The sequence below is a fragment of the Lolium perenne genome, chromosome 1 (assembly GCF_019359855.2).
Source record: "Lolium perenne isolate Kyuss_39 chromosome 1, Kyuss_2.0, whole genome shotgun sequence".
NCBI classification, from domain to species: Eukaryota; Viridiplantae; Streptophyta; class Magnoliopsida; order Poales; family Poaceae; genus Lolium; species Lolium perenne.
The window spans coordinates 121,393,962-121,466,050 of record NC_067244.2 but is presented as its reverse complement, the minus strand read 5'-3'; the positions used below and the strand labels follow the sequence as shown (position 1 = coordinate 121,466,050).

At 41.0% G+C, this 72,089-nt stretch overlaps 1 protein-coding gene across 1 annotated transcript; it reads left to right on the top strand.

Annotated features, from left to right (window-relative positions):
- Positions 1-38,512: 38,512 nt before the first annotated feature.
- On the top strand, positions 38,513-69,748 carry LOC139832985 (protein CHLOROPLAST J-LIKE DOMAIN 1, chloroplastic-like). The gene is made up of 11 exons (XM_071822999.1): positions 38,513-38,700; positions 60,796-60,922; positions 61,026-61,103; positions 61,860-61,915; positions 64,768-64,825; positions 66,032-66,157; positions 66,717-66,751; positions 66,888-66,948; positions 67,049-67,125; positions 69,472-69,616; positions 69,734-69,748. Exons 1-11 carry the CDS (start codon positions 38,513-38,515, stop codon positions 69,746-69,748), a joined length of 966 nt encoding a protein of 321 aa, XP_071679100.1.
- The last annotated feature ends 2,341 nt before the right edge of the window (positions 69,749-72,089 follow it).

The window sequence follows — 72,089 nt, the reverse complement described above, 5'->3', positions numbered from 1 at the left end:
ACCTTTACCCTCTAGACCTATAACATCAAGTAAGAGCTTGATATTGCAACATGCATTTGCATATAAAAGTCAAACTTCATGTATGGATCTAGTCAAACAATGAAAATCCAATAAAATCCAAGAAGATTCAGCTTTGTGCTTATAATACACATCCTTATATGCCTGAATAAAATAGTTGGGTAAGACATCCCTAAACATCAGGCTCAGATGCGTAGTATATAACACCACATAAGATAGGTTTAGGTTGTTATACTTAGCACACATATATGGATTTCTACTATTTGTCTCAATATTTACCTCGATTGCTCACTTGCAACCAAATAAACTTGAGCAACTTGGTCCAAAATAGTTGTGGTTGACCTAATTTCCTTGGGAAGTGCTAACTTAACTTCAATTCAATTGAAAACTAACCTCACATGATCTCTCGAGACTATAACATGACTACTCTAAACACATGGTTGTTAGAATATACCACCTATGACTCCAGTATTTCTCTATGTGATATGCTCTAAATAAGCCTTCTTTAAACTACGAACTATGGTTCTAGCATACTTGGCACAGTTGCCAGGATTTTAAGGCCTAAGCATTCGAACTATTCCTTAAATCCTACTCCTTATCACACTCTTGTAATTCACTTATGATGTTCTACTCCATCACATCATGACTCTCAAGTGAATCATATATAATTACCTAGTTTATTATTGAAAGTAGACTCATGTAACTCCTATCACTCCTCCTTACCTCCCATGATTGACTCATCATAGGTCTAAACTACCTCGTATGACTTATCTTCCTAATTTATACCAGTCATTTGACATTTTAAATGACTCTTACTTAACTATAACTTACATTGGTATACTTCTTCCAATAGTATGTCTTCCTTGTGGTTGTATCCTCTCTTTGGACTACCATGTATTGTATACCAACGGTGGTCTACTACCACCAATTATCTTAAGCTCCAATGGTGTTCTAGTTATTTGGAATAAAGCAAGATAACTAACTAACTTTACTTAAGAAAATAGATAAGGAAGATTGACTCAAGTGTGTCAGGATTATTCTCAAGTGAATGCCCATCTCAAGTCATAAGAATAGTTGGTTTAGCATAGTTGACTTAGCTAATACACTTCCTATAGACACTAACAAACCTATAGGTCTCCTTTAAAGGGTTTTAATCCTAGGGTCAAAGCATTTGCTCTGATACCATCTTCGGTGACCTAGCGTACCACTGCGTGGTGTAGTACACAAGTCGTTGACATAACACAAGTGAAACAACGTTCCACTCATATTACATCCCTCAGAGTGGTACAACAGAAACATATGCGAGTCCAAGGTATGTCTATAGAAGGATACACGAACTGTTTACAGAAGATCATCACAACCTCCTACTTTACAGTGAGGTAAAACTTCAAATAAAGCTCCAGAAGAACAACTTGTAGTATAACTTATTGCTAACTCAAGTTTAAGAGCTACTTGGCTTGCTATAGAAATCTAGCTACTTAGGTGCTAGGATTAGGGAAAGGTTCCCTTTTATTACTAGTATAGGTTTCCATTATAGCCGATGCATAAGTTGACTCCATTGACTTCTTTGACTGGATTCTTCATCTTGTTGCAGGTGACTCCTTTGTCTTCGAGTTCCACGGTAGTTTCTCCTTCGGTGCCTTGATCTAAGAAGGGGGTTCAAATGGAAGGGAATGAGTACGAGCGTACTCAGCAAGTTCATATTAGGAAATAGGTGTATCATGCACTAGCTACAGCCACAGACTAGGAAGTCATAGGCGAATGCAAGTTTTCATAAACATTTCTTCAAAAGATTTATTTTATTCTGAAAACTATGCCCGTCAGTCTTCACAGGGTTAACAGAACTTCATGGAGTTCCTTTCCTGCCGCGTTCGTAGTTCCCTTCCCGGAACAGGGAGTGACTACCATAGTTTGATACCCTCTGCAGAGGTGCGTTACTTTTCCCGTAAGAGAACTTATCCTTGATACCAACGGAGACGCGTTTCTCGTCCACACTTCCTTTGTGTGGGGCCAAGTGTAAGATCTAAGCCAATCACTGCCTTCTCCGCGACCCTGCATACCCACCCTTTTGTCCACCCGTACACCCCCGGTAGACATCTCCCGATCATACGGCTTTACACCGGTATACTATGGAAAATCCCTCATAGACGATAGAGCCTCACATACACACAGATGGGGATTTTAAAGGATTTCCCAACCTACTGCAGTGTTATCTCCAACACCCAGCCAGGCTCCACCAGGTCCGTTGATATGCAAGAGGGAAAAGATACAACTGACTTCCCTAGAGCCATTATAGATCTTATGGTCAACGCGATATGTACGGCGCTAGAATTACTGGACGACATTGGTACTTAGTCCTAGATGAGTAGTACCCATGCAATGGAACCTCCACCATATCAACACATACCATGGTTCCATTTCCCACCACATAGTCATATTCATAATTGAAAATAATACTTTGCTTTTCAATGCAAGAGTGATAGGTATAGTACTTTGCATATAGTTTGATAAAAATAATCAAATGACATGAGCAAGCGATGAACTTGCCTTTCTTGACTGCCAGATTATGCAGGCAAAAGCTTCGATACGTGAGAACTCCAAATTCTGAAATACCATCATCGTCCGATAAGGACAATGTTTAAAGAACTGGCAAATATGCTATAATGCATAATATGAGATGCAATTGTCCCCAGCGTAACCTAACCTCGATGATTTAGGATGGATAAGTTGTAAATATTTCTTTAGGGTGTGTTGCACTTTTAAAATAGTTCTCAAACAAGGTTCTTATTAGGGTTTGGTTATATTAGCATCATAACCAAGGGATATAAGACATCATAACAAGCACACATATAAAGGACTTGTAGTTGAACAATATGTGAAAAGCAGTTGTCAATTTTAAGTTCTACAGGACATGGTTGATGATTACTTGTATTATACTTCAAAAGAATAACTTTTGAAGAACATATTGATTAAGAAAAAAAAAGTATTTCAAATAAGAACTATGGCTTCTAAGGTTTGATTGACATTTGTACTTCAGAAGAATAACTTTTGAAGAACAGATTCCATTAGAACAAGATATACTATACATAGGAGTTGTGGGCTTCTAGAGTTTACTATTGGATTCATTTAGTTCTTTAATAGTAACTAGTTGGGTTCTTAAATAGAATTGGTCTATACATAGCAAGTATTAGCAAGTTTATTACTATGGTTGATTATGGGTATCATATCAAAGAATGATGGTCAAGGTGTTGCTATAAGTTAGGGCTTACTATGGCTTCACATTTGATTCACTAAGTAATCACTAATGGTTTCTAAGCTAAGTGATTTATTACTTTCTAAGTAGGGTTTAGTGGGATAGGAGTATGTTATGTGCATTACTACACAAATTTGGTGTTAGGGTTCATCACTAGGATTCTATTAGGGTTTGATGGTTGAGTTGATTCTAATGGTATGGTATATAGGAGTGGTGATCAATGGTACTAATTGTTATCACCAGATTTTAACCAAGTCAGGAGGTGGGCCATGATCGAGATGGGCTTGGAGAATATACACGGGAAATATTCATGAATCGGCCTCGTGCAAGAGTTTGGGCTTAATTGCCCGTGTATCTGTAAATTATAGTAGGTTACGTGTCGGTTAGGATTAAAAGATAGAGTTTAGATCGTACACGGTTGGGATTGTTCCCAAGTTAGAGAGTCTACGGACTATAAATATGTATCTAGGGTTATTGAGAAGGAAGACGATCACGTTCACAACAAACCAATCTAGGCGCATCGCCACCCCTTGTTTCGAGGGTTTCTTTCGGGTAAGCGCTATGCTGCCTAGATCGCATCTTGCGATCTAGGCAGTATCTTGTTTATTCGTTGTTCATGTGTTGCTCGTGCTGAAGCCTTTTTGATGGCGAGCAATACCATTATCATAGATATGTTAGGGTTTGCCTCGATATTTACTTGATGTATTCGCTTAGCTTTGCTATCCCTAGATATCTAGCTGTCCTTGCACCTCTCTTGGGTGTAAGGGCAGCATCTTGCTTAATCTTTATTTAGTAGATTCGATCTGTTACGGTTGTTCCTTGTTCATCAAGGATTAGTTTAATATCCATATAGTTAGGCCTTGCAAACGGGTTGAAGGATCCAGTAGTGCGTGAGGTACGGTTTGCTGGTCCTAGAAGGGATGTTCCGAGGATCAACTCCATGTTGGTTTTTAGGCCTTTTCTAGGGTTGGTTTTCTGTCATCTTTCGTATCTGCCAGGCTCAACTACGTGTAGGATGTTCCGGTTATGTGGTGAAAACCCTAAATCGTCATAGATCGTTTTAGCTTAGTATTGATCAAGCAGGACCACCATGTTATCGTAGATCCAATACGAATCATGGGTGGATCGGCTCCATGAGCCGATTCGCAGGACAACCTGAGAGCCGATCGAGGCTCGTATTTAATGTTTACATGTATGCCATGCAGGAAACTAGTCGAAGCAATCCATCACCTTCCTGACCAGGTATAGGTCAGGTGGCACGCCCTTGCACCAGCATCGGACGTGCGTGCCGGAGCATTGCGGGCCGTCGCCCGAGGGACCAGGGCCCACCAGCAGTCCTGGGAGCCTCCCGGCTCTACGTGTTGCCCGTCGCTACTCGCCGGTGGGTTTTGGTGGTCAACACATTCTGGCACGCCCAGTGGGACATTCAACTACATCAACATCTACATCAACATCTACATCGACATCTGCATCAGAGATGGCGGAAGACCCAGTCACATACGAAGATCTGACTGAGGAGTACAAGAAGAAGTATGACGAGCTTAAAGCTCTCTTCGAAGCCGACCTCATCGGCTCTTTCCAGAGGACCCGCTCACACGGCATTAGGTGGAAAGGGTTCTCAGCTGAAGGTGCTCTCGATGAGGTGGATCTGTCTACTGCTTCAGAAGAACGCACCAGAGCTCTACGCCAGGAGATTAATTATATGGTAGCTCATTCGCTACACCGTCACTCTGAGAACCTGGTGAACGCTTTCGAGCGCGTTGCGCTTCGCGTGGTCCAGGAAATCATGAAGCATCAGTACTCTCCGTCAGGACCTACACTAGGGACTCACCAAGGAGAGATACCATTCCACACCAGGCCTCAACTGCCATTCTCGTTAGCAGCTCCAGAGCCGCCGGGTTCACCGGCGTTCATCGTCTACAAGATTGGAGGCGATCCTGCTGATTACGAGTTCATGCTGGAACCGCCTAAGGAAATCCCGCATGGATACACGTGCGTGTATGTGCCAGACTGCAATAACTTGGCGCGCACGAACCAGATTACGGCAGGAGGAATTTCTGGAGCCACAGGAGGAATTTCTGGAACAGCAGGAGGGGTTTCTAGAGTAGACACCGATAAACAGGCGTGGCTGGCTAAGTATGCCACCGCAACGAATCAGCAAAGTTCAGCCCCTGCAGCTCCTACAGTGGACCAAATCAGTGCAATCTTGAGAGATCAGTTCGGCATGGTGCCGAAAAGGAGGGCAATTGGCTATTCCAAGCCGTACCCCAACGAGTATGACTTGATTCCACTGCCGCCCAAGTATCGGCTCCCTGAGTTCTCAAAGTTTAGTGGCTCAGAAGGCTCTAGTTCAATTGAGCATGTGAGCCGATATTTGGCACAGTTGGGCATGATCTCAGCATCAGACCCGCTACGCGTAAGGTTTTTTGCGCAGTCTCTCACGGGATCGGCTTTTGGATGGTACACCTCGCTGCCACCAGATTCAATCCGGACGTGGAAGCAGATGGAAGAGCAGTTCCACATGCAATATCACTCAGAAGCTACCGACGCTGGCATAGCCGATCTAACGCAAGTATGACAGAAGCGCGGAGAGACGGTGTCGGAATACATTCAGCGCTTCAGGACCGTCAGGAACCGATGTTATTCGGTTCATTTGAGTGAGAAAGAAGCAGTCGATCTGGCGGTATTGGGCCTCGCGTCGCCGATCAAAGATATGGCTTTCCAAGCGGAATACACTTCATTGGCGCATATGGTTCAGAAACTTTCATTGTATGAGCAGCACCACCCAGAATTGTATCAGGACAAATTCAAACGCGCGGTAAGCCTGGTTGAGACAGAACAGGATGAAGATTCCGCAGGAAACCAGGAGGTCGCCGTAGCTGAATGGGCTCGGGGGGCAAACCCCGTGTCCTGCAAATGGGTTAAACCACAAGGTCCTGTAAAAGGGTTCGACTTTGACGTAAGCAAAGCTGAGCAGATTTTCGATCTATTGCTTAAAGAGAAGCAGTTGAAGCTACCCGAAGGCCATAAAATCCCTACGGCGCAAGAACTGAAGGGAAGGCCATACTGCAAGTGGCACAACTCGTTCACCCATACCACCAGCGACTGCAAAGTGTTGCGTCAGCAGATCCAAATGGCAATAGAACAAGACCGTCTGATTTTCAGCCAGTATGCCATGAAAGTGGACACGCAGCCGTTCCCTGCCGTCAACATGGTGGAGTACAGTTACCCCACGAGGCGTCAGCCAGATTTCTCGTTCAGTATTAACATGGCAGGGTCTGTATACCACCCTGGCAAGGACAAAGAAGAGAGCAGTCGTTCTCGTGGCAAGGACAAGGAGGAGGCCGGTTCACGTGACCGGCCCCGATATGATGACAAACGGTACGTCACTGAGGAGCAAGTGAGAAGCGTGCGGTACCAACGACCACTCTCCGAGCACCTTCTTAACAAATATGAGCGTCAGTATGACCAACGCCGGCGGTATGACACAGCCGACGACACAGATCGTCGGCTTGACGTAAGCAACAGAAAGTATCGTCGGTATGACAGAGACGACGAAGGATATGAGCGCCGCGCTAAGGGAATATCAAGGGAACAAGAAGACATGGACCGACACTGGGATTGTCCTTTCTTTAAACACTGCTGGGATTCAGGAATGAGCCGATTACCTACGATCGATAGCTGCCCAGAATGTAGACCGAAGAAGAAGGACGCAGGAGACGTGTCAGTGTTCAAACGTCTAGGGCCTCTCCCATCTCAGAACAAACAAGCTGAGTCCTCTCGAGTGGAAGATCTCGAGGAGTTAGAAGATGAAGAAGAAGAAGAAGATAGATACCACCGGCCAAGGTGGTGTCCTGATGGACTCAGTCACTCTCAGAAGCGTAGGGTGCAGCGGCTACGTAGTTTGGAGGAAGCCGAGAGGTTATACTTGCACACGCTGAGGAAGGCGCGGCCCGATCTGGCCGCGAAAATTCAGCAAACGTTGGACGAAGAGGGTCGTCCACAGAAGAAAGAGTGGCGCCCCAAACCAAAGAAAGCCAATGATCAGACATCGGCTAGCACAAACATGGTGTTCATACTTCCGTCGGAGTTCTGCGCTCCAAGAGCAGAAGAGGCATCGGTAGCACAGCTTGACTGTGGTCCACGGCCAGTTATCTTTGAAAAGCCGCGAGAAAGAAGCTACAGACATCTGAAGGCCCTGTACTTGAAAGGTTATATCAACGGGCAGCCTGTCAGCAAGATGCTGGTTGACACGGGAGCGGCAGTCAATATAATGCCATACTCCATGCTACGTCGCCTGGGACGCTCTAGCGCGGATCTGATCAAAACCAACGTCACATTGAGCGACTTCAACGGCCAACCATCGGAAGCACAAGGCGTTCTGAGCGTGGATCTGACTGTAGGCCGAAAAACAATCCCCACATCATTCTTCATCGTCGACAGAAGAGCACCTACGCTGTCCTGCTAGGGAGAGATTGGATTCACGCCAACTGCTGCATTCCATCCACAATGCACCAATGCTTGATACAGTGGGATGGAGATGAAGTGGAGGTCGTCCATGCAGATGACTCTCCGGAGTCAGTTTGGACGGCTGTGAGCGCATCGAGGTGACAAAAAACGGGGTGAGGCTGGTCTTATCCACCGGCCTGACAGTGTAGCAAGAGCAAAGTCTATGCACGTACGTGACAAGGCCGATCCCTGTGATCGGCCCCAAAAAATAAGAAGTAATGATCTCAACTCAAGCATGTCACGTATATATAGTAGAGCACGAACAAGATGTAAACCTTCATTGAGCAATGCAATCAAAATGGGGGCCGATTCCAGCAATCGGCCCATATTATCCTCGCCATACGTTTTGCCTGTGTTTAGCATCGATCTTGCAGGCGACGGAAAGCTAGGGTATGGGTTTACATCGGCTGATGAGATAGAAGAGGTTGACATTGGTCCTGGGGATAAGCCACGACCAACTTTTATCAGCAAAAAGTTAGATCCGCACTTGAGGAGCCTGATGATATCTCTGTTGAAGGAATACCCAGACTGCTTTGCATGGGACTACACAGAGATGCCTGGGTTAGACAGGAGCATAATTGAGCATCGGCTCCCTCTCAAGAAAGGATTTCGGCCGTTTCAGCAACGAGCACGTCAGATGAAGGCCGAAATTCTTGAAGAAGTCAAGAAAGAGATCGAGAAGATGTTGGCCGCCGGGTTCATCAGGCCATGCAGGTACGCTGAATTGATTTCGAGTATTGTACCCGTAGAGAAAAAGGACGGCCGATGGCGTGTCGCAATAGATTTTCGAGATCTCAACAGAGCTACTCCAAAGGACGAGTATCCAATGCCTGTGGCAGAGACATTGATCAATGCAGCTGCTGGCCATAAGGTGTTGAGTTTCATGGATGGCAACGCCGGCTACAACCAAATTTTCATGGCTCCAGAAGATATACACAAGACTGCATTCAGAGTACCAGGATCAGTGGGCTTGTTTGAATATGTGGTCATGACTTTTGGACTGAAGAATGCCGGTGCAACATACCAAAGAGCCATGAATTACATCTTTCATGATCTGATCGGCAAGTTGGTGGAAATTTACATCGATGAGGTGGTGGTCAAGTCTGTCTCCATGGAAGGGCACTTGGATGATTTGCGACGCATCCTGGACCGAACTAGAAAATTCGGGCTAAGAATGAATCCAAAGAAGTGTGCCTTTGGTGTTACGGCCGGTCAGTTCTTGGGTTTTTTGGTTCATGAACGTGGAATTGAGATCGGCATGAAGAGTCAGGAGGCAGTACGAACTATGCAGCCACCTACCACGAAGAAAGAACTCCAACGTCTCATCGGCAAAATCAACTTCGTCCGACGGTTCATATCCAATCTGTCAGGACGAATCGAGCCATTCATGGCATTGGTGAAAATTAAATCTGATGACGAGTTTCAGCAAAGGGGCGAGCAGCGAGCGTTTGACGAGATTAAACAGTATCTAACGACGCCGCCTGTGTTGGTTCCACCTCAGCAAGACAGACCGTTCTATATTTACTTATCAGTGGCTGACACTTCTATCGCGTCAGTGGTGGTACAACTTTATGATGGTCTGGAGAAGGTGGTTTTCTATCTCAGCAGAAGGATGTTGGATGCAGAGACAAGGTACCCTGAGATCGAGAAGTTGTGCCTCTGCCTGTTTTTCACCTGCACCAAGCTTCGTCACATCTTTCTGACAGCGGAAATTATCATCATATGCAAATCGGACGTCATCAAACATATGTTATCGGCTCCTGTGTTGAAAGGCCGACTCGGCAAGTGGATGTTTACATTATCGGAATTTGATCTCCGGTATCAGCCTGCGAAAGCAGTCAAGGGACAAGCGTTGGCCGATCTGATTGCTAAACGAATCAACACGGACATAGCAGCACTATCTGTACGTGCATGGGCCATGTTCTTCGATGGATCGGCTTGTGATGATGGTTGTGGCATCGGCATTCTACTCGTGTCGCCTCGGGGGGCAACATATTCTTTCTCCATCAGGTTATCTACCCCTTGCACCAATAATGTCGCTGAGTATGAAGCAATACGCAAGGGAATGGAGTTGCTTTTGGAAGCCGGGGCAGAGGCTGTGGAACTTTTTGGAGATTCAAAATTGGTGATTTCCCAGCTCACGGAGGAATATAAGTGCGAGAGTGAGTCACTCTTCCCATTATGGATGCAATGCCGTGAGCTGATGACACAATTTAGGTACATAAATTTCAATTGGATCCCAAGGTCACAAAATACCGAGGCCAACAACCTCGCACAGGTGGCATCAGGCTACAAGGACGCAACAGATGAAGCCGATGTTCAGGTACAGTTCCTGGAGCAGGATGACTGGAGAGCCGATATCTTCAATTACTTGAAAGATTCGGCTCGGGGGGCACCTAAACGGATAAGGTACAAGGCCATGAAATATGTCCTTATAGGAGATGACATGTTCTACAGGACCTTGGAGGGGTTACTTCTCAAATGCCTGGGACCAGCCGAGTTGAATCGGCTCTTACACGAGGTACACGAAGGCGCCTGTGGAACTCACCAATTGGCTCATAAGATGAAGTGGCTGATCAGGCGATCAGGGTTTTACTGGCCCACCATGCTTGAGGACTGCTTTAGGTACTATAGAGGGTGCCAAGCGTGCCAGATGTTTGGGAAAATTCAGATGGTGCCCGCATCAGCAATGAACCCCATCATCAAGCCTTGGCCATTCCGAGGTTGGGGCATGGATATGATCGGCAAAATCCATCCTGCGTCGAGCAAAGGCCACGAGTGGATTTTGGCCATTACAGATTACTTCACTAAATGGGTGGAGGCCGTCCCTATGAAGAAGGTAAAATCGGAAGATGTTATCAGTTTTGTAAAAGAACATGTCATTCATAGGTTCGGGATTCCCCACACTATCACGACCGATGGAGGTTCGGTCTTTATTTCTAAAGAGTTCAGAAAGTTCTGTGACGACATGGGGATTAAGCTGATCCGATCGTCTCCCTACTATGCTCAAGCAAATGGGCAAGCTGAAGCGTCCAACCAGAGCCTCATCAAGCTGATTAAGAGAAAAGTTGACGAGCATCCTAGACGTTGGCATGAAGTATTGTCAGAAGCTTTGTGGGCTTATTGCATGTCATGTCATGGGGCTATAAAAACCTCGCCATACCAGCTGGTCTATGGACAAGAAGCCGTATTTCCTTGGGAAATTACGGCTGGATCGAGACGTGTTACGTTTCAGAATGATCTAACAACTGAGGAATATGCGGCCCTGATGAGTGATAGTATTGAGGATCTTACGGAACTCAGACTTTGGTCGTTGGAGAAGATTAAAGAGAACAAAGCCAGGGTAGCTCGCGCATACAATAAGAAGGTGAGACCAAAGGAGTTTCAGGTTGGTGATCTAGTATGGGAAGCTGTGTTGCCATTAGGAACCAAGGACAAAGCATATGGTAAATGGTCTCCTAATTGGCACGGACCGTACAAAGTCGACCAAGTTTTGAAGGGTAATGCATATATGCTCGAGCAGCTGGATGGTGTCAAATTCCCAGTAGCGGTCAATGGTCAACATCTCAAGAAATATTTCCCAAGCATGTGGGATGATGGACAGTGAAATATGGGGGCCGATGCATAAAATCGGCCAGTAAAATTTTTTTTACATACAAATCACAGCCGATGCACAGACATCGACTTTAGAAAAATATGCAAAACAACAAGATACGAGTACAGCCGATGCATGGACATTGACTTCAGACTAAAAGCCGATGCACAGCCATCGACTTTAGAGGTACAGATTCAATCGAGCAGTTATCGCATTACATACAAAGGCTTTGCTGAAGGGATGCCTCGAGAGTATGAAGGATGCAGCAGCCGATGGTCTGATACCTAAATGACGGGCCAGAGATCGTAGCATTGGCGTGAGATAATTCTGCCATTGGATTCGCTGTGGAGTTGAATCTGCGTGATTGAGATCTAAGATTCGTGTGGCCGTGAATTGGACTTGGATGAGCGGCAATTCAAGGATCTGAGTTTATTCTTTCAGACGAAGGTTGCAGTTTACCGTGTGAATAGGCAACTGATTTGGCCTCAATCGCGTTTTACGGTAAAGGCCGATGTGCTGCCATCGGCTCTTGGCGCGTTGACTTGCTCTGGCAATTGGCAAAATTGATATGAAAGCGGAATCGACATAGGAATATTTTTCTCATTAATAGAAGGGATTTCTTACAGAGAAGAGCCGATTGCTCGAGGGAGGAAGAACAAAAGAAAGGTCTATTGACCAATCTACTACTACTGCTAGTCCTATACTAGTAGATGCTACTCTATGGGCCGTTGCTGCCCTCATCGTCGCCGTCGAAGCTGCCGTCGGCACTGCTGCCGGCGGGCTCCTCGTCGCTGCTCCCGTAGCCCTCGACGGGGGCCTCCTCTTCCTCGTCGTCGTCGTCGTCGTCGTCATCCGACCCGGCGTGGAAGCGCTTCGCCGGCGGGTAATCCTCGAGGAAATCGTCATCCTCCTCTTCTTCCTCCTCGTCGGAGGAGGTAAAGTCATCCCAGGAGAAGAGGTCATCTTCACTCTCCTCCTGGGACTCCCCATCGGCGAGGAACTTGAAGTCGTCGTCTCCGTCGGTCAAGGATTTGTCATCCTCGGACCAGACGGAGGAGTTGTGGTCCTCGAGGTCCCACTTCTCTGGGGCGCGGAGGTCGTACGCCGCCAGAGAGTCCCACTCCGGCGTGGGCTCACGGGAGGAAGAAGATGAGGAGGAGAGAACCGATGAGGCAGAGGAGGAGGAAGAGGAAGACATGGCTGCAGAAGAAGGGGTCTTTTTGCTTGCCGATGGCTAGTACAGAGCAAGGGGATGAAGAGGCGAACTGTTCGGCGCGGTTAAATAAAGGGGATATAGTGGAGATTTAATGCTACAATGGTTTCCGAGGAAGTGGTGCCAAAAAACTGTCAAATCGTGCAGAGAAGTTGAGAAGGCAAGGCATCATGATGAAAGGATACTGCGACGGTTCTGCTCTGCTACGACATGACCCGACGAAGGAAAAACAGAGTGGTTTTGGAATTATCATTGCCAAAACCAGGGGGCATGTGTTATCACCAGATTTTAACCAAGTCAGAGGTGGGCCGTGATCGAGATGGGCTTGGAGAATATACACGGGAAATATTCATGAATCGGCCTCGTGCAAGAGTTTGGGCTTAATTGCCCGTGTATCTGTAAATTATAGTAGGTTACGTGTCGGTTAGGATTAAAAGATAGAGTTTAGCTCGTACACGGTTGGGATTGTTCCCAAGTTAGAGAGTCTACGGACTATAAATATGTATCTAGGGTTATTGAGAAGGAAGACGATCACGTTCACAACAAACCAATCTAGGCGCATCGCCACCCCTTGTTTCGAGGGTTTCTTAGGGTAGCGCTATCTTTGCCTAGATCGCATCTTGCGATCTAGGCAGTATCTTGTTTATTCGTTGTTCATGTGTTGCTCGTGCTGAAGCCTTTTTGATAGCGAGCAATACCATTATCATAGATATGTTAGGGTTTGCCTCGATATTTACTTGATGTATTCGCTTAGCTTTGCTATCCCTAGATATCTAGATGTCCTTGCACCTCTCTTGGGTGTAAGGGCAGCATCTTGCTTAATCTTTATTTAGTAGATTCGATCTGTTACGGTTGTTCCTTGTTCTTCAAGGATTAGTTTAATATCCATATAGTTAGGCCTTGCAAACGGGTTGAAGGATCCAGTAGTGCGTGAGGTACGGTTTGCTGGTCCTAGAAGGGATGTTCCGAGGTTCAACTCCATGTTGGTTTTTAGGCCTTTTCTAGGGTTGGTTTTCTGTCATCTTTCGTATCTGCCAGGCTCAACTATGTGTAGGATGTTCCGGTTATGTGGTGAAAACCCTAAATCGTCATAGATCGTTTTAGCTTAGTATTGATCAAGCAGGACCACCATGTTATCGTAGATCCAATACGAATCATGGGTGGATCGGCTCCATGAGCCGATTCGCAGGACAACCTGAGAGCCGATCGAGGCTCGTATTTAATGTTTACATGTATGCCATGCAGGAAACTAGTTGAAGCAATCCATCACCTTCCTGACCAGGTATAGGTCAGGTGGCACGCCCTTGCACCAGCATCGGACGTGCGTGCCGGAGCATTGCGGGCCATCGCCCGAGGGACCAGGGCCCACCAGCAGTCCTGGGAGCCTCCCGGCTCTACGTGTTGCCCGTCGCTACTCGCTGGTGGGTTTTGGTGGTCAACACTAATCCAATTAACAAGTTAGGGTTTGCTCCTAAGTGACACTAATGGATCATATAGGTTTTAATTAAGAATAAAAACATGAAATTATAATTTTCATGTGACTTGGTTTTATGCTAGTGGATCATAAGCATGCATTCATTTGTTTCTTACTAGGGTTTTATAGGTATAGGTGAAGCTTATATGATCACATGGACTAAACCCCTAGGGTTTTAGAATTGAAACAATTTATGATGAACACATAAAATAATGGGTCCAAGGTCTTATTTATATTAGAACTAGGGTTTCTAATTATGGTACAACTCTTGAAATGATAATTGGTAAATAGAGATGTGGTCACTAATTACTTTGAAACCAAATTAATAATGGTTTTAGCATTTTATTAATTTTTACAAGAATTAATAATTTGGGTAATTCCTATTTAGGTTTAATTAAAAACTAGGGTTTAACAATTGTTATTAGGTTTTAGAATAATTAACTTGTTAACTAAAGATGTTTAAGTAAACAAGTTTTGAATTATCAAAATAATATTAGCCTTTAGTATTTTCTTGATTTATTATCATTTAAAGAAAAATATAAAATAACAATTTGCAAATTACGGTTTATGAATTATCACTAATATTTAAGTGGATGCAATTATGATAAAGAAAACTAATTAAATTTTTATTTAGTTACTGACTAGCTATTATTTGTTTTTTGAAACTTAATAATTATTGATTTCAAATTGTGTTTTAAATCAAATGAAATGACATAATTAATAAGGTTAAAAATAAGTGAATTTTTATTTTGACACACATTTTTATTTTATATTTTATTTGAATAGAGCTTATTTTTGTGAGCATTTTGATATATTACTTATATTTTTCTAAGTTAAAATGATTTTTATCTATTTCTGCAAAGTTTTAGTGATTTTCTGGTTTTTAAATTAAATCTAAAACACTAAACGTACCGTGATAGTTCTAGCCCTAGAGACGGACAGGTGGGACCTGTGTCCACCTCAGCAGCCACGCAAGCAACGACTGGTCCACTTTGACCGTGGTGTTTGACCTCACCGGCGTTTAAACGCCGGCGGCCAGCTGAGGACGGAGCCGCCGATTTACTGCCTCTCGTGACACGCGATTAGGGTTTTCGGAACCTCCTCGACATGCCGAGGCTAGTGGTGGTGATGGTTTCATGAGAGGATCACTGGAGCTATCTCCGGCGAGCTCTACCGCGGCAATGAGCTCCGGCCAACATATGAACTAGCGCTAGGATGATCTTTAGGAAGCAAGGAATAGCTCATTCGACGCGCCTGCTCACCTTGATGCTTCCCAGATGCTCGACGGAGTCCGCCGGAGACGAGAACGACGACGATCTTCATTTTCCCGCGAAATGACAATGTAATATCCCAGGTATTGGGGTTAAAAAATAGAGGAAACAGATGTGTGCATTGCATTCATGCATAGAAAATCTGGGGATTTTTCGCGCTTTAAAGTAAAACAGTCACAGTAACTGAAGTTTCACTTGACCTTGGTGGAATTGAAGTAGCTCATCAAGTCAAGCGCTATAAACCTCAAAGTGACTTTGCTAAAACCTTGCTTTGGGTAGAGATAGTTTGATCTAAGGGGTTAGATCAAATGGAACTGATAATCAACACAACAACACTTTACCCAATGATCAATGACTTGATATTATAAAATCTTATAATATGGCAATCCTTGTCATAACATATGAACATCAATTCAATTGCAGACCAAGTATCAATAAAATGGAGAAACCATTCTTGGCTATCTTTTCTATGTCTTAAACTAATCCATGCACTTATCAAAAACCCTATGATATCCATTCTACTTGAATCTTGGAAACAAGACAAGGAGATCCAACTAAGGAATATATTCTTCTCTATTCCAAATTATTATACATCAAACCCAGAGAGGTGAGAGTTCTATATTATTTATTAGAAAAGCAATAACAAACCTGGAGCTAAACCTTGGATATACATCCCAGTATTCAAATCATCATCTTTAAAAGGAACCCTAGAGTATTATTAAAGACATTCCATAGAGAGAGACAACATTTATGTGGAACATAGATAATGGTGATTATATCAATTTCTATGGAGCCTAAAACATAGGTTAGTATTAAAGTCCTTCCCCAAATGAGAGAGACCACTCATACCAATTCTAGCTTTACCTATTAATGCATAAAGGACAATCTTTGAACTAAAGTATTAGGTTGTAAACCATTTCCCTTGGAGTGGTGAGATAACCTAATACCACATGAAATAATACCATATCCATGAATTGATAAAGTAAGGAAGAGATTATTCCAACTAAGTTAGACAATTGAATCTTTAGCTCAGCTACCTAAATAAATATTAGGAGTATACCATAAACCCTAGAATAACTATTCCTGTATAAGAGAACTCAAGCTATGGTGTTACCCTCAAGTTAGTTGAGGAAACACTTGGATTCAAGGGAGAGACCTATTATATATTCAAGTGGTTAAACCATCAATCCTTGAGAGAACTCTAAGTAATTACCTCAGGAATTCTCCTGGGATTTAATCTATTGAGACAACCATAGTAGGACCATCCAGGAAAATAAAATAGAAGTACTACACCCTAGGTGATCAAGACAATACTTGATCTTAGAAGTGAGAAACTTAGATCATGAAAGATACTTTAGGAAACCAAACCTTTGATCATTACAAATTGGGTAATGATCATAAACCCTAAGAACTTGAGGTAAGGAGATTAAGAACAAGTGGATCATGCCTAATCCATGACCATGCTCTGGAGAAATAGGAGTATAATCCAAATGCTAACACTTATATGATCAGTAGATATTATTCATCACATGAAATCATGGGGAGATCACTAGTAAGCAATCCTAGACTTATATTCCAACCTTAACTTGTGAATCACTTGGTGATCATAAGTAGAATCCTAACACATCAACATTCCATAGATTAAAGAACCTAAGCAAACCTTAGAGTTAAACTCTATACCTTATATAGTGAGGAACCATTAATCTATATGACCAAAGTTAACTATAAAAAGAACTATAACCAGTGTAGTTACTTTAATGATAAATTGGTGATAATAAAAAGAAGTTAATTGGTAGAAGATAAAACCAATTCTCAAATCCTTAAGTAATTAGGGAAGCTCATGAAATATCCAGCAAGTAACCACCTTATCATGGTTAGGGGAGGTTAAACCCTAGCACATGCAATATGGTGTCATCCCATCTCTATAACCTAGAATTAAATCTCAACCTTAGTTTATGTATCACAATGGTAATCATAATGTAAACCCAGGCCACAATTGAGATTCCAACCAATTGCCATTAGGTAAATATCGTTAGAACCCTAATGGTTCATTAATTAAATACAATGTTTCAATTATAAAACATAAGAGCCACCTAATGCTAAATCCTATAAGTAAACCATATGTGTAGTGATCAACCATTTACCTTTGTAACCAAGATAAACCATGATGGAAACAATCCCTACGAGATCCTTTCAAATGTAGTGATAGTATTAACCTTAACAAGGGGTTGTACTAGAAATGATAAAACCCTAATAAATATGTGCTCACATAAAATCATATGCAAGTGACAAAATCCTCAAATAGAAACCAAGCCCTAATAAAAACCCTAATAACAATCTCTGAAATACTTTGAGTTCAAAGTACCAACTCTAATACTTCAAACAGGTTGATACACAAGAAAAACATAAAAATAAAATGAGGATATAAATTCATGTTTAATTGCCATTTTGAATTAAACACAAGGATGTAATATAATTCAAATATAAAATACTTGTTCCAAAAGGAAAGAATGGTTTAACAATCACTGCTATACAACTTAATGGAAATAACAAAGTAAGAAACTTGCAATTAAAATTTGAATTAAAAACCAGAATTCAAAATAAGGAATAAAACAGAAAATGAATAAAAGAAATAAAGGAAGAAGGCTTACCTGGACTTACCTGCCGCAGCAGCCCAGCAAGAGAGGTCCAGAAGCAGCCCACCATCACCAGGCCAGCACAGCCCAACACCATCCCACGTACCCCTTCGACAGAAAAAAATAAAATGAAGTCGTCCTCATCCCCTCCGTGCACTGAGGCCACCGCGACGCCGTGTCTCTCTTCTCCCTCTCGCTGGCAGCTTCTCCTTCTTCGGCAGTGTGGCGTGGCGACCTCCACAGTGCCGTATAAAGGCCCCGAACGGAACCAGCTTCGAGCTCTTCTTCTTCCCCGCCCCATTTTTCCCCAATTCCGAAACCCTAGCAACCCTGCCTCCGACCATCGCCGCCGGTGGGGACCTCCCCTGGCCAAGCCGTGACCACCACTGTGATCGCCGACCTCGACATGGCCATCGTGCAGAAGGAATCGAGCCCTAGCGATCCGTAGCTTCTCCATTGAGCTCGTTCCCTCCGACGGCCGGAGCCATGGATTCCGGCGAACTAGACCTCCAGCGACCTCGCCGGCATGCCCGTCGTGCTCACGGTGAGCCCACGCACCTACTGAGCCACTTATTGCAGCAAATCGTCGCCCGTAGCATCTTCACTGCGTGTACCCGTGTCCGCCGCCGTTCGGCCTCGCCGGCGAGCGAGCTCCGGCGACCATTTTTGGGCGGCGCTGGCACCATAGAGTTCACCGCGGCGAGTTAAATCGATTGGCGTAGGAGATTTGCCCGGGGAAGCACCACACCGCCGGCGACCATCGCCACTGCCGCCGATGAGGGCCATGCTTGCCACATCGTGCCACCGTGGCGGTTGATGTGGACTAACCCCACCAGTCAGTGACTGTGTGGGTTAGGCAACCGGGTAACTCTAGTAGATTCTGTTTTTATTTCAATTCAATAATTACTGCAACTTTGAGAATTTATATAAAATTCATATTAACTCGGAAAAATACAAATAAGATATCAAAATTCTTAGAAAAGAAAAATCTATCCAATAAAAATATAAAATCAAATTTTTATTTTTAATAAAAATTCAATTACTTAATACTTGTTATTTAAGCTTTATTTATTAATTCCAAATTCAATAAAAATTCAAATATTGGAAAAACTTTTGAAATTAAATCAAAACCAGTAAGTAAATAAGGAAAACAATAAAATTAATTTTCCTTTACTATTAACTTATTAAATCCTTATTAGGAGGATTTACAACCCTAAATAATAATTACCTTAATTATTAATTGTTTAAAAATAATAAAATGCCAAATTCAATATTATTTTTATTTCCAAGTTACTAATAACTTCAACTTTAAAACGAAGTTATTAATTATAGAACTATATGGTAGATATCAAACCCTAATTCCATATGGAATGATATTACAACCCTATCATTTCATGTGAAAACCAAAAACCTAATTCAATTAGAAACCCTAGTTCTATTATTACATGTGAACCCTAATTTGCTTCTAACCTAAACCCAAGGTTAGGATAGGTGATCTGAGTACTTTAATTCAAATCATAGAGCCACCATTAGCAACTAAAAGACATACCTATGTCTACATAAAATGTAGAACCCTATCACTAGCAATTTAGTATTCCATGTATGCATATCACTAAACCTAGTTGATCGAGTAGGGTTAACCAAGTGTAAACCCTAGATCCTAGTACCAAAACAATCATCCTTGTTTATCCCTATTTAGCATCACACCCTTGTGATGAACCCTTACAGTAACCATGATTGATGATTACCTTACATACCCTACTCCACTAAACCCTACTAGTGTTGGATACATATCAACCATTCTATTTAGGAGACAATCATTCCTTAGTAAATCAAATAACAAACCCTAGACAATCTCAATCCTAATTGATATGCTTCTTATTATTTAAGAAGTATGTTCTTCAAAAGTTATTCTTTTGAAGTAAATAAAGAATCATCATCAAACCTGCCTAATAGAACCTATAGACAATAGCCATCTATCACCAGCAAATTAGCATCAACCTTGATAGCACTCATGTATAATTAATTGCTTAGGATGCCTAGGCATAACTCCACCTGGTATTGATGAATCCAACCTTGTTTGGATCCATCTAATATCTACTCCAGAACCAATTAGAACCATAGTTAACCATAGAATCCACCAACCTAATTATCATACTTGTTCTTTAATTAAGAACATGTTCTTCAAAAGTTATTCTTTTGAAGTATATGATAATTAATCATTAACCATGCCATATAGTGTTAAAACTAACCACTGTTCTTTACTTGATATGCCAATTATCATTCTTTGTGTACTCAATTGATTATTATGCTTTATGACCTACCTGTTTATAATACCAAGTAATCCTACCTGAATAAGAACCTTGTTTGTGAATCACTCTAAAAGTGCAACACACCCTGAACTCATCATTACAACTCACTGATCCTAAATCATCGGGGTTAGGTCACGCTTAGAGCGATTGCATCTCATACTTATGCATTATTGCATCCTTGCCAATCTTTTAAACGTCGTCCTTACCGGACGATGATGCTATTTCAGAATTTGGAGTTATTGCGTATCGAAGACCTTGTCTGCATAATCTTGCAGTCAAGAAAGGCAAGTTCATCACTTGCTCATGTCATTTGAGTATCTTTATCAAATTACTTGCAAAGTACTATGATTATCACTATTGCATAAAAACCAAAACCACTATTTTCATAACTATGAATATGACTATGTGGTGGGCAATGGAACCATGGATTGTGTTGATATGGTGGAGGTTCCATTGCAAGGGTTTATATCCATCTAGGATTAAACAACAAATGTCGCCAGTGATTCTTGTGCCGTAATACCCGTGTTAACCATAAGATCTGGAATGGGACGGACTAGTCAATCGTATTTCCACCTCTTGTACATCAACGGATGCGCTTACCGTAGCAGTTGTATCTTGCGGAGCAACTTGTGGGTGGGGAACCCATTCTAAGTCCCCACGGTTATGCTGTGCATACCGTAGCGGTTGCGGCTTGCGGAACAACTTGAGGGTGGGGATCCCACTCTAATTCCCCACGGTAATGTGGTCTATGATGGGTTGCAGCTACCGGCGAAGGAGTTTGGTTCGATCCCGCATCGTTGTCGTGGTCGGGGTCCGTCCTTAAATGGTGTAAGTGGACCGACGAGGACCCAGGGTCGGGGTTTGCAACAAAGGGTGGGTGTGCGAGGTAGCGGAGGAATATGATTGGCTATGACCTTACTCCTGACCTCACACCAAAGGAAGTGTGGACGAGCCTGCAACTCGGTTGGCAACAAGGATAAGATCTCTTATGGGTAAAGCAACACACCTCTGCAGAGTGTAATGAATCGTGACCTGTCACTCCCTGTTCCGGGATTTGGAACTACGAACACTGCCGGAAAGGAGCTCCATGAAGTTCTAGTAAACCGGTGAAGGCTGACGGACATAGTTCTTCTGAATAAAAGCAACATTTTGAAGAAATGGTTATGAAAACTTGCATTGGTATTAGACTTTCTGGTCTAATGCTGTAGCTAGTGCATTAAACACTTCTTTCCTATAATGAACTTGTTGAGTACGCTCGTACTCATCCCACTCTTAAATCCCCTGCTTAGATATGGAGGCATCGAAGGAGGATCTACAGTGCAACTCGAAGGCCGAGGATTCAACAACTACTTCAAGAAACAGGACCCTGTCAGAGGAGTCAGATACCACATCCAACAAGGAGAAAACCTAGTTTAGCCATAGAATGGAACTAGCTTCCTAAACCTAGCTCCTTCTTAGCTAGAATCTATTCATAGCCTCTGTAGCTAGTCAAATACTCTACAAATAGAGTTCGGGATAGGATTAGACTACGAGTCGCTCTTCTGGAGTTTATTTGCAGATTACCTCATTGTAAAGTAGGAGGCTGTGATGATCTTATGTAACAGAGTCAATGTTGTAATTCTATAGACATGCCTTGGACCCGCATATGTTTCTATTGTACCACTCTGAGCGATATAATACTAGTGGAACGGTGTTTCATTGGTGTTATATCAGACTTGCATACTACACCATGTAGTGGTATGCCGGGTCACCACAGTTGGTATCAGAGCAAATGCTTTGACCCTAGGATTAAAACCCTTTAAAGGAGACCTATAGGATTGGTAGTGTCTATAGGAAGTTGTCTTAGTTAAACCAAATCTTCTTATGACTTGAGATGGATATTCACTTGAGAATAATCCTGACACACTTGAGTCAATCTTTCTTACCTATCTTTTCTAAGTAAAGTTAGTTAGCTAATCCCAAACATGTAGGACATCAATAAGTCCTTAAAACAATAGATGAGTAGATCACAATTGGTATACAATACATGGTAGTCCAAAGAGCGGATACAACCATAAGGAAGATATCCTATTGGAAGATGTGTACCAACACATGTTATAGTTAAATAAGAATTACTCAGACCTGCACTAGAAGTAATATCAAGTGATGAAGATAATTAAGATGTCCTAATAGAAGATGTAGACCCAGATAAATAATGAATAAGTAAAATTATCTAGACATGTGAAACAATTGATAGTAAGTGATAACTCTGAGTTATATGAGGTAGTATAGACCATGATGAGTCAATCATGGGAGGTAAGGAGGAGAGATAGGAATAAAATATGCCTACTTACAGGGTAGAGATAGAAATCATATATGATTCACCTGAGGATCCTTATGTGATGAACATCTAAAGTAAGTACAAGCAGAAGTCAAGTGCTAAACAGTAATGCAAGAATTGTGTTCCAAAATAATGGGAATTGTGCCAAGCACAGCATGACCGTAGTTTTATGATAGAAACACTTGGAAGTATAGGAAATATATCTTAATAGATATGTATTCAGAGTAGCCATGTGTTAGAACTCAATGTATCATAGGAAGTGGTCCTCAATAGCACTTATATATGGTATAATACTTTGTTAGTACTTCCAAACAAAACTAGGTTAACCTTAGCTATCCTAGACCACCTTGTTTCAAGTTTATCTCATTGCAAATGTGCAATTAAGGTAAATGTTGAGACAAATAGTAGAAATCCACCTATTTGTACTAAGTGTCACGATATAAACCTATCTTATGTGGTGTTATATACTACGCATCAGAGCCTGATGTTTAGAGATGTCTTACTCAACTATTTTATTCAGGCTTATGATGGTGTGTATTATAAACACAAAGCTGAATCTTCTTGGATTTTATTGGATTTTCATTGTTTGACTAGATCCATACATGAAGTTTGACGTTGATATGCAAATGCATGTTGCAATATCAAGTGCTTACTTGATGTTATAGATCTAGAGGGTAATAGTATTCGTGTGAGGAAGCGACAAATTCTGGAAGATTCCGAAGACAAGATGAAGATTAATCAGAAGAAGGAAACAAAGTTGTGGGAAGTAACCACAATATCCTGAAGGAAGTACAATCAGAAACTCATGCTTAACCTCGACAGAGGAGTACTTTTGTACATAAGAAGCATGAAGGTGAGAAATCTGGTGATTATGGTGAAGCTGAAGCAGATCCATAGTCAACATAGAAGAGGGAATGCATGGGAAATCACTTCAGATACTATATTCATAGTGTCAGCTAGTGGTTTTCTTGCAAAATAAACCTGAAAGAAGGAAGATGATATATGAAACCATAGCAGATATAAGAAGACCATAGTTGATATCAGAAGACCACAATTGGTATAGGATCAATATTGCGAGATAAAGTAGAAGATGTCTCGTTCAGTTGATCAAAACATATAATAGAGTACATTTTTTTAGATAAAAAAAATAGCCACAATTGATATCAAGTAGTCCATAATTGGATTATTTGTACCAAGAAATTGTGAACAAATAAAACTTTGTTAGCCAAATAACAATGACCTATAATCATTTAGTCGAAGGATTCACATTGGATGTTCACAATTGGGTGGATACATCACAAGTATTCTTCGTAAGACCTAAGAAGAATATAAACCATAAGCTACACCAAGACCAAAATTCTAACCATAAATTCAATGGTTGGAATAAAAGGAGTTGAAGACCATAAGAAAACTCAAAGGGGTAGGGTAAAGATTGAGATAGACGTACAATAACTCAATACTTCAAGCTAGATAGAAGCAGAAGGTCTTAATTGAGAGGAAGTTCAATCTTATTTTCATAAGATTGTGGAACAATACTTTCAGATGGATGTCAGACCAGAAGCCGAGGTTCATACCTCGAGGAAGTAAGAAGTGGACTATAACTTGAGAAAGTGAGTAATATTTACTCAGAAGTACGAAAGCTCAAGTAAGTCAAGCATAAAGAAGTTGGACGAAGAAACTACCATAGACCAAATAAATCCCAAGATGGTAAAAGAATGAAGAAGATTGAACATACCAATATCAAAGACTAATAGAATGATTCCTTTCATGGAACCTAAATAACCCAAAATAGTTATGGGTATCAACTATAAACCATGATTGGATGGACTAAATTAGTCTAATCCATTCTTAGGAAAATAAACCATCACGACCATTCCATGTTTAGTACCTTACCAAGTACCATTATTGCAGTTTTGGTAGTAAGGGAAAACAAAGACCTGTTTATCAATTAGGAGTTTATTATCAAATTAGTCCTCAGTTAAGACTAGCAAGACTTAAAAGTCCCATCATTGATTTTTTAGTGAGAAGGGAAACAAGCATATAGAGTTGAAAGAAATCAAATAATCAAAGTAAGAACCATGGTTCAGAGACAAACCTTAATGGATTCCAGGAAGAATCTGGACAAGGGATATATTCAATTATATCCAGTGAGATCACTACGGAGTTCGAGAAAAGTTTAAGTCTGCATAAGTCAGAACCACACTCCGAAACGTGAGAGAGATCAAACTTCGAGGACGAAGTTTAGTTTAAGGGGTAGAGACTGTAATATCCCAGGTATTGGGGTTACAAAAATAGAGGAAACAGATGTGTGCATTGCATTCATGCATAGAAAATCTGGGGAATTTTCGCGCTTTAAAGTAAAACAGTCACAGTAACTGAAGTTTCACTTGACCTTGGTGGAATTGAAGTAGCTCATCAAGTCAAGCGCTATAAACCTCAAAGTGACTTTGCTAAAACCTTGCTTTGGGTAGAGATAGTTTGATCTAAGGGGTTAGATCAAATGGAACTGATAATCAACACAACAACACTTTACCCAATGATCAATGACTTGATATTATAAAATCTTATAATATGGCAATCCTTGTCATAACATATGAACATCAATTCAATTGCAGACCAAGTATCAATAAAATGGAGAAACCATTCTTGGCTATCTTTTCTATGTCTTAAACTAATCCATGCACTTATCAAAAACCCTATGATATCCATTCTACTTGAATCTTGGAAACAAGACAAGGAGATCCAACTAAGGAATATATTCTTCTCTATTCCAAATTATTATACATCAAACCCAGAGAGGTGAGAGTTCTATATTATTTATTAGAAAAGCAATAACAAACCTAGAGCTAAACCTTGGATATACATCCCAGTATTCAAATCATCATCTTTAAAAGGAACCCTAGAGTATTATTAAAGACATTCCATAGAGAGAGACAACATTTATGTGGAACATAGATAATGGTGATTATATCAATTTCTATGGAGCCTAAAACATAGGTTAGTATTAAAGTCCTTCCCCAAATGAGAGAGAGACCACTCATACCAATTCTAGCTTTACCTATTAATGCATAAAGGACAATCTTTGAACTAAAGTATTAGGTTGTAAACCATTTCCCTTGGAGTGGTGAGATAACCTAATACCACATGAAATAATACCATATCCATGAATTGATAAAGTAAGGAAGAGATTATTCCAACTAAGTTAGACAATTGAATCTTTAGCTCAGCTACCTAAATAAATATTAGGAGTATACCATAAACCCTAGAATAACTATTCCTGTATAAGAGAACTCAAGCTATGGTGTTACCCTCAAGTTAGTTGAGGAAACACTTGGATTCAAGGGAGAGACCTATTATATATTCAAGTGGTTAAACCATCAATCCTTGAGAGAACTCTAAGTAATTACCTCAGGAATTCTCCTGGGATTTAATCTATTGAGACAACCATAGTAGGACCATCCAGGAAAATAAAATAGAAGTACTACACCCTATGTGATCAAGACAATACTTGATCTTAGAAGTGAGAAACTTAGATCATGAAAGATACTTTAGGAAACCAAACCTTTGATCATTACAAATTGGGTAATGATCATAAACCCTAAGAACTTGAGGTAAGGAGATTAAGAACAAGTGGATCATGCCTAATCCATGACCATGCTCTGGAGAAATAGGAGTATAATCCAAATGCTAATACTTATATGATCAGTAGATATTATTCATCACATGAAATCATGGGGAGATCAGTAGTAAGCAATCCTAGACTTATATTCCAACCTTAACTTGTGAATCACTTGGTGATCATAAGTAGAATCCTAACACATCAACATTCCATAGATTAAAGAACCTAAGCAAACCTTAGAGTTAAACTCTATACCTTATATAGTGAGGAACCATTAATCTATATGACCAAAGTTAACTATAAAAAGAACTATAACCAGTGTAGTTACTTTAATGATAAATTGGTGATAATAAAAGAAGTTAATTGGTAGAAGATAAAACCAATTCTCAAATCCTTAAGTAATTAGGGAAGCTCATGAAATATCCAGCAAGTAACCACCTTATCATGGTTAGGGGAGGTTAAACCCTAGCACATGCAATATGGTGTCATCCCATCTCTATAACCTAGAATTAAATCTCAACCTTAGTTTATGTATCACAATGGTAATCATAATGTAAACCCAGGCCACAATTGAGATTCCAACCAATTGCCATTAGGTAAATATCGTTAGAACCCTAATGGTTCATTAATTAAATACAATGTTTCAATTATAAAACATAAGAGCCACCTAATGCTAAATCCTATAAGTAAACCATATGTGTAGTGATCAACCATTTACCTTTGTAACCAAGATAAACCATGATGGAAACAATCCCTACTGAGATCCTTTCAAATGTAGTGATAGTATTAACCTTAACAAGGGGTTGTACTAGAAATGATAAAACCCTAATAAATATGTGCTCACATAAAATCATATGAAAGTGACAAAATCCTCAAATAGAAACCAAGCCCTAATAAAAACCCTAATAACAATCTCTAAAATACTTTGAGTTCAAAGTACCAACTCTAATACTTCAAACAGGTTGATACACAAAAAAAACATAAAAATAAAATGAGGATATAAATTCATGTTTAATTGCCATTTTGAATTAAACACAAGGATGTAATATAATTCAAATATAAAATACTTGTTCCAAAAGGAAAGAATGGTTTAACAATCACTGCTATACAACTTAATGGAAATAACAAAGTAAGAAACTTGCAATTAAAATTTGAATTAAAAACCAGAATTCAAAATAAGGAATAAAACAGAAAATGAATAAAAGAAATAAAGGAAGAAGGCTTACCTGGACTTACCTGCCGCAGCAGCCCAGCAAGAGAGGTCCAGAAGCAGCCCACCATCACCAGGCCAGCACAGCCCAACACCATCCCACGTACCCCTTCGACAGAAAAAAATAAAACGAAGTCGTCCTCATCCCCTCCGTGCACTGAGGCCACCGCAACGCCGTGTCTCTCTTCTCCCTCTCGCTGGCAGCTTCTCCTTCTTCGGCAGTGTGGCGTGGCGACCTCCACAGCGCCGTATAAAGGCCCCGAACGGAACCAGCTTCGAGCTCTTCTTCTTCCCCGCCCCATTTTTCCCCAATTCCGAAACCCTAGCAACCCTGCCTCCGACCATCGCCGCCGGTGGGGACCTCCCCTGGCCAAGCCGTGACCACCACTGTGATCGCCGACCTCGACATGGCCATCGTGCAGAAGGAATCGAGCCCTAGCGATCCGTAGCTTCTCCATTGAGCTCGTTCCCTCCGACGGCCGGAGCCATGGATTCCGGCGAACTAGACCTCCAGCGACCTCGCCGGCATGCCCGTCGTGCTCACGGTGAGCCCACGCACCTACTGAGCCACTTATTGCAGCAAATCGTCGCCCGTAGCATCTTCACTGCGTGTACCCGTGTCCGCCGCCGTTCGGCCTCGCCGGCGAGCGAGCTCCGGCGACCATTTTTGGGCGGCGCTGGCACCATAGAGTTCACCGCGGCGAGTTAAATCGATTGGCGTAGGAGATTTGCCCGGGGAAGCACCACACCGCCGGCGACCATCGCCACTGCCGCCGGTGAGGGCCATGCTTGCCACGTCGTGCCACCGTGGCGGTTGACGTGGACTAACCCCACCAGTCAGTGACTGTGTGGGTTAGGCAACCGGGTAACTCTAGTAGATTCTGTTTTTATTTCAATTCAATAATTACTGCAACTTTGAGAATTTATATAAAATTCATATTAACTCAGAAAAATACAAATAAGATATCAAAATTCTTAGAAAAGAAAAATCTATCCAATAAAAATATAAAATCAAATTTTTATTTTTAATAAAAATTCAATTATTTAATACTTGTTATTTAAGCTTTATTTATTAATTCCAAATTCAATAAAAATTCAAATATTGGAAAAACTTTTGAAATTAAATCAAAACCAGTAAGTAAATAAGGAAAACAATAAAATTAATTTTCCTTTACTATTAACTTATTAAATCATTATTAGGAGGATTTACAACCCTAAATAATAATTACCTTAATTATTAATTGTTTAAAAATAATAAAATGCCGAATTCAATATTATTTTTATTTCCAAGTTACTAATAACTTCAACTTTAAAATGAAGTTATTAATTATAGAACTATATGGTAGATATCAAACCCTAATTCCATATGGAATGATATTACAACCCTATCATTTCATGTGAAAACCAAAAACCTAATTCAATTAGAAACCCTAGTTCTATTATTACATGTGAACCCTAATTTGCTTCTAACCTAAACCCAAGGTTAGGACAGGTGATCTGAGTACTTTAATTCAAATCATAGAGCCACCATTAGCAACTAAAAGACATACCTATGTCTACATAAAATGTAGAACCCTATCACTAGCAATTTAGTATTCCATGTATGCATATCACTAAACCTAGTTGATCGAGTAGGGTTAACCAAGTGTAAACCCTAGATCCTAGTACCAAAACAATCATCCTTGTTTATCCCTATTTAGCATCACACCCTTGTGATGAACCCTCACAGTAACCATGATTGATGATTACCTTACATACCCTACTCCACTAAACCCTACTAGTGTTGGATACATATCAACCATTCTATTTAGGAGACAATCATTCCTTACTTAGTAAATCAAATAACAAACCCTAGATAATCTCAATCCTAATTGATATGCTTCTTATTATTTAAGAAGTATGTTCTTCAAAAGTTATTCTTTTGAAGTAAATAAAGAATCATCATCAAACCTGCCTAATAGAACCTATAGACAATAGCCATCTATCACCAGCAAAGTAGCATCAACCTTGATAGCACTCATGTATAATTAATTGCTTAGGATGCCTAGGCATAACTCCACCTGGTATTGATGAATCCAACCTTGTTTGGATCCATCTAATATCTACTCCAGAACCAATTAGAACCATAGTTAACCATAGAATCCACCAACCTAATTATCATACTTGTTCTTTAATTAAGAACATGTTCTTCAAAAGTTATTCTTTTGAAGTATATGATAATTAATCATTAACCATGCCATATAGTGTTAAAACTAACCACTGTTCTTTACTTGATAACATTATGCCAATTATCATTCTTTGTGTACTCAATTGATTATTATGCTTTATGACCTACCTGTTTATAATACCAAGTAATCCTACCTGAATAAGAACCTTGTTTGTGAATCACTCTAAAAGTGCAACACACCCTGAACTCATCATTACAACTCACTGATCCTAAATCATCGGGGTTAGGTCACGCTTAGAGCGATTGCATCTCATACTTATGCATTATTGCATCCTTGCCAATCTTTTAAACGTCGTCCTTACCGGACGATGATGCTATTTCAGAATTTGGAGTTATTGCGTATCGAAGACCTTGTCTGCATAATCTTGCAGTCAAGAAAGGCAAGTTCATCACTTGCTCATGTCATTTGAGTATCTTTATCAAATTACTTGCAAAGTACTATGATTATCACTATTGCATAAAAACCAAAACCACTATTTTCATAACTATGAATATGACTATGTGGTGGGCAATGGAACCATGGATTGTGTTGATATGGTGGAGGTTCCATTGCAAGGGTTTATATCCACCTAGGATTAAACAACAAATGTCGCCAGTGATTCTTGTGCCGTAATACCCGTGTTAACCATAAGATCTGGAATGGGACGGACTAGTCAATCGTATTTCCACCTCTTGTACATCAACGGATGCGCTTACCGTAGCAGTTGTATCTTGCGGAGCAACTTGTGGGTGGGGAACCCATTCTAAGTCCCCACGGTTATGCTGTGCATACCGTAGCGGTTGCGGCTTGCGGAACAACTTGAGGGTGGGGATCCCACTCTAATTCCCCACGGTAATGTGGTCTATGATGGGTTGCAGCTACCGGCGAAGGAGTTTGGTTCGATCCCAGACTGTTGTCGTGGTCGGGGTCCGTCCTTAAATGGTGTAAGTGGACCGACGAGGACCCAGGGTCGGGGTTTGCAACAAAGGGTGGGTGTGCGAGGTAGCGGAGGAATATGATTGGCTTATGGGTAAAGCAACACACCTCTGCAGAGTGTAATGAATCGTGACCTGTCACTCCCTGTTCCGGGATTTGGAACTGCGAACGCTGCCGGAAAGGAGCTCCATGAAGTTCTAGTAAACCGGTGAAGGCTGACGGACATAGTTCTTCTGAATAAAAGCAACATTTTGAATAAATGGTTATGAAAACTTGCATTGGTATTAGACTTTCTGGTCTAATGCTGTAGCTAGTGCATTAAACACTTCTTTCCTATAATGAACTTGTTGAGTACGCTCGTACTCATCCCACTCTTAAATCCCCTGCTTAGATATGGAGGCATCGAAGGAGGATCTACAGTGCAACTCGAAGGCCGAGGATTCAACAACTACTTCAAGAAACAGGACCCTGTCAGAGGAGTCAGATACCACATCCAACAAGGAGAAAACCTAGTTTAGCCATAGAATGGAACTAGCTTCCTAAACCTAGCTCCTTCTTAGCTAGAATCTATTCATAGCCTCTGTAGCTAGTCAAATACTCTACAAATAGAGTTCGTGATAGGATTAGACTACGAGTCGCTCTTCTGGAGTTTATTTGCAGATTACCTCATTGTAAAGTAGGAGGCTGTGATGATCTTATGTAACAGAGTCAATGTTGTAATTCTATAGACATGCCTTGGACCCGCATATGTTTCTATTGTACCAATCTGAGCGATATAATACTAGTGGAACGGTGTTTCATTGGTGTTATATCAGACTTGCATACTACACCATGCAGTGGTATGCCGGGTCACCACAGACAATGAAAGGGAACGATCGATTGATGGCAGTGGAGACCCCCTCTCCTCGATTCCTTCAACGAGGATGCTCCCTGAGGCATGGCGCTTCTCCTCGTCCACTTCATTGACTCCGGGGTGCCCCCAGTCGACGGCGTTGTGCTCGACACCGGTGACCTGGCGTAGATGAATGCGAGAGTGATACGTCTCCGACGTATCGATAATTTCTTATGTTCCATGCCACATTATTGATGTTATCTACATGTTTTATGCACACTTTATGTCATATTCGTGCATTTTCTGGAACTAACCTATTAACAAGATGCCGAAGTGCCGATTCTTGTTTCTGCTGTTTTTGGTTTCAGAAATCCTAGTAACGAAATATTCTCGGAATTGGACGAAATCAACGCCCAGGGTCCTATTTTGCCACGAAGCTTCCAAGTCCGAAGAGGAGACGAAGAGGGGCCACGAGGGGCCACACCCTAGGCGGCGCGGCCCCCTTGGCCGCGCGGCCCCGTGGTGTGGGGCCCCCGTGCCGCCTCTTGACCTGCCCTTCCGCCTACAAATAGCCTCCGTCGCGAAACCCCCAAGATCGAGAGCCACGATACGGAAAACCTTCCGGAGACGCCGCCGCCGCCGATCCCATCTCGGGGGATCCAGAGATCGCCTCCCGGCACCCTGCCGGAGAGGGGAATCATCTCCCGGAGGACTCTACGCCGCCATGGTCGCCTCCGGAGTGATGTGTGAGTAGTCTACCCCTGGACTATGGGTCCATAGCAGTAGCTAGATGGTTGTCTTCTCCCCATTGTGCTATCATTGTCGGATCTTGTGAGTTGCCTAACATGATCAAGATCATCTATCTGTAATTCTATATGTTGCGTTTGTTGGGATCCGATGAATAGAGAATACTTGTTATGTTGATTATCAAAGTTATATCTATGTGTTGTTTATGATCTTGCATGCTCTCCGTTATTAGTAGATGCTCTGGCCAAGTAGATGCTAGTAACTCCAAGAGGGAGTATTTATGCTCGATAGTGGGTTCATGTCTCCGTGAATCTGGAGGGGTGACAAGAACCTCTAAGGTTATGGATGTGCTGTTGCCACTAGGGATAAAACATTGGTGCTATGTTCAAGGATGTAGTCACTAATTACATTACGCGCAATACTTAATGCAATTGTCTGTTGTTAGCAACTTAATACTGGAGGGGGTTCGGATGATAACCTGAAGGTGGACTTTTTAGGCATAGATGCAGTTGGATGGCAGTCTATGTACTTTGTCGTAATGCCCAATTAAATCTCACTATACTCATCATGATATGTATGTGCATGGTCATGCCCTCTTTATTTGTCAATTACCCAACTGTAATTTGTTCACCCAACATGCTGTTTATCTTATGGGAGAGACACCTCTAGTGAACTGTGGACCCCGGTCCAATTCTCTTTACTGAAATACAATCTACTGCAATACTTGTTCTACTGTTTTCTGCAAACAATCATCTTCCACACAATACGGTTAATCCTTTGTTACAGCAAGCCGGTGAGATTGACAACCTCACTGTTTCGTTGGGGCAAAGTACTTTGGTTGTGTTGTGCAGGTTCCACGTTGGCGCCGGAATCCCTGGTGTTGCGCCGCACTACATCCCGCCGCCATCAACCTTCAACGTGCTTCTTGGCTCCTACTGGTTCGATAACCTTGGTTTCATACTGAGGGAAACTTGCTGTTGTACGCATCACACCTTCCTCTTGGGGTTCCCAACGGACGCGTGTTGAACGCGTATCAAGCAGCTTTTTCTGGCGCCGTTGCCGGGGAGATCAAGACACGCTGCAAGGGGAGTCTCCACTTCCCAATCTCTTTACTTTGTTTTTGTCTTGCTTAGTTTTATTTACTACTTTGTTTGCTGCACTAAATCAAAACACAAAAAAGTTAGTTGCTAGTTTTACTTTATTTGCTATCTTGTTTGCTATATCAAAAACACAAAAAAATTAGTTACTTGTTTTACTTTACTTAATATCATACATGTTTTTATTTCACTAGTTAAGCATAATGAAAAACAACAAAAATATGAGAGATCTTTATGAACTTTATCTTGAATTAGGACATGATGTGTTTGAAGAGAGAATTAAAAAACCCATGGAACTTTATATGCATGCTAATGGGAATGTTATTACTATGAATGCTTTGAACACCATTGTTGCTAATGCTATGGAAAATTCTAAGCTTGGGGAAGCTGGCTTTGATGAGCATGATCTTTTTAGTCCCCCAAGCATTGAGGAGAAAATTTTCTTTTATGATTACAATATGCCTCCTATATATGATGATAGCCACTTTGTTGAATTTGCTCCCACTACAACTAATAAAATTGATTATGCTTATGTGGAGAGTAATAATTTTATGCATGAGACTCATGATAAGAATGCTTTATGTGATAGTTATATTGTTGAGTTTGCTCATGATGCTACTGAAAGTTATTATGAGAGAGGAAAATATGGTTGTAGAAATTTTCATGTTACTAAAACACCTCTCTATGTGCTGAAATTTTTGAAGCTACACTTGTTTTATCTTTCTACGCTTGTTGCATTATGTTTCTTGAACTTGTTTATTTACAAGATTCCTCTTCATAGGAAGAATGTTAGACTTAAATGTGTTTTGAATTTGCCTCTTGAAGCTCTCTTTTGCTTCAAATACTATTTCTTGCGAGTGCATCATCAAAACTGCTGAGCCCATCTTAATGGCTATAAAGAAAGAACTTCTTGGGAGATAACCCATGTGTTATTTTACTACAGTACTTTGTTTTTATTTTGTGTCTTGGAAGTTGTTTACTACTGTAGCAACCTCTCCTTATCTTAGTTTAGTGTTTTGTTGTGCCAAGTAAAGTCGTTGATAGAAAAGTAAGTACTAGATTTGGATTACTGCGCAGTTCCAGATTTCTTTGCTGTCACGAATCTGGGTCTACCTCCCTGTAGGTAGCTCAGAAAATTAAGCCAATTTACGTGCATGATCCTCAGATATGTACGCAACTTTCATTCAATTTGAGCATTTTCATTTGAGCAAGTCTGGTGCCATTTTAAAATTCGTCAATACAAACTGTTCTGTTTTGACAGATTCTGCCTTTTATTTCGCATTGCCTCTTTTGCTATGTTGGATGAATTTCTTTGTTCCATTAATGTCCAGTAGCTTTATGCAATGTCCAGAAGTGTTAAGAATGATTGTGTCACCTCTGAATATGTTAATTTTTATTGTGCACTAACCCTCTAATGAGTTGTTTCGAGTTTGGTGTGGAGGAAGTTTTCAAGGATCAAGAGAGGAGTATGATGCAACATGATCAAGGAGAGTGAAAGCTCTAAGCTTGGGGATGCCCCGGTGGTTCACCCCTGCATATTCTAAGAAGACTCAAGCGTCTAAGCTTGGGGATGCCCAAGGCATCCCCTTCTTCATCGACAACATTATCAGGTTCCTCCCCTGAAACTATATTTTTATTCCATCACATCTTATGTGCTTTGCTTGGAGCGTCGGTTTGTTTTTGTTTTTTGTTTTGTTTGAATAAAATGGATCCTAGCATTCACTTTATGGGAGAGAGACACGCTCCGCTGTAGCATATGGACAAGTATGTCCTTAGTTTCTACTCATAGTATTCATGGCGAAGTTTCTCCTTCGTTAAATTGTTATATGGTTGGAATTGGAAAATGATACATGTAGTAATTGCTATTAATGTCTTGGGTAATGTGATACTTGGCAATTGTTGTGCTCATGTTTAAGCTCTTGCATCATATGCTTTGCACCCATTAATGAAGAAATACATAGAGCATGCTAAAATTTGGTTTGCATATTTGGTTTCTCTAAGGTCTAGATAATTTCTAGTATTGAGTTTGAACAACAAGGAAGACGGTGTAGAGTCTTATAATGTTTTCAATATGTCTTTTATGTGAGTTTTGCTGCACCGGTTCATCCTTGTGTTTGTTTCAAATAAGCCTTGCTAGCCTAAACCTTGTATCGAGAGGGAATACTTCTCATGCATCCAAATACTTGAGCCAACCACTATGCCATTTGTGTCCACCATACCTACCTACTACATGGTATTTTCCGCCATTCCAAAGTAAATTGCTTGAGTGCTACCTTTAAAATTCCATCATTCACCTTTGCAATATATAGCTCATGGGACAAATAGCTTAAAAACTATTGTGGTATTGAATATGTAATTATGCACTTTATCTCTTATTAAGTTGCTTGTTGTGCGATAACCATGTTCACTGTGGACGCCATCAACTACTCTTTGTTGAATTTCATGTGAGTTGCTATGCATGTCCGTCTTGTCTGAAGTAAGAGAGATCTACCACCTTATGGTTAAGCATGCATATTGTTAGAGAAGAACATTGGGCCGCTAACTAAAGCCATGATCCATGGTGGAAGTTTCAGTTTTGGACATATATCCTCAATCTCAAATGAGAAAATTATTAATTGTTGTTACATGCTTATGCATAAAAGAGGAGTCCATTATCTGTTGTCTATGTTGTCCCGGTATGGATGTCTAAGTTGAGAATAATCAATAGCGAGAAATCCAATGCGAGCTTTCTCCTTAGACCTTTGTACAGGCGGCATAGAGGTACCCCTTTGTGACACTTGGTTAAAACATGTGCATTGTGATGATCCGGTAGTCCAAGCTAATTAGGACAAGGTGCGGGCACTATTAGTACACTATGCATGAGGCTTGCAACTTATAAGATATAATTTACATGGTACATATGCTTTATTACTACCGTTGACAAAATTGTTTCATGTTTTCAAAATCAAAGCTCTAGCACAAATATAGCAATCGATGCTTTTCCTCTATGGAGGACTATTCTTTTACTTTCAATGTTGAGTCAGTTCACCTATTTCTCTCCACCTCAAGAAGCAAACACTTGTGTGAACTGTGCATTGATTCCTACATACTTGCTTATTGCACTTATTATATTACTCTATGTTGACAATATCCATGAGATATACATGTTACAAGTTGAAAGCAACCGCTGAAACTTAATCTTCCTTTATGTTGCTTCAATGCCTTTACTTTGAATTATTGCTTTATGAGTTAACTCTTATGCAAGACTTATTGATGCTTGTCTTGAAGTACTATTCATGAAAAGTCTTTGCTTTATGATTCAGTTGTTTACTCATGTCATATACATTGTTTTGATCGCTGCATTCACTACATATGCTTTACAAATAGTATGATCAAGTTTATGATGGCATGTCACTCCAGAAATTATCTATGTTATCGTTTTACCTGCTCGGGACGAGCAGAACTAAGCTTGGGGATGCTGATACGTCTCCGACGTATCGATAATTTCTTATGTTCCATGCCACATTATTGATGTTATCTACATGTTTTATGCACACTTTATGTCATATTCGTGCATTTTCTGGAACTAACCTATTAACAAGATGCCGAAGTGCCAGTTGCTATTTTCTGCTGTTTTTGGTTTCAGAAATCCTAGTAACGAAATATTCTCGGAATTGGACGAAATCAACGCCTAGGGTCCTATTTTGCCACGAAGCTTCCAGAAGTCCGAAGAGGAGACGAAGAGGGGCCACGAGGGGGCCACACCCTAGGGCGGCGCGACCCCACCTTGGCCGCGCGGCCCTGTGGTGTGGGGCCCCCGTGCCGCCTCTTGACCTGCCCTTCCGCCTACAAATAGCCTCCGTCGCGAAACCCCCAGTACCGAGAGCCACGATACGAAAAACCTTCCAGAGACGCCACCGCCGATCCCATCTCGGGGGATCCAGGAGATCGCCTCTGGCACCCTGCCGGAGAGGGGAATCATCTCCCGGAGGACTCTACGCCGCCATGGTCGCCTCCGGAGTGATGTGTGAGTAGTCTACCCCTGGACTATGGGTCCATAGCAGTAGCTAGATGGTTGTCTTCTCCCCATTGTGCTATCATTGTTGGATCTTGTGAGCTGCCTAACATGATCAAGATCATCTATCTGTAATTCTATATGTTGCGTTTGTTGGGATCCGATGAATAGAGAATACTTGTTATGTTGATTATCAAAGTTATATCTATGTGTTGTTTATGATCTTGCATGCTCTCCGTTATTAGTAGATGCTCTGGCCAAGTTGATGCAAGTAACTCCAAGAGGGAGTATTTATACTCGATAGTGGGTTCATGTCTCCGTGAATCTGGAGGGGTGACAAGAACCTCTAAGGTTATGGATGTGCTGTTGCCACTAGGGATAAAACATTGGTGCTATGTTCAAGGATGTAGTCACTAATTACATTACGCGCAATACTTAATGCAATTGTCTGTTGTTAGCAACTTAATACTGGAGGGGGTTCGGATGATAACCTGAAGGTGGACTTTTTAGGCATAGATGCAGTTGGATGGCGGTCTATGTACTTTGTCGTAATGCCCAATTAAATCTCACTATACTCATCATGATATGTATGTGCATGGTCATGCCCTCTTTATTTGTCAATTGCCCAACTGTAATTTGTTCACCCAACATGCTGTTTATCTTATGGGAGAGACACCTCTAGTGAACTGTGGACCCCGGTCCAATTGTCTTTACTGAAATACAATCTACTGCAATACTTGTTCTACTGTTTTCTGCAAACAATCATCTTCCACACAATACGGTTAATCCTTTGTTACAGCAAACCGGTGAGATTGACAACCTCACTGTTTCGTTGGGGCAAAGTACTTTGGTTGTGTTGTGCAGGTTCCACGTTGGCGCCGGAATCCCTGGTGTTGCGCCGCACTACATCCCGCCGCCATCAACCTTCAACGTGCTTCTTGGCTCCTACTGGTTCGATAACCTTGGTTTCATACTGAGGGAAACTTGCCGCTGTACGCATCACACCTTCCTCTTGGGGTTCCCAACGGACGCGTGTTGAACGCGTATCAGAGAGTTTGAGAGCTGGAGAGAGAGTGAGAAGAGGTGGTGCGGAACTAGGGTTGGGAGTAGCTTCTGCCTGTCTATTTATAGAGCTCGAGGTGGTCGGAAACGTTGTCTCGCCGGCGACAGAGGTGGAGATGCTACGACAGCGACGCACACGGTTCAAGCACGAATGTTGGCGAACTTTGGATCACACGGACTCGGTGCAACTTCAATTGAGCGTTGGGCATGGTCTTGGCGTCCAGAGTCATCCCTATCGGCAGCGACGAGGTGGCCAGGAGGCTCCAGTGTGCTGTCGACGCCGGGGAGGAAGACGAAGCCCCTTTTCTTCTGTTCGATATCGTTTCGTGGCATGGGCTGGTTCTGGTTTGCTTGGGACAAGTTGGTGGGCTGCGTTGCTGGGCTCGGCCGAACAGGTAAGCCTGGTAAGCCTCTCTCTCTCTATTGTCTTTTCTGTTTTTATTTCATGTTTTCTATTTGTTATTTGGATTCAAATTTGAACTCTATTTTGCTTTGCAGGTGCCAAATATTTTATTATCAATATACTTGATACTATTACTTACTGCCTAGTGTTGCTTTTAAAATAAATATTTAATTTATGATTAGATGAATATTGTGTGAGGTTTAATGAAAATAGACATGGTCCCATGTTTTTATTTTAGTTCATTCTAATTTAGGGACCAAATGTATTTAGGTGATTTGAATTTTATAACCTATGCATGGGGAACATATTATATTTTGCTAGTGCTAAACAATAGTGATTATGCACATATAGATTAATTATGGATAGGGTTTAACAAATGGTAAAGGTATGGGATTGGTTCATGATTTTATGTGTATGATTGTTTCTAAGGTTTGAGAAAATGGTGGATTAAACTCTATAATTACTAATCTTGCTTAGCAACTTCTAGCTTGGATTATACTTGTGATCCATGATACACAAGTTATGACAATATTTTATGTGGATATGATCCCATATGAATGGGTTTAGGGTTTTGCTTAAGCCTCACTAAACTAAAGTATAAATAGGCATGAGGTATGGCATGGTTCTACTTATAATTCAAAAGGGATATTTGAATTGGTATTCAAATGTGATCTTAGGGTTTTAGTTGTGATCACCCAAGTGATACACAACGAAGAATTGGAATATGGGCATAAGCTAGGTTATGTTTAATTGACTAGGGTTATTCCTCCTTACTTAGGTAGAAATCTTGTATCAAAGCAATACTAGGATTGTCTCTAGTGTTTGTATAAACAAGGTTTAGGTTTAATGCCATTACTCCTCCATACAAGGCATGAGGATTGGTTTGGGGTTAACTACTAATGATATACTTATTATTTTATGTGATAGATGAGATCTATTACTCATATGGGTTTAACTTATCATTTATATCTACAAGGTATAGTCATGCATTAGACAAGATCCACTCATTCCTCACTAATCCCTCTTTATTATTCCTCTCATGACACTCATCCTAGATTCTTAGGGGTTTATAATTAATACCAAGTTGTGATGATTATGGAATTGGTTTCCTAAGGTATTGCTATTGGAATAGGGTTCTCACCTCCAAGATCAAATATTGACTTGAATAACTAGGTTTAGTACTTCTCTAGTATTCTTGTATGAACATGGCTATGGTTATTATTATAACTTCTCTCACTTATCAATCTTTTGGAATATCCTAAGGTCCTACTCAAGAGATGATGATATGATCCTCTAAATATATGGTTTGCCTAGGAATTCTACCTTGGTATCTTCTTAAGCTTGTTCTTCAGGAAATATGATAAACCTGCATCTTGTGGTATGCCTCCAGGAAATATGACAACGGCGTGGTGACGATGGTGGTGGAGATCTCTGGCAGGGCTTCGCCTAAGCACCGCAGGAGAAGGAGGAGGAGGGAGTAGCTAGGGTTTGGGAGAGAGGGGGGCTTGGGGCGCCGGCCAGGGAGCCCCTTGGTGGTGCGGCCAAGGTGTAGCCAGCCCTCTCCCTCTCCCTCTCTTTATATAGGTGGAACCCCCAAGGGTTTTCCCAAAATCCGAATAAGAGTCCAACTCAAAACCTTCCATATGGGTGAAACATAGGGGAAGTGGGACTCCTCCCTTTCCTTCCCCTATGGCCGGCCATGGAGGTGGAGTCCACCATGGACTCCACCTTCCCCTTTGGCTGGCCGGCTAGGGTTGGTGGAGTCCATCCGGGACTCCACCTTCCATGGTGATTTCTTCCGGAAGGTTCTAGAACATTCTAGCGCCTTCCATAAATGCATCGGATCATTTCCAAACTTGGAAAGTGACTTCCTATATATGAATCTTATTCTCCGGACCATTCCGGAACTCCTCGTGATGTCTTGTATCCCATCCGAGACTCCGAACAGCATTCGAACTCCATTCCATATTCCATATCTACTTAAAACAACATCAAACCTTAAGTGTGTCACCCTACAGTTCGAGAATTATGCGGACATGATCGAGACTCCTCTCCGATCAATAACTAATAGCAGGACCTGGAGATCCATAATAGCTCCCACATATTCAACGATGACTTCGTGATCGAAAGAACCATTTACATAAAATAACAATTCCCTTTGTCTCGCGATATTTTACTTATCCGAAGTTTGATCGTCGGTATCTCCATACCTAGTTCAACCTCGTTACCGATAAGTACTCTTTACTCGTACCGTGATATGATATCCCTTGTGAACCAGTCGCTTGCAAGCTAATTGGATGTCATTCCACCGAGAGAGCCCAGAGTATATATATCCGTCATTAGGATGGACAAATCCCACTATTGATACAAGTGCCTTAACCCTATACTTCCCGAACACTTAATGCCACCTTTATAACAACCCATTTACGCAGTAGTGTTTGGTGTCATCAAAGCATCCATCCGGTGTAGGAGATTAACATGATCTCATGGTCGAAGGATTATGTTACTATGCATATTAAAGCTTGAAGCATAAAGAACTAAATGACTTGATCATATGCTATGCTTACTATGGGTGTATGTCCATCACATCATTCACCTAATGATATAACCTTATTATTAATAACATCCAATGTTCATGATCAACAAACCATGATCATCTATTAATCAACAAGCTAGTTTAAAAAGAGGCTTACTAGGGACTCCTTTATGTTTACAAAACACACAAGTATTAATGTTTCCGGTTAATACAATTATAGCATGGGATGTAAACATTTATCATCAACACTAAGATATAACAATAAACACTTTTATTATTGCCTCTTGGGCATATCTCCAACAGTCTCTCACTTGCACTAGAGTCAATAATCTAGTTTACATTTGTAAAGATATAACACCTTGGCCTTCTGGTGCTTATCATGTTTGCTTTTGGGAGAGGTTTCAGTCCACCAATCTGACATACTCAGAAACGTATGTATTTTGCAATTCATTTGTGTCTCTACGCATTACTCAGTTTTTCAAAATGAGTCAGCATCAATCGTATATGTTTGGTCTTCTGGTGGAACCTTAATTCCGCGGTCTGAAGTATGTTACCAATATTGTCACATACAATATAGCTTCATAGTTCTGACACTACCGAAACTACACCAAGTTCTCAAAGAACTCTTTGACTCAAAACACCTTTGGTCATTGTCAAAACAATGAAATACTCTGCCTCCGTTTGTAGAATCCGTCACAATATTTAGAACTTATCTAAATATAGCATAGATTTTTCTAGACCATTGTGCTACCTTTTAATGAACACATTAGCTTAATTGAGATTGAAATTCATTTTTATATGTGACCAAACTAATATCGGTGTAACACCTTACATCGATTCATTTGTCATTACCCCATATAAAACATACATATTTATATCCTCGGCTCTGACAAAGCACTCAGGGATATTCTTACTATCGTCCAATGATCATCATATGAATCATTCTGATATATATATGCTCATAACACCTTAGAGCACATGACATCTGATTGTGTACATATTATTCAATATCTAAAATCACTCATGTGTTTTTACTCATTGAGTGTCAAATACACTCAAGTCTTGTTTAAACCTCCACATGGAAAAGAACACTTCCTTAACGTTTTCATATTGAACTACTTCAATATTCATTCTATGTACTTTGACTTTAAACTTATTATACGTTTCAATCTATCTTCATAGATCTTGACGCTAAATATGGTTTTAGTCCATATCCTTTCATTGAAGTTGATTTTCAATGAAACCTTCTAATCATATCAAGTACATGATTACATTATTTATAATCAACGATATGTCATCTACATAAAGTATTATAAATATATCTCAGCGCCCCCACTTAATTTCTTGCAAATGCAAGCTTCTTCATCGTTTCTGATGAAATCATAACTCTTTGATCATTTCATCCGGTGAAGATTCCAACTCCGTGATACTCACTTCATCCAGTGAAGTTTGTATACCTTTTTAGTATTCTACGGACAAGCAAAACTCTCAGTTGTATCTTGTATACACCTTTAATACACACTTCTGTTAAGTAATGTATTTTGCCATCCTACTAGCATATCTCATAAAAGAAATATGTAGCGATTACTAGAACAATCCACATAGACTATAAGCATCGCTGCTGAAGATCTAATCTTATCGCAGTCAACTCTTTGAACTTTTTCATAAACAATCTTTTGACAAGTCGAGCTTCTTCAAGGATATTATATCCAAGTCTATTAATTTTATAGATCCATTTACTTTCAAAAAGTATTTATTTCTTCAAAAGGTTTACCAAGCTCCAAGCTTGATTTAGATACTATCTTGGATTTCATGGCTATTAGCCATTTTAACGGAGTCAGGGCCCATCATAGCTTCTTTGTATGTAGTTGGTTTACGATTGTTCAAAATAAATCATTTGTTCACAAATCATTTATTTGATCACAAATTAAACCATACCTACAAGATTCAATAGGTACTTCGATCTTCATGACTATAACACTTTGTAGACATGGGAGCCATGATCGTCGTGGCTGCTTCCGGAACCACTTACGATGTTGCGCTACTCTGATCATCATGCTCAGGTTCATCAACCTTATCAAGTTTCATTGTCCTTCCACTCAAATACTTCTCTAGAAACATTTTCTTTGAAATGATCAAGTAACATCGACAAACACTTTTGTCTTTGACTTCATAGTGGAAAGAATTCCCAAATTGTTCTCTGGGATAACCAGCAAAGACATTCATTCGATTTTGGTTGTAAACTCATTTACTTATTCTATGCATACCAAAACTTAAGAAAGGACTATTAGGGTTTATACCCATGCCATAACTCATGTGGTGTCATTTCAATGGATTTATGATGACGCTCTATTTAGTGTAAAAGCGGTAGTCTCTAAAGCATAATCTACAAAAATATAATGGCATCATTTTATTTTATATCATCATTAATCCAACAAGGTTTGGATACGTCTTTCGAATACTCCATCATAACTATGGTGTTCCGAGAAACGTGAGTTGTGGAATAATTTCGTAACTCTCTTAGATGTTCGCTAAAACTCGTAATTCAAATATATCCACCATAATCCAACCATAGTTATTTGACTTTTCTATTACGATGATTTCCTATTCATGATGAAATTTATTTGAATCTCTTCAAATGTTTCAAACTTCTTCCACATTGAATAAATATATCCATATATATACACTCAATTCATTGTTGGAAGTTTTCTTGAAGTAGAAGAATCTTCCGCACACAACTATGCACAATGAACCACATATATCATCATGTATGTTTCCACTAAGTTAGTTTCCCGTTCAACTCTTGGCCTATGAACGGTATTTCAGTCATTTTCTTTAGAAAAGATTTGCAAGTGCCAAACGATTCAAAAATCAAATGACTCCAAAAATCCATTTGCATGGAGTTTCTTCATGCGTTCCCTTCTAACATGACCTAAATGGCGGTTCCACAAAAAAGTGGAATTCAAATCATTTGCCTTATGGCATTTTAGCGTCAGTGTTATGCATGTGTGATTCAGCATTAAGATTTATAGTAACTTATCCATCGTACATGGAGTACGGTCATAACTTTGAACAACTCATTGTTTTATTTGACCAGAGCTAAATAAAAATTATTAAGTTCTTTATTATATATCTGAAGGGCTAGGTAGAATGCCAACGACGAACATAATAACACTTTATTTTTGTCCAGACGTGCATTATTACCACATTCCTTATCAGCCACTTAGGCCATTGTATTCTTGTATTGCGTTGTGTTGTATGACATCTCATACCAACCAATATGGTACTTATACCCAAGAATTCCATTGTGTGACCAATCAAAGAATACATTCATAACATGTATATCATCTATATACACATGAGCTAGACTTTCTAGTCTTTTCTTTCTTTCTACCAAAATCCTTTTGTAGTTTCTCTTTCGACTTTCCTCATATTTCTGAAAACACTTCAACATCAATAACTTCTAGGCTTGTTGGTCAAATACCAATAACCTTGAGGTTCACACTTTGAAGTTGATCATCACATGACAAGTGTCCCGGATTTCACTATTAGTAACTTTTTAATGTGATGAACAATTTCACTCATAATTTTACCCATCAAATCATGACAACTTCATGATGAAGCTACTATGGCTTACATGGATATGCGAATAATGTTAGTGCCCAACTAGTTGGAGGATCGGGATGCCTAGCGTCTTCAACCTTCGTACATTCCCATAAAACTTATGAGTTTATGTAGTCTCACTAAATTATATTCTATTATCTTGTAATAAGGTCTTAGATATCACATATATCTCATACCTTTCTTATTTCTGAAAACAAACTTTTCAGCTCCTTACTTTTCAAACGGATTTGAAAATCAAGTTTTACGGAGACAAGATAATTTTAGATAATAATTGAAACCATTGCTTTTCGAATCAGCAATTTGAGGATTACCAAAAGTTTGCTATAGGACTTAATCATTTCTTGATTCTTTAACAATACGGTACCAATCCGTAAAGTTACTTGTTAGATTTAGCAGTATATCTATCTCAATTACAAGCCTAGCGCAAAGTAGAAAATGGATGCCAATTCTACAAAATTTAATTCAAATACAATTTAGACTATGTTCAGGATAAATTTGAGTTTACTATTAATTCTTAAATTAACTAGGTGAACTCCCACTCAAAACAATATCCCTCGCATTGTCTTAGTGATTACACGAACCAAATCCACTACACCAAGTACGATCATCACGTGAGATGATGTAGTTTCAGTGGCGAACATCAACATGTTCATCATATCATCTATATGATTCATGCTTAACCTTTCGGTCTTCCGTGTTCCGAGGCCATGTCTGTACATGCTAGGCTCGTCAAATCAAGCCCTAGTTTCCGCATGTGCAAATCTGGCTTGCACCCGTTGTATGCACACGTTGAGTCTATCACACCCAATCATCACGTGATGCTTCGAAACAATGAGTCTTAGCAACGGTGCTAACTAAGGACGAACACTTTATTATCTTGATTTTTAGTGAGAGGGATCATATTATAATGCTACCGTCGCGATCTAAGCAATATAAGATGCATAGAAGGATTAACACCACATGTAATTCATAATGTGATATGGTATGGCCCTTTAGTCTTTGCGCCTTTGATCTTCATCTCCAAAGCATGGATATGATCTCTGTAAGGGTATATTGCCCCTATGTGTGGTTTTGGTAATTAATGACAACCCCTATGGACTAATGTTTTCATTGAGTTTATATGAAGGAATATTCCATAGGTACTACTTGTAGTCCATGTGTTGGATTCAAGTATGGATGCCATGAAGATAAATATATATACCTTGTGTATTGGCATCAAGATCATCGATTTGAAGATATATATGTGATATGATCAAGAAGAAGAAATGAAGATGGAGTTCTTATGTGGAACTCAATATTAGCCATGCTCTAGCTTATGTGATAAGCAATGAATGATCAAGATCTCGAGTGCTTGATTCCAAGTGAAGAATTCTATATACACCTCAAGATAGTATGATAGAGCATGAGAAGATACTAGGTTGACCAATACAAAGAGTGAAGAATAGATTCAAGTTTGGTCAACACATGAAGCATGAAGAATGTGCCACGAGAAGTCATGTGGTATGGTATCTTTCCATGGGCATGCATCAAAAGTGAGATCTCATATAGCCCATGAGAGGATGACGTCAAGTGGTGATCGTCATCAAGGTTGAGTTGGGCAAGTTCAAGTTGAGCATCTCGAGAGGATCATATGCTTGAAGCTTGACGTCCATTTGATGATAATGGACATGTGAAGATGTATATCAATGGAGCTTTCCCATCATAGTGTATGGGGGAGCATTTGTGAGTCTTCACGAAGTAACGATGATCAAGTGAGGCATTCCGGCTTGAGTGGAGCTTGAAGAGCTATCATCAAGATCAAGCGGGATGCGCAAGGCAAAGGTATGGCCTTGCTAGGTTTTCCTTTTACCGGTCTCAAGGTGGTTGTTGGGAGACCGGGTTATAGGATACATAGCCGCACTATCAAGAGGGGCTTTCGGTTGGGTAACTTGATCACATCATCTTAGGGAGCTCAACCCTTTGCATGCTTTGCATTCCATAATCTTATTACTTCTTGGTGTTTCTCTGTGTGAGGTTCTTGAGCTTTTTGCTAGCTTTACAACAAGCCCAAGTTCATCGAAAACGGAATCCATATGCATTTTCTATTGCGTTTTCAAGCTTGGAGGTTTTACCGGTGTCTCTTTTATAGATAGGTCAAACATTCATCTTATGGTTTTTACTCCGTGGGTGGACAATGATGTTTCTATGCATAAAGTTGTAGGGCTTGTTGTTCTCATTCCAACAAGCCCAAGATCATCGAAATCGGAGTCCGGACGCAAAAGTTATCATGGTTTTCGTAAACCATGTTTGGCCCGGCGGCGCCGGCTGTCTCACCGGCTCGTCCGGCACAGACCAGCTCCCACACCCGTGCCATCCGGACGGTTTCCAGGGGGCTTTCAGGGGCGCCCGGTCCCTGACCCAGTCGACCGGGTTTTCCGCCAGGCGGCCCGGTCCCTGGCCCGGTCTGACCGGGTTTTCCGCCAGGCTGCACGAAAAACTCCCAGATCTGCCCCAAACGGTCATATTTCGTTTGGCTATAAAAGGGGCTTCTTCCCCAACAGTTTTCTAAGGTTCTTGAGCATGTTTTTGACCACCATTGTTGAACCTCTTGAGCTTGCTTCCTCTCCCTTCCCTCCCATGATTCTTGCTCATTCTTGAGGGATCTAAGAGAGGAGATCTAGATCTACAACCTCCACCAATCCATTTCTTCTCTAAGTGAGGGGAACTCTTGGGATCTAGATCTTGGAGTATTTTGTTGACTTTACCCATTGTTCGTCCTCTCCAATCTCATCTTAGCATTTGTTGCTTGGGTGGGATTTGAGAGTGAAGGATTTGAACACCTCTAGTGTTCTTGCTTTGCATCATTGCATAGTGTTGAGCTCTCCACCACGATTAGTTCGAGTGAGAGACCGTGAGATTGTTACTCTTGGAGGGAGACCTCCTAGTTGGCTTGGTGGTTGGTGCTCCGGTGATCTCTTCAAGAAGATTGTGAAGAGGCTCGGGCTTCTCCTTCGTGGAGCTTGTGAAGTGGTTGTGGAGCTTGCCATCTCCGGAGCGGAGGAAAAGCTAACCATGAAGGGCCGTTATCCTTCGTGGGTGTGGTTCGGAGAATAGGGTGAGCCTTTGTGGCGCGGGGAATCCTTCGTGGGACCTCCACTCCTCCAAACGTGACGTACCTTCTTGCAAAGGAAGGGAACACGGGAATACATCCTCGTCTCCGCGTGCCTCGGTTATTTCTATACCCGAGCTCTCTTTTCTTTTGATAGCCATCGTGCTTGAAGTACATATATCTTGCTATCACTTGTGCTACATATATCTTGTGCCTATCTTGCTTAGCTCTAGTTGCTATTGTACACTTAGTTGAGCTTAGCATATTTAGGGTTTGTGCTTGTAAACTAAACGATAGTTTAATTCTGCATTATTGCAAGACAAATCCGTAAGAGTTTTTAATTGCCTATTCACCCCCCTCTAGGCGACATCTCGATCTTTCAATTGGTATCAGAGCAAGGTCTCTCCTTGTTTAAGGCTTCACCGCCTTGAGAGTAAAGATGTCGGCTAGTATAGTGCACAATGACACAATTGTCTTTGATGGCACAAATTATCTTTTATGGAGAAATTGCTTACTTTGTAATCTTCGGACCTTGTGTCCACATATAGAGCATTTTCTAGATGTCGGTTTTTCTCCTCCGATGGATTCTGAAAATCTATCTTTAGAGGATGAGAAAAACTTACATCTTGAAGCTCAAGTATCTAATGAGCTTTTATTCTCCTTGAGACCCGATTTTCGTAGGTTCTTGATATATATAAAGCGAAAGTCGTCTCATGAGATGTGGATCAAGCTTAAGGAAATGTTTGGTGGATCCATTTCTCATTTGGTCGGTGGTGTCTCTGAGGAGCTCTCTTCCTCTTCACATCATGAAGAGCTCCAAGTTGCTTCCACCTCCGGCCGTGATGAGTTCTCATCTTCTTCTACTTCACCAACGTATAGCAAGATACGAGGTAATGATATGGTGAGTGGTGAGGAAAATTGCAATGTTGATATTGTGCTCAATAGTGATGATTCTTCATTTCTATCCCATTGCAATGCTTCCTCTTTGGACTTAAACACATCTAGCATTGAAAATAATCTACATGCTTGTGTTGATAGTCCTTGCATATCATGTGTAAATTGCTTACATAATTCCCATGATGATATGCTTGCCTTGTCTTGCTCCCATAATCAAAATGCTTCTATTTCCTCTAGTTGTTTGTTGACTAACAATGTAGAGGAAACCGAACACTCTATGGATCAAGACATGTTCTCAAATGAGGATTCAAGAATTTCTTCATCTTCATCCTCCGGTATGCACATGTGCCTTATGGAAAATGGATGAAAGGTATCTCCTACTTTGACTCCTAACACTTCCTCTAATGATGAGAGTGATGATGATGATAATGATGAAGAATATAATACCTTGGTGCATAATATGGCAATGGTATATGCTTCTCTTCATGGTAATAAAGAAGCTCGTGCTAATCTCGAACACTCTATGGATACCTTGAATAAATATAGGGAAACCATAGTGGAGTTGGAGTCCCATGTTGAAAATGGGGAAATGAGATTCACTCTCCTCAAGCATGAGCTAAAAGATGAGAAGCATACTAATTTTATGCTTACACAAAAGATTGAATCCTATATGCATGAAAATGAGAAAACTATTGTTGATGCTTGTGCTACTAACTCTAATTCTTGTGAAGCATCTATCTTAAAGGAGAATGTTGAGTTAAGGGCTCAACTTGAGTTGCTAACTAGCAATTATAGGGAATTGGAAGAAAGTCATAAAAAGCTCTCGGGCTCTCATGATGACCTTCTAATTTCCTATGATGGGCTAAAGTTAGCTCATGAGGCTAGTATCACCAAGGTAACATCTTGTGAGCCTCATGTGGACATTAGCACAATCTCTACTACAAATGCTATATTGCCATGTGCTAGTCCTTGTAATCCATCTAGTCAAACTAGTGATACACCTTGTGTTGGATTACTTTCTTTGCCTTGTTGCTCTAACAATGAAGCTTCTACTTCCTCTAGTACTTGTATTTCTACTAACCATGTAGAGGAAATCAAAGAGCTCGAGGCCCAAGTGCTTTCTTTGAAGAAAGACTTGGAAAAGCTTCATGAAGGGAAATCCGCACTTGACAAGATGCTAAGTGTGCAACAATCCCCCAATGACAAGAGTGGACTTGGATTCAACTCCAATAACAAGAACAAGTCCAAGAGCAAGAGCAACAAGAAGAAGGGCCAAGACAAAGTCAAGGATCCGACCAAGTTGGTTTGCTTCAAGTGCAAGGTTGAAGGGCATCATGTTAGATCATGCCCATTGAAGAAGAAGAAGCACTTGAGTGAGAAACAACAAGGGAAACGGCCACAAGGTCAAGGTCAAGCTCATGCTCGACCTCAAGTTGAAGATAGGCCACTTCCCAAGAAGAATCAAGATATTGTTCCCCAAGAGAAGAAATCAATAAAGAAGAGAAAGGGGAACACTTGCTACTTATGTCGTGAGAAGGGGCACTTTGCTTCTTCTTGCTTAGGTGGTACCTTATCTAACCCTATAATTGTTGATGATGATTATTCTCTAGGGAAGGATAAGGATGGCAATGTGTTTGCTAAGTTTGTTGGAACTCAAAGTGGTCTCAAGAAAAAGACCATTTGGGTTGCCAAGCCTATTGTGACTAACCTCTTAGGACCCAACTCGGTTGGGGACCAACAAGCTCAAACTTGATCAATAGGTGCATGTGGAGGTCATTGGAGACTTGGCTACTTCATGAAGAATTAAGGGATCTTCATATATTATATTTTGACCAAGCCAAGTCGTATGGATTATCATCTATATCTTATATCCAATGTTCCTCTTTGCGGTAACTTATACTTCAACTCATCATATTTATTGTAAGTTACTTGCCCCCTTTGCATGTTTGGTTTTGTATCAAATATGTGTTTGTATATGTTGTATCTTACTTGCCTATCTTGTGTATTCAAGTATGCTTGTTTGACTCATCATATACTTGTGTATTGTTTTGAGCCTAATGCATCTTGATGATATCTTATTTGGCTCTCTTTGAGTGAAAAATGGAACGTCCCATTTTGGGGGAGTGATATGCATTGTGCATCTCTCTTTCTTTAAAATGTGTGTACATGTGTACCACCATTTAGTATTGATATTCCAAGATTATCTAGTCACTATGTGGTGTGTCATACTCATGAGAAATTCAAATTCTAATATCCATTAATCATCTCTAGTCGAATTTTAGTTGCCTCTTGTTTAGAAGAAATGTTTTATCACATTATGGGGGAGTAATATGTTTTGTACATATCACAAGCCTAGAAAATGTGCACATATGAGGTTATGCCACTTAGAGTTGATACTCTTAATTATCTTATTCCTAAGTGGCATGTTTGCTCAAACAAGCTCCTCTTTCATTAAAAAGTTTTTATTGCTCTCTTATGAGTTCTTGTTTGAATAAGAAATTCTTGGTGCGGTTTTTCCTCAAATACATATCTCTATATCTTATTTGGGACATCGTTTGCTTCAAGTTATTCTAATCATTGCCGTGCGTGATTGTTTGACTAGTTGAAGTTATCAAGAATCTTCATCCGTGCATAGTGCTTAATTCTATATACTTATCCTATGCCTTTTATTGTGAAGTTGATCCTTACTATTCTTGTTGATATACCATCGGAAGTTAATTCCAATATTCTCATTGTCTTTGACAATTGATAACCTTGTATATGGTTGAATTTATGGATCACCTTCACTTTGGATTGTTTCTTACTTTCTTATTTTATTTCCAAGAAACCTTTGTTGCTCCCATATGTCTTCCTTGTCCCTTTGAAAAATCCTTTGATAAATCCTCTTGATTCATATCAAGTGTTTGTTTTGGAATACATACCTTTTCTTTACGGTACATTGTGCCATTGTGAAAAGTGAGGGTTTGGTTTATTTGTTCGAACCTTGCTCTTTTGGGGAGTTTTGCTATCTCATTCCTTCTTCTATGATTTATTTGTTGAATGAGATAAATCTTTGAGCATGTTTGCTTTATTTCATCCTTTATGCTCAATGGTTTCTTCTTAGTTCACTTGTTGAACTTTGTTGAAAAAATCTTTTGTGATTTGCTTCCTTGATATAATTTGGACAACAAATTTGTTTTGTGACACCTCTATGCCTTATTTAATTCTTTTGGTGTTTTGTCCAAAGTATATCTTTCTTGGATCTTTAAAAGTTTTGGTGCATGCTTATATGTAATTTGTTTATACTTGTAGCATGCTTGCTTTCTTTTGATCCATTATATAGGATATACTCCATCAAATCCTAAATGGCTAAGATGTGCATGAAATTCAAATTTCATCTAAATATGCACATATTTATATGGAGTGTGTCCTATATATTGTGGTTAGTCTAACCATATGGACCCAATAAGTTTGGGGACCAAGATGTACTTGAATGATGTTTTAGGTACATTGGAGATGCAATGGAGGCTTGTCTCATCTATAAGGAAGGTGTTGTCACCATATGAGAATTGGAGTCAAGCTAGGATGATCGATGAACTCTTATCTACTACATCAAGCCATTGCTATCTCGGTAACAAGTATCTTATTCATGCATTCTCATATAGCATCCAACCTCTTGTAGGTTGTATCTTGGCATGAAATTATTTATTTCGAAAATATTGCGGTTCTTGAAAAATCATTTTTAAAGTAAAACTTCTTATTGTACATTTGAGTAATTTGAGAAGATGCATATGTTGGGAATATATATATATCATGTTTATGATTCACCTACCCAAATATGCCCTCTAGCAATTTATTGCATATCAATTCCTCAAAGAGCTCTTATGTGCAATATTGATGAAATTGCGAAATAAATCCATATTTATGATAGTTGTTGCCTTTCTCAAAACACTCCAACTAGCTCTACTTCCCTTATTGTTAGTTGTGATGTTTTTGAGATCTAACTTGGTTGAAGCTCATTCATATACCATAAGTGAAAATTGGAGCCATAGGCTATATATGCTTCCTAAGCAAACATCCTTGGTATATTTTATGACTTCATTTCGGATATCTAGTCTTATTTATTTTGTTAACCTCTTGTGTGTGCATGTTTCTTTATGGATCATTTTGTCCACTTTAGAAACTTATATACATAAGAGCGTTAATCCATCACCTTGATATCCTTGTTCTTTGCCAACCATCTTCTTATCCTTTTGATTTTAGTGTTATTGGTAAAGAAGATTTATGAGTGCTTGGTTTATTTGTTTTTCTTCATGCACTCATATCTCGTAATTGTTAGACTCAAGTTGTTCTTGATAAGCATATTCTCTTTATCTTAGTTGTGTTCTAAATGATATATAGGGAGTGAGGATTCCATGTCTGTGCATATTGTATTCAAATGCAAACATTATAAATTTTGCACGAACCTTGGGGAGCTTTCTTATTTTTAGAGCACTATATCTCTCTTATCATGATATATTTGTTTGTCCAATTGGATCTTTGATTGCTTGCTTTATTTGTTGAAGCTCACTTCATCATGTTATCTTTATGCAATCTTTGATCCTCAATATAGTTTGACTTCCTTCAAGTATTCATCATTGGATATGTGCACTTGATTCCACTCAAATTATGAGAAGTGCACACTTTGGGGAGGAACTCACATTATATTGGCCTTCTAAATTTTTCACCCATTTTGACAATCGATGCCAATGGGGGAGAAGTTTAGAGGGTTTAAGGGAATGGTTTTATACTTAAGTTTGGTTTGTGCTTAAGTGTTTTGCCTCTCATGCATTCCATATTTATATGTCTTGCATGGTTGTATATATATAGTGGAAATTGTCCCAAAGGTTAATCTTGACAATGTATGCAATGAATTCATGTTCATCACACGTGCATACATTGTGGGGGAGTTTTCTCTATATATATTGGTTCTACTCACATCCCGTGCATTTGTGGTAGTTGTGTGAGTAGAGCCGGTTTTTTTGATATGGGCTAGTAGCTTTGTGTTACTTGACCGTATCAAATACAACCTCTTGTATACAACTTATTCTCGGATAAGTTGCGTACTTGTTTCTAATATTCATTATATAAACCCTCATATTGTGGTTGTCATCAATTACCAAAATGGGGGAGATTGTAAGGGTATATTGCCCCTATGTGTGGTTTTGGTAATTAATGACAACCCCTATGGACTAATGTTTTCATTGAGTTTATATGAAGGAATATTCCATAGGTACTACTTGTAGTCCATGTGTTGGATTCAAGTATGGATGCCATGAAGATAAATATATATACCTTGTGTATTGGCATCAAGATCATCGATTTGAAGATATATATGTGATATGATCAAGAAGAAGAAATGAAGATGGAGTTCTTATGTGGAACTCAATATTAGCCATGCTCTAGCTTATGTGATAAGCAATGAATGATCAAGATCTTGAGTGCTTGATTCCAAGTGAAGAATTCTATATACACCTCAAGATAGTATGATAGAGCATGAGAAGATACTAGGTTGACCAATACAAAGAGTGAAGAATAGATTCAAGTTTGGTCAACAAATGAAGCATGAAGAATGTGCCACGAGAAGTCATGTGGTATGGTATCTTTCCATGGGCATGCATCAAAAGTGAGATCTCATATAGCCCATGAGAGGATGACGTCAAGTGGTGATCATCATCAAGGTTGAGTTGGGAAAGTTCAAGTTGAGCATCTCGAGAGGATCATATGCTTGAAGCTTGACGTCCATTTGATGATAATGGACATGTGAAGATGTATATCAATGGAGCTTTCCCATCATAGTGTATGGGGGAGCATTTGTGAGTCTTCACGAAGTAACGATGATCAAGTGAGGCATTCCGGCTTGAGTGGAGCTTGAAGAGCTATCATCAAGATCAAGCGGGATGCGCAAGGCAAAGGTATGGCCTTGCTAGGTTTTCCTTTTACCGGTCTCAAGGTGGTTGTTGGGAGACCGGGTTATAGGATACATAGCCGCACTATCAAGAGGGGCTTTCGGTTGGGTAACTTGATCACATCGTCTTAGGGAGCTCAACCCTTTGCATGCTTTGCATTCCATAATCTTATTACTTCTTGGTGTTTCTCTGTGTGAGGTTCTTGAGCTTTTTGCTAGCTTTACAACAAGCCCAAGTTCATCGAAAACGGAATCCATATGCATTTTCTATTGCGTTTTCAAGCTTGGAGGTTTTACCGGTGTCTCTTTTATAGATAGGTCAAACATTCATCTTATGGTTTTTACTCCGTGGGTGGACAATGATGTTTCTATGCATAAAGTTGTAGGGCTTGTTGTTCTCATTCCAACAAGCCCAAGATCATCGAAATCGGAGTCCGGACGCAAAAGTTATCATGGTTTTCGTAAACCATGTTTGGCCCGGCGGCGCCGGCTGTCTCACCGGCTCGTCCGGCACAGACCGGCTCCCACACCCGTGCCATCCGGACGGTTTCCAGGGGGCTTTCAGGGGCGCCCGGTCCCTGGCCCGGTCGACCGGGTTTTCCGCCAGGCGGCCCGGTCCCTGGCCCGGTCTGACCGGGTTTTCCGCCAGGCTGCACGAAAAACTCCCAGATCTGCCCCAAACGGTCATATTTCGTTTGGCTATAAAAGGGGCTTCTTCCCCAACAGTTTTCTAAGGTTCTTGAGCACGTTTTTGACCACCATTGTTGAACCTCTTGAGCTTGCTTCCTCTCCCTTCCCTCCCATGATTCTTGCTCATTCTTGAGGGATCTAAGAGAGGAGATCTAGATCTACAACCTCCACCAATCCATTTCTTCTCTAAGTGAGGGGAACTCTTGGGATCTAGATCTTGGAGTCTTTTGTTGACTTTCCCCATTGTTCTTCCTCTCCAATCTCATCTTAGCATTTGTTGCTTGGGTGGGATTTGAGAGTGAAGGATTTGAACACCTCTAGTGTTCTTGCTTTGCATCATTGCATAGTGTTGAGCTCTCCACCACGATTAGTTCGAGTGAGAGACCGTGAGATTGTTACTCTTGGAGGGAGACCTCCTAGTTGGCTTGGTGGTTGGTGCTCCGGTGATCTCTTCAAGAAGATTGTGAAGAGGCCCGGGCTTCTCCTTCGTGGAGCTTGTGAAGTGGTTGTGGATCTTGCCATCTCCGGAGCGGAGGAAAAGCTAACCATAAGGAAAGGGCCATTATCCTTCGTGGGTGTGGTTCGGAGAATAGGGTGAGCCTTCGTGGCGCGGGGAATCCTTCGTGGGACCTCCACTCCTCCAAACGTGACGTACCTTCTTGCAAAGGAAGGGAACACGGGAATACATCCTCGTCTCCGCGTGCCTCGGTTATTTCTATACCCGAGCTCTCTTTCCTTGTGATAGCCATCGTGCTTGAAGTACATATATCTTGCTATCACTTGTGCTACATATATCTTGTGCCTATCTTGCTTAGCTCTAGTTGCTATTGTTACACTTAGTTGAGCTTAGCATATTTAGGGTTTGTGCTTGTAAACTAAACGATAGTTTAATTCCGCATTATTGCAAGACAAATCCGTAAGAGTTTTTAATTGCCTATTCACCCCCCCTCTAGGCGACATCTCGATCTTTCAATCTCCATCATCAACAGGCATGATCTCCATCATTGTCGGCGTAGCGTCAAGGTCCATGGCGCCGTCATCATGGTTGTTCACCACATGTAGCAACTATTACAACTACTTTGAAATAATAATACAACATGAAATATAAAGACAACCATAAGGCTCCTGCCGGTTGCCACAATATAATAATGATCATCTCATACATATTCATCATCACATCATGGCCATATCACATCACCAAACCCTGCAAAAACAAGTTAGATGCCTCTAATTTGGTTTGCATATTTTACGTGGTTTAGGGTTTTCGAGTAAGATCCAATCTACCTACGAACATGAACCACAACGCTGATACTAGTGTTGTCAATTGAAATAGTAAATTGAATCATAACTATGGTGAGAGAGACAGACACCCGCAAAGCCACTTATGCAATACAAGTTGCATGTCGAGCGTGAAGCAAGTCTCATGAACGCGGTCATGTAAAGTTAGCCCGGGCCGCTTCATCCCACCATACCGCAAGATGCAAAGTACATATAACAAGAGACAACAAAAGCATCAACCCCCACAAAACCATTGCGTTCTACTCGTGCAACCAATCTATGCATAAACCTGGCTCTGATACCACTGTAGGGATTCGTAGCATAGAAAACAAAAAATTTCCTACCGTAAGAACGAATAACAAGCCAAGATCTAATCTAGTAGATGGTAGCAACGAGGTGAAGATAAACATACCCTCGAAGATCGCTAAGCGTTAACGAGATAAATCTCGTGGTGGATGTAGTAAATCACTTGCCGCTTTCAAAAGCGCGTAGAAGATCTTTACGGTGCCACAATCGGGCAGCACCTCCGCACTCGGTCACACGTATGGTGTTGATGATGACATCCTTCTCCCCGTTCCAGCGGGCAGTGGATGTAGTAGATCCTCCTCGGAATCTCGCCAGCACAATGGCGTGGTGACGGTGGTGGTGGAGATCTCTGGCAGGGCTTCGCCTAAGCACCGCAGGAGAAGGAGGAGGAGGGAGTAGCTAGGGTTTGGGAGAGAGGGGGGCTTGGGGCGCCGGCCAGGGAGCCCCTTGGTGGTGCGGCCAAGGTGTAGCCAGCCCTCTCCCTCTCCCTCTCTTTATATAGGTGGAACCCCCAAGGGTTTTCCCAAAATCCGAATAAGAGTCCAACTCAAAACCTTCCATATGGGTGAAACCTAGGGGAAGTGGGACTCCTCCCTTTCCTTCCCCTATGGCCGGCCATGGAGGTGGAGTCCACCATGGACTCCACCTTCCCCTTTGGCTGGCCGGCTAGGGTTGGTGGACTCCATCCGGGACTCCACCTTCAATGGTGATTTCTTCCGGAAGGTTCTAGAACATTCTAGCGCCTTCCATAAAGGCACCGGATCATTTTCAAACTTGGAAAGTGACTTCCTATATATGAATCTTATTCTCCGGACCATTCCAGAACTCCTCGTGATGTCCTGGATCCCATCCGAGACTCCGAACAACATTCGAACTTCATTCCATATTCCATATCTACTTAAAACAACATCAAACCTTAAGTGTGTCACCCTACGGTTCGAGAATTATGCGGACATGATCGAGACTCCTCTCCGATCAATAACTAATAGCGGGACCTGGAGATCCATAATAGCTCCCACAGATTCAACGATGACTTCGTGATCGAAAGAACCATTTACATAAAATAACAATTCCCTTTGTCTCGCGATATTTTACTTATCCGAAGTTTGATCGTCGGTATCTCCATACCTAGTTCAACCTCGTTACCGATAAGTACTATTTACTCGTACCGTGATATGATATCCCTTGTGAACCAGTCACATGCTTGCAAGCTAATTGGATGTCATTCCACCGAGAGGGCCCAAAGTATATCTATCCGTCATTAGGATGGACAAATCCCACTATTGATACAAGTGCCTCAACCCTATACTTTCCAAACACTTAATGCCACCAAGAGGGTACTCCTCGGCAATACCCTCCGATTGGGGTTTAGGGTTGACGGAATCCTGTAGGCTGACACGGGACATCGGTTAACAGACAAGTGGGGAGAGCGATTTACCCAGGTTCGGGGCCCTCGATGAGGTAAAACCCTCACGTCCTGCCTGTCTGATCTTGATTATGAAAATATCAGGTTACAATGGGGTGCCGAAGGTTTCAGCTGTGGTTTTGTCAAGAAGCTAAGCGCTACTTGGACCTAGCTCTGGACTTGCGGTGGCTAAAGTTGCTAAGATTGATTCCGTCCCTCGGCAGCCCATCTCCTGGCCCTTATATAGGGTGCCAGGTCTCAAGAGATCTGTCCGGGTACAAATAGGTTACAAAAGCCCTAGACCTAAACTTTCCTTGTTTGGTTCCTCTTCGTCTTGTCCTTCAAGGAATCTCTTTCGGCACCGCCGTAGTGGCCCATCTTGCCATCAGATGTCTTCATGGGCCTCCAGTTGGGCCGCATAGGATAGGGCAATAACAGTTACCCGAAGGGTAATGCCCACGTCAGGCTTACTAGGGACTCCTTTATGTTTACAAAACACACAAGTATTAATGTTTCCGGTTAATACAATTATAGCATGAGATGTAAACATTTATCATGAACACTAAGTTATAACAATAAACACTTTTATTATTGCCTCTTGGGCATATCTCCAACACGTACGTGGTCTTATATCCAAGCAGATGAGTAGCGAGCTGCCATGGAGTCTAGGTGCAACCGTTTGGAGACGGTCGCACGGGATTTTTACAGTCGGTTTGGTTGGCAGCTTGATCATAGGATCACTATATGATGTATCACTGGCACCAGCTGTTTTTTATGGTTGATCTTTGTATCGACCATGGATGATCCTTGATTTGTAATAAGTTCTTGCACTCACTCAAAATAAAGTAATAAAGCGGCCATATGCATCATTTTGATGCGGAGGCTGGGGAAACCCTATTTCGAAAAATATCTTCTGAACCTCCTCAAGGAATCCCTTCTCGCAAAGGTTTATCATCAATCTCCTCATTTACACACATGTACAAAAAAGTAAGCGATGCTTTGTAGTAACCAATAAAATCTTTGAAGTAGAACATAATCCAAGATTCGTGCTGCCACTTTCATTCCATTTTATCGAGTTTTGAAAATGTCAAACGAATTGGCACACAAAGAAATTGAGTGATTTCGTGCACATAACAAATGCCTCTTGTGTAGGATTACTAGGACCAGAAAAGTGCACTCTGATTCTTATTTTTTTTGCTCCTCTAGTTGTAATAGGAATTTCTTTGAATGTTCTTAAATAAAGCAAGTTGTGTTCTTTATGATAGGTGAAGAAAGGATCTCCTGAATGATCTGCTATCAATTCTAATTGATTGTTATATTAGTTGGTATGCGGATTGGATGTTGAAGCTGGCAAGTTGCACACATGCTACTATAACTATTTTCCGATGAAGCTCAATTCATCTACGGTGGTTACACCCCTTTAATTCTACTTTTCTAGCTAACATTCATTTTTACTTTTAATCCAAACTAACCGCGACCCATATTTTAGCACCGGATAGGCGGCGATCTTGTAAGTTGTTTTTCTCTTATTTCCCTTGTGGAAGTCATACTTGCTCATCCAAACATGAGAACATATATTTTTTATTGAATTGGTGATGCAAGATTTAAAGTGGGTATCTAATTTTTCTTTCTTCTGGAGACCATGAAGAAACTAAAGATTTGTCCAATCATGAAGGAAATACCATAAACATGTTCAGCTCATTGCACCTTGAAAAGGTGCTGCATGTTTTTAAGAAGTTAAGAGGGATTTAATTATATCTGGGGCACTTGTAAACTCAAAGAGTGTAAGAATTGGCATATATTTAGATAATGGAGGCTTCGTATATGTGGCTATATGAAAAGAAATCACATGCCATCATGGTTGATATCTTTTTTGAAGTTAGGACAATTGTTTGATTGGTGTGCCCATACGTATTTTTTATCCCGTGGCAAAGCATAGACATTCAGCTGGTTTTTGAAAAATGAACCAATCTTTTGACACACGAAAATAAGAAATTGAAATGAAATGACATAACGCTAATTGCTAGATGGGCCAAATAAGACCTATCACACATATTGGCAAAATCATTCACATGCCAAGCAGCCCATAAACCCAACCTAGAACATACAGGCATTACCCTGGTTGGCCCACTGAATCTTGCCGAACGCTCCAGATAGAGCTCGCCGCCGACATCCCATGGCTTCGCGAGCACCCCGTCGCCTCCGCCTCCACCGCTAAAGCCCTCTTTCTAGTCACATTTTGCAGCCAGCCACCGTCAAAAGTCCCGATGGCAGCGATGAAGGCGGCGGCGGTGGCCACCTTTATCCCGCTCTCCTCCAAAGTGTTCATCGGTCTAGTTGTAACGGATGGTTTGATCAGATTTTAGGCATCGGTACTCTTGATGGGTTCGACCAGGTGAAGATGGCCTACAAGCGACGCCGAAAGGACACTGAGATCAGCGGTGATACGGAGTACTTGTTGAAGGTACGTGGATTTGGATTATTGGGACTCTGAATTTGTTTCTTTTGCAATGGTGGACTGGTGGTGCTAGTGCATCGATGAAAGATGAAATTTCTTTGGGTTTCAGTTATGGAGGGCCTATGATGCGGTGATGATGGAGCAGCTGCAGAACCGGAAGAAAGGGGTGGTGAATGGATCAGTTCAGGTTAGTCCTGACCACCAGTCCTCTGTATGCCGGGAATCTGGATCAGTTGACGCTGGGCTGTAAGCCTGTAACTTATAGGTATAAATATATAAAGTTAAGCAAGCTATTCTTTACTATGGGGTCTGTGGTTGGTTACTTCAGGTGTGTTTCTTTGTTGAGTCAATTATTTTGTGCTACAATTCCACTTTTATTGGGCTTCACGGAAACATGTGTTGGATGCTAAGCTTTTACTTAGACTGCCGCTATCAAAATCTTTGGGTAACCTTGGGAGGAGTCTCATCCAGATGTTTTTTTCTCGATAGAAATGGTTCTACCGTTCAAAAATATTCGGAACAATTTGAATTTAAACTTCAGGATTGGGTCAAATACACTACTTATGCTATGATTAACATACAGCCCCCGTTGCTGCATTGGCAAGGTTTTCTGGTTTCTCTTGATTGGTCGTGGCTTCTAATTCTCTGCTGCTCACGAGTAATTTTTATACTATTTTAGTTTGTCCGGGGAAAAAAAGACGGACTGCGTAGCAGAGGGTTTGAACCTGCAGGGGCATCGGCATAGAGGCAGAACTTTAACCACTGCGTTTTGTGACAATTACTCATTACTCACTATAATATTATTTGATATAACTCGGATGGTAAAACACCGAGATTTCCGGTTATTCTGGTCCCTTCCGGTAAAAAACCCTGACCGAGAAAAAAAACCCTTGGTCTCATGTGAATCATTTATTCTGATGTTTTCACTCTCTCTGGATGTTAGGTGTTGAAGCACATCAAATATGCTGATAATCAACCAGTAGTTCCCTGGGGACCAAGGTATAGTCATTTTACATTGCAACCAATATGTATGTTTGTTCAGCATTTTTTTTTTGTATATGTTGATATGCAACAATACACCCATATGAACCATCGATGGCTTTCTTCCTTTCTTAAAGCATGAATATGAATTCCTCCTTTGACTTAACTGCTTAGGGCCTACTTGACTTTTGCGTTTTTTTGCATTTATTTTATACAAAAACCCTTATTTTAACTTTGCCGTCAGATATAATGTTGATTATTCGCACCTTTTAAATGTTGAAGTCCTTGTGCATGTGTTCATTTGGTAGAGGCTAGGGTTCTACCAGGACGGGGGCGTAGGTTGTAGGGGTGGAAGTGCTGCGAGAGAGAGAGAGAGGCGGCGCCGGCGGCAGGGCGCCGTCGCGAGAGCTTGGGGAAGGCGGCGGCTAGGGTTTGCGGCGGCGCGGGCAGGAGAAGGCCGACTCCTCTAGGAGTCGGCAATAATGAGATTGATTATTGCTTAATCGAAATAGTCTGATTACATCTGTTTATATAAGAGAATAACTGGGCTAAGCCCCTAATTTGGCCCACTATTTGGACCCCTTCTGGAATAAGAGATACCGACCATAACGTCATTACTTCATTCTAAATACCACTAGAACATGAAAGCGCGCGTTGCTGTGCCCGTACATTTTAAAAAAAGTTACAAAATGTATATTTGAAAAAATCTTGGGAAGCCAAACAACATTTTATTATGATTTGGAGGTACTTTGATAGAAGATCGTAATAAATAGTGGCATAAAAAGTAGCCCAAAACAAGCATTCGAGCTCGGTACAATGAATCAATGTTTAGTAACCCTAACACAATCAAATTAGCTTTTTTCTATAACGGCTTGACACAATCCATCTAGCTCAGGACTTGCACAGCTAGAAGATTTGATTTACAGTCATATATTCAAAGATGAGGTCCACCAGAGCTTGGAACAAATTCCAATTTGTAAACTATTGTTCCCTTTTTTGCACAATAAAGTGACCAATCCATTGCTAAAGAAGAAGGTAAATATTTCTAATGTAACAAATGAAATTAGTATGACCAGATACGAACTATTAAAAAATTATATCTAGAACAAATAAGGGGTTGTTGCTTTTATGTTATTCCTATCAAAGCACGATACACGTCGCCATGTAGATTTGACTTGAAACAGTTCAAAGAACATATACGACATCTAAAAGAGAGCTAATATAGAAATATCACAGAATAGAGGGAAAGCCATATGACAATCTTTTTTTTTGTCTTCGTATAGAAAAAAAATTCTACATTAAACATAATATTGTATATATGTGTAAGCAAAAAAAAAGGACTTTTTGAAGTTTGAGTGAGGATAATTGTCTTCAACTTTGGAGAATCGGCTGAAAAAACGCGGAATTGTCTTCACCTTTATAAGCGAAAATGTCCAGCCTATCTCGCTTTGAGCCTTCATGGTGAATGACCCACCCTTTCTTTGAACCTTTGTCAATGATCAAACAAACTTACAGATATGATGATATGATTGGCAGGTCATACGGTTTAAAGCTCATCTACAACATATGAAGGCGTCGGCAACATTACTTCGATAACACTAAAATAAAATAAATCAAAGGGATAATCTATGGATATAAATATGTGCAAATTAAAGGCAAGGAAACAACATGGACAACAGTAGTAATATATTTTTATCTTAGTACAAATCTGTACATACCCAGAAAATTCGGGAGCGAGCGGCTGCATCAACCTGAGCGTTTACATGCATCCCATCGTACATCTGGGTATAAATCGCCAAATCTTGGAGCGAGCTGAAGCAGAAAAATATGTGTACCATGTACTAATAATCGTACCAAAGAACTAACAATGCAATTTCACTTATTCATTTAAATCAAGGGGAAGTGCTTCAGCCCAACCAAAAATCAAACGGTGAAATAAACCATTGATTAGATTACCGGGCATGTGCTTCAGATCCAAGAAAAGATGCTCGTTTCAGATTCAAAGAAAGATGTTCCGTTTTCAAAAAAAAGGTTTGTAATTAGCTTACCACGATTGCTTTTGGACTGGAGGATGGGAGCACCATACAACGATGTGGTTCACCCCGGAGAGATCGGAAACGCAGTGGCCGGAGGGCAAAGCACTGATGACTGATGAGAAGATGGTGGCATTATAGGGATGCATCCTGAAATGCTACCATATATTCTTCGAGCCCCTCGTCTCTTACATGGCAGGCACTGGAAAGTTCTGAATCTCCTCCTCTTCCTCCTTCGTATCCTCAATCGTTGAATCCTTTTCCTCATCGCCCGGCATCGTGACCTGTCATCACTGACGCATGATTCCAGGAGAATCACTACAAAAACAACAACGATTTAGAAAGAGTGACGAATAAACCAAAAGAATGCTTACAAAGTGATGGAACGCATCATCGCATCGCAGGGTCAAAGATGAATATGAAATAGATCAGAGCAACCGTATCCTCATTAAATAGTTGAGAGGAGGGCAGGAGTCGGCCAACCGAGAAACGGACGTCCACGCAAATTGAAGTCGAGAGAAAAGGTAGAGTGACGGTAGCTATTCCTTAACTAATTACCCGCATCGTCGCATTCTCTTTCCCGGCCTTTTTTGTACAAAGCAGAGGATCATGGGCCCGTTTAGCAGTTTGTTGGCCCAATTTATCACGTGATGTCCAGGTAGGTTTTAGGAGTAGCAGCCCTTGAGACGTTGGGCTGACCAGAACGAGCGGGCTGACACAATGAAATGGCCCAAAACGCTGTGATGACTCGTAGGTGGTTCCATTATACTGTTAACTAATTGCACCTGCATCGGTTAATGCTTTTGATATCTTATGAAACTGTTTGTCATGTTCCAGATACTCAAGATCCAGTGCAATGGACCTCCGCATTAATATGGCAATATCAGCAACATCCGTAAGGATTTTTTTTCCTGCAAAATGGGTCCATAGTTGTTTTTGCGGAAAAGGCATAAAGCCATACATTATATTATCTGAAACCAGGCCTTACAAGAACATCCTTACAAAAAGAAACAAAACACAAGTCCTTGAAAAGGTCAACACCATCTTCCTTCTCCATCCCTCGACAGCATGCCGTGAGCAAAGCTCGATGTCGCCTCTAGGCCTCCATCGTAGCAAAGCTCGTGATGGGGAAATCTTGAAAAAACCCACGCACTTGTAGAAGCAGCGGCTGGGAAGTCGTCGATGTAGACCAGAAGATGACGGCGACCACGAGCTCGAGAGATCGCCGTCCCGGAGAAGCTAGTAGTGAGATAATCTCAGCTTCGGCCAGACAGAGATGGGTGACACCAAACTTGCAAGTTCCCCAACGAAGCCATACCTGGCTGAGCTTCATCAGGTGGAGCAGAACTTGAGGACACCAATACGCTGCGACATCATCCCGTCCACTAAGCGCCGTCACCGTAGACACAACTTTAACACGCCAGACCTAATGCCCGACGATCGACTCCAAACTCCAACCCGTCGACGCTCCATGAAAAAACCCCGATTTCGGGCAGGCTGAAGGATCTTTATTCTCGTCGCCACTGATGCCCCTACATCGGAGGCGAAGAACTCAAACACCCTACGGAAACCGGTCATCCGGTCCGAGGTTCCCCCAGCCGCAGCAGCCAGCGGAGGGCAGGGGAGCCAGCGGCGACGGTGCCGGCGGCCGAGGGTCGCTAGATCGCTTTCTGGATCGCCCCTCTCGAGAGCCCTGGAAAAAAACGGTTCCGTATTGTCGATGGTTAAATAAAATACAAAATGGGTCCACAGTTAGATATTACTAACTATGAATTTTAGTCAAACTAAAGTTTACGTATCTGTGTTGCAACTACAATGCTACCTTGCTCTGTTGTGCTCAGGCAAAAGTTTAACTATAATACTGAATAGAAAATTTTCCATATATTAGCATTACTTTCAAATAATTTAGCTGTTGCAGAAATGATCTATGCATTGCACCTTTTGGAATTTCTCTACGATCAAGAAATTCAGTATAGACATCTGTCTTTTGTTGCGCTCAATGATATTCGTGCAAATAGCCAATGGGGAAAATATGTATATTTTTATTCTGTTTTTTTAGGGAAAATGTTTATTCTGTTTGTTTGCATGTTTTTTATTGCAGACCTTGTGTATGTTAACCATGGGTCACGCAGACTGGAAACCCTTGCAGTTTGTGTGTTTTGCCTATTTCTGTCGTATGCTTGAGAAACTGAACTCCACTGAGCCAGCAATAACTCCTGCATACAATGTAAGGATCTTTGTGCGTGGTTGCTTCCCTTGTCATATCTTACTTCCGATTTTGTACTATACAAATGCTTAACATAATGCTCTACTGGTTCATGTGTTTGTTCCAGTTTATGGTAGTGTAAGTATGATAAGAAAAAAATACTGTTGAAACATGGGAATTAAGTAGGATAATTTTGCACTTCTCTTGATTATAAAGATGGGAAATACTTACTAAACTTTATATTTACTTTTGATCAACAAAAAAAAGTTACAAAGAGGCATTTGTGTTTATATAAAGAAAGATTTCAGGTTACTTGGTCATTAGTTTTCTAGCTTTACAGTTCAGCTCCATGGAAGAAGTCTAACTTAAGATGTCTAGATAGAGCAAATAACACCCTTTATCCCTTTTGATTGTGAAGTATTTCATACTATTAGTACATCCTTGTTTTCAGTTTGCTCCTACGATATATATTGGTTCAAAATCATGCAATGTGGCCGAAGAGAATAATAGTCCTGCGCAAGGTTAACTAAGTGAAGACTTTGGTGTTCTGAAAAGGAGATGCTTGTAATGTTTACCGCAGAAGTATGTTGAGGTTGAAGGCCGATGCATACATATGGCAAAACGGGGATATTTTCCCACACTTTTCTGTAAAGTGTCTATTATTTGCCATATGACCACCACCCGTCAGTGACACATAAAATGACAAATGATAGAAGTGCAAAGAAAAGTGTGGCAAATTATAAAATCCCCCGGCAAAACGAGTGCTGCGTTGTTTTGGTTTGATACTTGGATTGATATTCGCTGCATCCCTGGTAAGTCTGACTGTTCTTATGAAGTGCTATTCACATAACTTGTAGTATTAGTTTGTTAGCTAATGCTCAGCGTAACAGCTCCGTATCCTATTTATTTCAGGGTTATACTGGACTGACTAATTTCTCCCAGTTTCTTGGCCACTATATTCCACCTGTTGTTTATAACTGTCAGCTATGGTATGCAGACCGACAGATATCTGTTGTAGATTGGATGTTTTTACGAGGGAGTACCAATGATTCATTATGCTACCTGTAAATATTTTCTTCATTATACTCATTCAGTTGGCTTTATTAATCCCAAAGCCGGAGTGTATCTCAGACCTTTCCAGCCAGGGTTTATTGATGCAATGGAACCGGGGATGAAAATTCCCTGTGCCGTAAAACAAAATCCTAAAGCATGCCATTCATGTGCCATTTGTCGAAATAAAAAAATTTAAAACTAAAACTCAGGAGATGAATCGATGTGCTCTGTTTGCTTAACTCCCATACTCGAGGCTTCTGTTTTGTTGGCAAAATTGGTATTTAGCATGCACTAAAAGCTGGCAAGTCAGTATATCTTTTTTCTACCGACAGAGAAATCTTCCTAGGTCCGTTAACAAAATTGCTCATGCATTAGCCAAAAGTGCTACCATTAGAGATCAGATTTTGATGCCCCTTGTCATTTACTTTGTAGAGGTGCACGTCATATGTCTTCTTGTTGTCTCTCTGAACTTGCTCAAAGAACCCCGGGTTCCTTTTGCGAACCTACAAGCTGCACTTTGTCTTCAGTGAATAAAACCCTATGTACTACAAAAAAAAAGGTTAACTAGAAAGATCACTGGAAGTTTGGAATAAGTGGAGGGTGCTTTTCTGGTCTCTACTATCTTGATCTGTTTTCCTGAAACTAACCAGGTGTATTTCATTCCAGGAGTTGATAGTGCTACAGTCTCCTCTGTTCTGCTTTCCCTATTGGCCTCGAACTACCGATAGCGAGTTGTGCCGGCTTGCCCCTGGTTTCGCGAACCTGATACATTGCCACCCGGTCATCCCCAGGAAGCGGTTGTTGCTTGACAGCCACGTGCCTACTCTGCCATTGGAACCCATAGCTTTCACTCTCAGATCTGGAAATTTTGCACTGCTGCTGAAATAAATATACAAGAGAGTAACTGCTAACAGAACAATTTATCATGTGAAGCCTGAAAGCTAGTGTTAGCTCAGTACAGGCGAAAATTCATCCCACATCAAGTTCCCTTGAGGTCTCATTCTGATTGTAAAGTTGCACATGTCATTTTCTGTCGAGGTAGTACCACTCTTCGGTGATGGTGTGAGAGATGAATGCGAGCAATGGAGAGAGAACTAGTATCTATTAAAATTTAACTGCAAAAAAATAAAATATGAAATTAGTACGATCTAGACATATTTACATTATGAAATTAGTACCTTCACGCACCCATATTTGTAGTGGAAGGCATGAAATGGAATACCCATCTGTGGCAGCATTAGAATAAGATGGAACCCAATCAATCAACATGGCCGGTGTTTGTTCCCAGCTGCCCTAGCTGCTTCGTACCACCGCATCCCCGAGTGCTCCCTTCGGGTTTCCAGCGCATTCTCGGTACCCCAAACCGAGATTCTACCTCGACCGGGGCCGGTGTTTGTCCCCTTCGTTCTTTCCGCCGTCGCCACAGCCCACAAAGCATCACACGGATCAACATCAGGATTAAATAGGCAAGAGTCAGCTAAGCAGTACTTGCGCCTAAGCTGCATGCAGCGAGGTACCACACGCGGAAACCGAGCAAATTCCAAGCAATTTTCCACGTCGCCTTTTTTTTTCCGACTTGTCGTACGCGTATCGAAAGCTACCGTCGCCACGGTATCCGTATCCTCCTGGCTTGTCCTCTTCGAAAGATCGAACGGAGTACGCTGCTTGATACACGCACGAAAGCACACCAGCACAAAATCATGTGATTGTATGAAGCAATTCTTTTATTCTTTCTATAAACTCCTTTTCGCCTGTGCAGTTGCTGTCTTGTTATTTGTCCTGATCGGTGTTATTTCGCGTGTAGAAATGAGCCCCGTTTGTTCCCGAATAGAAGTTACAGTCTCTTGCATGCGGCATCGTAAACAGGACGGAAATGTTCGTAAAATGCCTAGTGTGTGTCATTTTTTCGAAAAAATAGTCAGTGCAACTTTGCAAGCTTCAAATATCGATATTCTATCCTGAGTTTGGAAGGATGTCAAGGAGTGGCTCGGCCTACTTCACCCTTTGGAGCAATTTTGCATGAGTAAAGTCAGGTGGTGCTCTCTTGCGTGAGTCGGGGGACGAAGCGAAAATGACTCTCTACTTTGCTTTTACTCGTGGCATGGAAATTTGGAACGAGAAGAATGTTCGGGTCTTCAAGAACTTCGCTTCAATGCCCACTATTGTCCTTGCAGGCATTAAGCAAAATGCCTTTCTTTGGATGGCCGTGGGGGCAAAGCGTGAGTGCTATTATGTCGTGAGAGTAAACTTTTGTATCCTACCCTTGTGGTATCCTAGCGCAGGGTGGAGGCGATGTCTAGCGCCATCGCGGCATTGACAGATAAGGGCTTTGCGGATCTCTACCCTGAAGATGGACCAACGGTTGATGGTGGTGACAACATCGAAGCAAGGGCATTAGACGCTTACCGAAGGTCCGCGAGACTGGATGTGTGCTTTTGTTTCGCCATAGGCGACTCGGTGATGCCCCGAGTAATTAGTTGGTGGGGCACCGTTTCTGTTTTAGGGCATAAGGCCATAATGGCGTGTTTCTTTTCCCATTGGCAGGTTCGTAAGCATTGAGTGGTGGCTTCACGTTTCTTATGTATGCTTATGCTTTTGAGAGTACTTTATTGAATAACATATATATGCATCGATTGATGCAAAGACAGGTACTTCCTTATTTCAGAAAAAACAATAAAATAGGCAAAACTTTTACTAGTACAAATCAGGCCTTTTAAAGCCCCAAGCACGCGGAAGGTCTTTTCCGTGTGTGGTGCAGGACAATGGTCGAGGTAGTCCCTTGAATAGGTAAAATGCACACAGGAATGATTTATGAATCTTAACAAAATCTTTGCATAGGCGCATGTCCGAAGTAACCGTCAGTGTTTGCGCGTATCATCGCAAAATGTTTCCTTAAACAGGATCGTTTGTAATTTTTGTTTTGAGATGGAATCGTGTGTATATTATTTGTGAAGCTCCCTTTGTTTCACACGTTTTTTCCTCTCCCAATCCCAAATGTCAGTAAATCAAAATTGTTTGCCATCTGGGCCGTGTGGACTAGTGATGGCTCATGACTAATCAGTGCTCAACAAATATAACCCTGCCATCTGCCAACAACATAGTATATATTTGGAGACCACTCCACTCGAAAAATGCCTCGCCTCTTTAGGAGCATATAGTACATCTGCTACACAAAAAAACTTACCTGATTGATGAGGAGGATGCAAGAGATTTTTGGGTCCTTCGTCGCTGCAATGCCAATGACCTCACCGGCGGACTTTCCGCTGTTGACTCATGCATCTCCGGTCTGTCGAATATTAGCGGTCCTGCCGATTACACCAGTCAACCTGGCTCATCCTTGCCCTCCACCGTGGCCAACGCCATCCGTGTGCTCACTCTCAATAAGGTATACATAAGTAACATTCTTGTTACTGCTATTTATAGTTTGGATATGCCGTGTAACTATTATTCGTATGTCCGATCTATGTGTCATATAAGGACGGCCTAACTGTGTGTAGACCACATCTTTTTTTTGTAGAAAATGATGACCAGATCTACATACATATATATGTGTTGCATATCGTGTTGTGACCAGATCTATGCAAAGTCGTATTTGTATAATTTGTTTATGTAGTAGAAGTTGATTGGTTAGACCATGTGTTGAAGTTGTTTATGCTGTATACAAGTTACTTATATGTGGTAAAATTTGATCCGTGATCATTTCTTGACAATTGATAATACTATTTTTGTATAATAGAGAGTTATTTTGGTGACACTGCATAAGAAGGTCTAGTTACCAATCTTTTATCAGGTTATAAACTTTTGCTAATAAAATGTAGACAAAGACATAACCAAAAACGAAGGCCTTTGAGGCTTTCCTCTCCTTTCGTTCCAAATTACTTGTCGTAGATTTAATGAACCTAGATTTTAGACAACATTTTTTCCTTAATATACGACAAATAATTTGGATTGAAGAGATTATAACTCTTCTTGGTTGTCAGCTTTCCATTGTAGTTGATGATCTCTACTTCTTGGAGTTGCATTTCTGGGTAAATTCACTAATCATTTCACTTGGATTTCTTTGTTTCTATCTTGTCTGAGTTTATATATTTTTACATTGATGATATTTATGTGCAATTCCTTTGATGGTGAGGAATTTCACTTCACTCGAGGAAGTCCACCACGGCGCCTCACGTATAAGGAAGTCGATGACTATATCTCAAAGGGACAAAGACGCAGTCAATAAGACTATGAATTATCTACTTTGTATATCTATTGTATAGTTAGCAATTATTCAATGCCCAAATGCATGTATATATGGTAGATGAACTATGTAATCAAATATAATTGATATCATACTATTATGGGTTGCTAGTGCATCTGGACATAAATCTACTTGTATCTGCTCGTGTCATGATTATTAGCTGTGCTCAGGTAGCTATCTGTTCCTACTTCCAAAGGATACCAGACTGCTTTTTATAAAGGACAGTGCTAGGAATCCCCCGGGGGATTTGATTTCCCAGCCCCTGCTTCCCGTGCTGACACGTGTCCTTTTTGCTGCTGGGTAGCAAAAAAAATCTCGTTTTTGCTTCAGTGTAGCAAAAAACGGTTCACCCACGAAATAAAAGAAATAGGCTGAGCTCGTTGGACAGACCACCGGAGTCTCGCCGGAGACCTCGCCGGAGAGCGCGTAGCAAAAAATATATGCTATTGTAGCAAAAATGGATATCGTCGGAGACATCGACGGGGAACTCGCCAGAGAATTCACCGGAGACCTCGCCGGAGACCCTAGTAGCAAACATATTTGCAATTGTAGCAAAACTGTAAAAATGTTGTAGCAAAAAAATTATTCATATGTTGTAAATCCTCAGAGACATCAACGGAGCGCAGCCGACATCAACGTCGTCAAAGGTTGAAGCAA

What these genes read in the sequence shown, in the direction of transcription:
- LOC139832985 (XM_071822999.1), top strand. Translation starts at nt 38,513, where the DNA reads ATGGTCTTGGCGTCCAGAGTCATCCCTATCGGCAGCGACGAGGTGGCC. An exon ending in TGGCAATATCAGCAACATCC is followed by an intron (nt 64,826 to 66,031) that starts GTAAGGATTTTT and finishes TTTTTATTGCAG; the next exon opens with ACCTTGTGTATGTTAACCAT. An exon ending in GAAGGCCGATGCATACATAT is followed by an intron (nt 66,752 to 66,887) that starts GGCAAAACGGGG and finishes ATAAAATCCCCC; the next exon opens with GGCAAAACGAGTGCTGCGTT.